This window comes from Lissotriton helveticus, chromosome 6, assembly GCF_964261635.1.
Source record: "Lissotriton helveticus chromosome 6, aLisHel1.1, whole genome shotgun sequence".
In the NCBI taxonomy this organism is placed as follows: domain Eukaryota; kingdom Metazoa; phylum Chordata; class Amphibia; order Caudata; family Salamandridae; genus Lissotriton; species Lissotriton helveticus.
The window spans coordinates 2000246045-2000318133 of NC_136067.1; positions in this window are offsets into that span (position 1 = coordinate 2000246045).

Sequence of the window (72089 nt, forward strand, 5' to 3'; positions counted from 1 at the left end):
ATACTGTTGCCTACGGTGGTCGTTCGGGAATAGTGTTTTCACCAACCTTTGTAATTAATTCATCAAGGAACTCCAGTTCTCTCTGAATTCTCTTACTTGTAAAAGCCAAATTCTAATAATTTTGTTTATCTCCACCACAATGAGGACCTCCTCTAACTTACAGCATCCCCATATGACAAATAAGTCACCTATAAAGTGTACCCAGATTATCATCTGATACGTACATTTTTCCGTTGTTTCACCTCCAATTACCATACTACAGAGTAAAAATAGAAGCTCTGTAGTTATAGTTAAGGTCACCATAGATAGGGTTGTTTTGGATTTCTGCTCCTTAATAACTTTGCACCTGCTCGATGAATGTCTGTGAAACTTTTCAGACCTGTTGCACCCATTTCATTAACAGAGGACTGAAGGTTTTGTCAAGTTTGGTCAAGGGGTGTAAAGAATATTAGGCTTGAAATCCAAAGCATTTTACATAGACTATAGTATGTCACATCAGATGTTGCTGAAATTTGGCAGCATTCGATATTAGGGTGCCATTATGATTCTTTCGAGTACATCAGGTAAGTATGGTAAGTGTTTTTTAAGCTATAAGGTTTTTCAACTTAGTGATATCTTGTAGCACAATACTACTAGAAGTAGCAAGGAAGCCAAACAAATAATCTAGAATGCATATGTAAAGCTGCAGATTTGCTACATGAACAAGTTAAAGTTTCATTAGGGTCTCAATATAATAGAATCCCATAAACAAATATATAACAAATAGAATGCATCTTAATCTACATAAGTTTTCTTTGCATGCTTTTTGGCTCACCAAATAAAAGTGACACAACATGCCAAACAAAAATAATCATTGGTATACATTCCTCTCCAGCAACATGTACAATTCCCCTAGCAGTGAGTCACACAAACTACTATTTGGAGGGCATATTAATTGCCCACAAAAAAGCATAATCTCTATTTTATAACAAATAAAATGATTACCTTTCCTTTACTTTGGCCTTCATATGTAGTACGATCCTATTAGAAATAGCAAGGAAGACCGACAAATAAACAAAACTGCATATGTAAGTTTCAGAGTTAATACATGAACAACTGAAAGACCTATAATGGCTGCATGCGAATGGAAACCAATAAACAAATACATAACAAACAAAATATGTCATAATCTACATACAATGCATTTGCATACTCTCTTGCTCACAAAATAAAACTATGCCCAACAAGCCAAACACAAACCATCTTCATTATGTACTTCTGTGCACTAAAATGAAAAAAAAACTGCCAAGCAGTGAGATAGACAAACTACTTTATAGGTCATGATAATTTGCCATTAGGAAAAACATATAATTTTATTTTTTATAATAACAATGATTGAATTTCATTCAGTTTGGGCATCATATGGAGGACAATCCTGCTAAAGGTAGCAAGGAAGCCCCACCCAAAAAACATAGACTGCAATTGTAAAGTTTCATGATTACTACATGCACAATTAAAATACACATTTATGGTTTTAGGCTTATGTAAACGGACAAACAAAATATGTAATAAATACAATAGATAAAAAGAAGGAAATCACATTAAATCTTATTGCCACTCTTAAGTTATAGTTGGTATTCGCAAAGATAGGAATTTTCTTGGATAATAGCTCCCCAATAACTTTCCACCCGCATGATGAATCACCACAAAACTTTCCAAACCTATAGCATTTTCTACATTTTTGGATGATGTACATTTTTGTGGTGCTTCCTTTTTAAGGTGCAAATTAAAAAGCAGGTCCCAAAAAGCGTTTTTAAAGGTTTTTACTCCAATGCATTTTTCATAGACTAATGTATTTGATGAAGCGCAAAGTCAGCTGAATGGAGATGATGATTTTTGGCGACTGTAGTTAAGTAGGGTAAGTATTTTACTAAATTCTGAGGCATTTAAACTTAGTGATATCAGTCACTGCAGTACTTGTGCAGAATTTAAAAAATGTGTGCGGTATATGGACGTAAACTTATTTAAAAATATATTTTTTTAAACTATAATTAAATTTCCCTACGTATTACCACTTTAATAAAGTGGTAGTAAGTAGGGACCTCCCACTTGTCTAGATCTAAGGCCCTAACACTGAACACAGCCAAAGTGTGGTTAAAAAGAATATAGCTGCCTTTTCATTTTCAGAAAACAGCCATTATCCAATTATGTATTGGCTTGTCACTGCCATGTACAACAGTATACTGCAAAGTATACCCGCCCAAATTATACCTAAGGTCTAACTGTATTATTGGATTGTGGTATCCTTGCATCACAATGAGCGCATGGCCACCATGGTTGGTCTTGCTTTGATTGGTTAATTTGGAGAAACTTGAGGCAGCGTAATTTGCTGTCTTGCCTTACTGTGCACACAATAATTTACATTGCTGCTACATTTCGCATACATCTTTATGCCATCCCACTGTACCCACTCCACTATATGCTATTCAACTGTATGACATTCCAAACTATGCCTCTCCACTGTACACTACTCCACTCTATGCTAATACACTGTATGCAATGCCAAAGAACACCACTCCAGTCTATGTTACTCCATTGTATGCCAATCCGCTGGATGCTACTCCACTATACGCTATTCCACTCTATACCATTCTACTGTATGCCACTCCGCTGTACTGTAGTCCACTGTACGCAACTCCATTCTATGGCACTCCTGTGTATGGCACTCCAGTCTACACCACTCCATTATAGGCCACTCCACTGTACTCCATTCCACTCTACATTATTATCTTCAATGCCATTTCGCTGTACAACACTGCACCACTCCACTCTATTAGACTTTATACAACTCTATCCTACAATAGTACACTCTGTGCAACTCCACTCTATATCTATTCAGAGTACACCACTCCAATGTACGCCATTCCTCTATATGCATCCATTATATGGTATTCAACTCAATGTCTTTTCACTTTATGCCACTCCACTATTGGCCACTCCACTCTTCACCACTTCATTCTTCGCTATTCTATTGGACACCACTCCACTGTACTCCACCCACTGTACGCCACTTCATGATATGCTGTACACTCTACCCATTCCAGTGTGCACCACTCCAAGCTGCAGCACTTCACTGTACTGTACACTACTGCAATGTACGGTAAGACATTATAAGCTATTCATAAGCTATTCCAGTCAACATTATGCCACTATACTCCACTCTACTCTATATCTATTCAGAGTACACCACTCCAATGTACGCCATTCCTCTATATGCATCCATTATATGGTATTCAACTCAATGTCATTTCACTTTATGCCACTCCACTATTGGCCACTCCACTCTACCCCACTTCATTCTTCGCTATTCTATTGGACGCCACTCCACTGTACGCCACCCACTGTACGCCACTTCATGATATGCTGTACACTCTACCCATTCCAGTGTGCACCACTCCAAGCTGCAGCACTTCACTGTACTGTACACTACTGCAATGTACGGTAAGACATTATAAGCTATTCATAAGCTATTCCAGTCAACACTATGCCACTATACTCCACTCTACTCTATTCTATTCTACTCCACACCACTACTCTAGACTCCAATCTATGCTATTCCACTGTTTGTCACTCCATTCTATTCTATTACACTGTACACAACTTCAGTATTTGCCCCTCTACTCTATGGTATTCCATCCTACCCGACTCTACTGTACACCACTCTACTGTGTGCTATTACACTCTATCCTACCCCACACTACACCACTCTAGTTTAAACCATTTCACAGTATGTCACTCCACTCCACTTCTACACAGTACTCTATTACACTCTACATCACTCCACTGTATGGCACTCCAGTCTACACTACTCTATGCTATTCCACTTTATGCCACTTCAGTCTATGCTACTCCACGCTATGCCACTTTAGTGTAAACTCCGCTATTCTATATACCTCCACTCTACAAAGCTCCACTATCATCCATGCCACTCTACTAGGCTCTATCCCCATACACTCCGCTGTCCAAATTTGCACTCGACTATCTGTCTTTACACTCTATTGTACAACACTCTACTCCACTGACAGTTTCAAACACTGTCCAACACAGCCCTTCACTCTACTGTATGAGACACCATTACAATTTACAGCTCCCTTGGTTCTACGCTACGCTACTTCAATGTATGCCATCCAATCTACGCGAAGCCACTGTGCCCTACTCAAATCAAAACCACTCCACTGTACACCACTCAACTCTACACTTTTCCACTCCATGCCACTCCACTCTTCTACAATCCACTGTATGCTATTCTAATGTATGCTACTTTACTTTAAGGTAATCCACTCTATCGTATGACACTCTCCTCCACAACTCCATGCTTTAAAAGTCTACCACACTTCATGGCAATCTATGACATTCCACTCCAACCTATCCCTGTACTCTCCAATGTCCATTTCTATTGTGCACTCTAGGACCATACACTCCAATGTATAACACTCTGTTCCACAATACACTTTTCTATGTGACCCAGCTCTCCACTCTACTGTACAAGACCCCACTCCAATCTATAACCGTTTACTAACTACACTATGCCAGTACACTCCACAGAATGCCGCTATACTCTGTGACACATTCATAAACTCTATCATACTTTACTCCACACTATGTTACACCAATCCACTTTACTCTACTCCACTGTATGACACTTTAACTCACTCTGTTTCACACACTACCTTAACCTATGCAACTCCACTCTGCAACACTCTACTACACTGTGCACCATTATCAGCCACTTTACTCCTATCTATACCTCTTCACTTCACTGTACAACACTTTGGCACACATTATGCCACTGTACAACATTCTATTCCATGATACTCTAGTTAACTATATGACACTATACGTAATTCTGTAGATTGGAACTGTACCCCACTTTACTCCATTTTTTCTGGCACAGTACTCCTCTCTATTCCACTACTGCACTATACACCTATCCACACTGCACCACTCAATGACGTTGTACTCTATAAACCTGTATGCCACTTCATTCTACTTTAGTGTACATTACTTTCCAATAGTGTATGACACTCCACTCCACAATTAACTGTACAACATGGTACTCCAATACATGATACTTTACCCAGTTGTATACTGTGACACGCCACTCTACTGCACTCCACACCATTATAGTCTACGACATGTTACTCCACTATATTACACTTTACTCTACTCTATCCTACTGCACTTCATTGTACTCCATTCCACTATACTCCTCTCTACTACACTTTATGCCATTCTACGCCACTGTACTATACTCTGCTATGTGCGACTCCACTGTGCCACACTCTACTGCACTGTATGCAACTACACTTGTATACCCCGAAGTGTTTTGGCCTTGAGACTAGGAAGAAATACGCCTGGATGAAGATATTAGTTATAAAACAGCCAAGTTTTAAGCTCCTTCCGGAAGGAGAACAATGAGGGCAGGGATCTAATATGAGGGAGAGAGTGTTCCACAGCTTAGCTGTTTCCATATTCAGACTTCTTCCCACCCCAATTTGATTTTCAGAATCTGGGTGTAACAATTTGTTTTGCCCCAGCAGAGTGCAGTAGTCTGATTGGCTGGAACCATTTAAAAAGAAGCCTAATGAAGTCAAGGTCAGAATTATTCAAGCCGTTATAGGCAATGCAGAGCTCCTGGAATTTGATAATGTTTCTTACTGGGAGCCAGAGTAATTTATGAATTTCTTTTGAGATGGATTGGAATTTTGGTAAACCTAGTAATAATCTGGCAGCTGCATTTTGAACCAAGATCCAAGAACACAGCAAAATCCACTATGACTAGGGACAGGGCAAAAAGGGAAATTTCTAAAGCATAAAGGACGTGTTCTTAACTCGCAACACTCCTCTGCTACCACAAATTTGTGGGTGCGGGGGACCCTGCAATTTTGAAAGCCCAAATTTGCACCTTCAAAGAACACCAACAATGAATTGGAGACACTGTTAAACCTCAGTTTCAATAGTTAACGTGTCCAAGAGGTAAGGCTCCTCCCAACACAGCACAAATATCTGAATTACAGTCAAGAAATGTAAACAGCCTGCTCAAAAACGTTTAGTTCTAGATCAGCTGAATAGTTGAAATGATTTATTATAAACATTCTAAAATGCAGAACAGAATAATCGCTATGAAGGCTCTCAGAAAATGTGACGTTACAGAGAAGTGTGCAATCAAGAGTTTCCCGGTGAAAGGATCCAGTAGTGGAAACAGTATGGTACTGGGGTTAAGTAAACAGCAGGGTTTTAAGTCTTTTCTTGCACATGGAGGGGTCATGGATGCTGCACAGTTCAAGGGGGAGAGAGTTCCAAGCGTCGGCTGCTTTGAAGACCAGAGAGCTGCCTCCAATTCTTGTCCGCCGAAAGCGAGGGATCGCAGCTAGGTATTGTGAAGCGGAAAGCAGATCCCTTCGCGGGGTATTAAAACTAAACCACTTTTTCAGATAGAGGGGCCATAAGCCATGGAGGGCTGAGTGGGCCGTGGTGAGACACTTAAATGTAACTCTTTAGGCCACTGGTAGCCAGTGTAGATCCCACAAATGATATTTGATGCTGGACCTGCCCGGAATACCTATCAGAACTCAGGCCGCAGTGTTCTGTATTACATGGAGTTTCTTAAGCTGGTATCCTGGTAGGCCAATATAAAGTGCATTGGCATAGTCAAGGCGGCTAAAGATCAGAGCGCGCGCAACAATTCCCTTGGCGGACCTGGGTAACAGAGTTAGAAACCTCCCAAGAGACTTCAATGTGCCAAAACATTGACCGGCCAGTTTTTTTACATGTGTAGAGAATCTGAGATTTTCCTCGATCCAAATGCCCAGGTTCTTCACTGCCTGTCCCGAGGAGCTGTAAAGTGGATATTCTGTTGTCCAAAGTGCTTCCCTGAACTGTGGAGGAAAGGATCTGAATTGGAGGATTTCGGATTTGTCCTCATTGCACTTTAATTGGGCGGTAGCCAGCCATTTGAAAACAGCTGATAAACAGTTTCTAGCTTTCCCTGGGGAAATATCTGAGTCCTTCCAAGTGAAGAGGAGCTGGCTATCATCTGCATAAGTGATGATTTTTGCTCCCAGCTCCTCAGCCAGATATACCAGAGGGGTGACATATATATCAAAAAGGAGGGGGCTCAGGGTAGAACCCTGAGGTACTCCAGTAGTACCCTTATGTTTGTTTGTTGGGGAAGGAGGTAGCCACACTTGCTGTGATCTGTCAGCCAAAAATGATTTAATCCAGTCCCATGCAGGGAGAACAGCAACATTTGCGAGGTGTACCAATAGCAGAGAGTGTGGTGCTGTGTTGAAGGCGGCGGAGAGAGGTCCAATAAGATCCAAGCATTCTCTAATGGCTTCTGATATTTCCACAAGTGCCGTCTCCATGCTATAAGTAGCTCTGAACCCTGACTGAGCAGGATGTAATGATCCTGAGGTCTCTACAAAATTGGCCAACTGCTTGAAAACCGCCTTTTCACAAACCTTAGCTACTACTGGAAGGAGAGAAATAGGGTGATAGTTGGCAGTGTTGGTCGGGTCAAGAGAAGTTTTTTTAGGCAGAGGGAGAAGTTTGGCCTGCTTTCATTCAGGCGGACCTGTGGCAGATCGGAAGGAAATATTGATGAGTAAATAAACTTCAGGATTAACAGCTTTTGCCACAGCTGCCAACAAGCAGGTATGGCAAGGGTCATTTGGCGAGCCAGATTTCAGGGATTTCAAAATAGTAAATGAGTCTTGGTGAGCAATAGTAGAAAATTCATAGAAGGAGATTAAAATCATCATGACTAAGGGTGGCCATGTTCAGCGGGATAAGCAGTTCCTGTTCATGGTCAAAATTGGCTTGTATAGTCTGGATTGTATCAATGAAGAAACTCTAAAGTTTCTCACAACAGATGTCTGACGGAGGTAGCACTATCTCCTCTGCCCTCGGGGTCACAAAGCTTTTCATAATGGAAAAAATGTACTTGCCGTTATTTCGGGACTGGGCTATGTGTTCTGTATAATGCTGACTTTTGGCTACATTTATGGAAGCATAGTAGCCTTTCTGGGCCTTCCTAAGTGCTATTTTAGCAAGAAGGCAGTAGGCCACTCTCCAGTTCCGTTTTAGGTTTTTACAATATCTTTTTTTTCTCTTTCAGCTCTTTTTAAAACCAATGTTTGGAAGGAGAGATTCTAACCCGCTTTACAGAGCTGGATGGAGCTAGCTGTTCCACTGCCTGTGAAATCCAACTCTCAAAATTTGTCACCGCTCCCTCCAAGCTGGTAGGTGGGGGAGGACGAGAGTCTATCAAGGTTGAGCACAAGACTGAGGGATCAATTCAGTGTATGGGCTTCCCCTAGACCAGCTTGCTAGGAGCATGAGGCGCAGACGGGCTTGCCTTAGATAGTTGGCTTCCGCGTACCAAATGCTGCGCGGTTGTTTTTCCAATTAGATGGAATACGTTTGATAGGACAAAGCTTACGCGGACCACATAGGAAGTGTAATTATTATATGAAATGAGTAAAGTATAAACCAAGCTCAGTGATTGGGATTAGTGTTTGCTGCAATCTGATTGGTGCATTGGTGTATTAAAATGTGGAGTAAATGAACGGCACTGAGTCAGCAGGATTTATCTGGCCGGCAGGGCGAGGTGACGGTTTCATGGAGGGAGACGCTAATAAGAGTGGAGAAGTGTGGCTGAATGGTTAGAGCGGCAGACCCTGATGCAGAGGTCTAGCCCGGGACCAGGGTTCAATTCCCCCGCCTCGGCGGGTCTTGGGCTCAAAATTCCACGGACCTGATAATTCTCGCCTCGGTGCCTATTCCAATCATGGAGTCCCACTCTGCAACTCTGGGCAATAGCTTGCTTAATGTCCACAATGGCCCCCACAATGCTAAGGATGCCTGGCCTCCACCTTGGGGGTGCCAAGGAGTGGACACCTCACAGGGAAAGCCAGGATGGGTTCCACAGCGGTATTCGTACAAGCGCCTTGAGACCCTTGCGGGTGTGTAGCGCGCTATACAAGTATCAATTTACATTACATTTTAACATAAGAGATAGTGAAATGTGGATTCGAGGCCAGGAGACTGATAGAACTATAGAGTCTCCGACATATGGAGACAGAATTATAACATAATTGAAAAATCAATTGTAGGGGTTATTTTAAGTTTTTAAGGCTGAATTGGAGTTATAGGAGAATTAAAACTTCAGTACACCTAGATCTTTGAACTACAGTTGATTAAGAAAATCCCCAATGCGTGACCGTACTTATGGAATTCGCCGTACATTAAGTTTGAGAGACTGGGAATTACCAACATGGAAGACTGAAGATTTAATAGTATTTATCAATAGGATTATTTATAATTTGTTACAAATAGATTGTGGAATATAGAGTTGTTGATTGTTATTTTTTCAGATATGGAAAACAGAAATGAGTAAAGATAACAGTTAAAGAACCTAAGGAAGAATGGAGTATTCAAATTAATGGACTACTCAAGGTAGGCATAGTAGGCAGTAGAGTCTTGGCGAGAGGAAATAGAAAGGCACATGGTCTCACTAGTGTGAGATTTTCTTCCATTTTGTTTTTTTCTAGACATATAACACAAAGGGGAGAGATATAAGAAATAACCCTCCTTGAATCGATAGGAATAACTGACAGCACAAGAGTGGCTTACAGATTTTAATAGGCATGCCTTGTTGACTAGGGAGGTGGTGATTTGGTAGCTTGGTGATTCACATTCAGCACATAATAAGAACACGGACATCGGGTTTTGTTTTTTAAATTGATTCTTTGGATTGATGATCGATTATAACAAAGCAGTTACTGATAAATGAACGATTGACTGATAAATAAACATAGGTATGTCCCTTTAATAATTTTTTCTCTGAAACAGTGTTTGGAGAGTAAATTGTCAATTCAATGTATAAGCGTGTTTTAACTGAGACAATCAATATAGAGACACTTTTTTCATTTATTGTGTTCTGGGATAATATCTTCAGAATGGAGATAGGCAGGAGTGTGGAAAATACAGTGGTTGGGTTAAAAGAAACTGGCCTTTTTTTAAAATTTGATCTGTAATATTTATTGTGTGATATTTATTATAACACTGAGCAGTATGTATATATGTTTGCCTTGTAGCCCTGATGACGTCTGCCAATGGACGAAACACGTAGGCTGTCAAGAATGATTTGATGTTGAACATATGATGCTGTCATTGACAATTGTGGAATAAAATTAATATTTTTTCACAACAAAGACCTGCCTCCCAACCTCTTTTCTTGGATTAATTGTCAAATTGTGGACTGAAATAATTGCAACTACTTGGAGAGCGCTCCTTTCTCACTAGCAGTAATAGCAACTAGAGTGCTGCCTGCCTAAGATGGCAGCCTCTATTGTCTGCAGTATGTTTTTACTGATAAGTTCAACCTTAGTAATTCGATATTCGAACCAACACATAATTAACCAAAACTTCTCTAACGCGAATAACAAATAAGAATAGCAGATCAAAATCACAGTAATCAAACCTCCAATTGAACCCAGAATCAACATTGCATAATCAAATACCTCACTCACAGCATAGCAATCCATCACTCAGAAAAGGCCACAATATTCAGTTACACACCGGAACACACTCAGTCACCAAGATGCCATCAGAATCAAATGACTCTATACACACTTACAATCCAACTTATTCAGAAGCAGCACTACAAACCAAGAACACAGCAAAATCCACTATGACTAGGGACAGGGCAAAAAGGGAAATTTCTAAAGCAGAAAGACGTGTTTTTAACTCGCAACACTCATCTGTTACCACAAATTTGTGGGTGTGGGGACCCTGCAATTTTGAAAGCCCAAAATTGTACCTTCAAAGAACACCAACAATTCAATGAATTGGAGACACTGTTAATCCTCAGTTTCAAGAGTTAACGTGTCCAAGAGGTAAGGCTCCTCCCAACACAGCACAAATATCTGAATTACAATCAATAAATGTAAACAGCCTGCTAAAAAACTTCTAGTTCTAGATCAGCTCAATAGTTGAAATGATTTATTACAAAAATTCTAAAATGCAGAACAGAATAATCGCCATGAAGGCTCTCAAAAAATGTGGCATTACAGAGAAGAGTGCAATCAAAAATATTCTAAGTTCCAAGTGGGCATCAAAATCAAGAGAGAAACAGACAGCATCCCTAGTAGCATTAAGGAAAGCTCTCTCAGCCCCCCAATACTGAGGGTTTTTATATATTATCTTCAAATTGGAAATCACTAAAACTGCTGAATCATCAAGGTATGATAAAATGTGTTGCTTTCTCTGCAAATCAGAGCACAACTTTACTAAGTGGCATATTGTCATAGAACTTGATACTATCCCACTACATAAATATTGTTTCAGCAAACTCCATACTAATGCCATCCGGAGATGGTGGGACAAACTAGATCCGTGAAAAGTAGGTTATTATGAATTAATAGTATACAGTGAGCTAATGGACCAACCAGGAAGAAAAATACCCATGCAAATAAGGAAACATGATTTTGCTTGACTGTGTACTGCAGAAATTACAGACAGTGAAATGTGCAGGGAAAAGGCATCCATTTTGAACAATATGACTGCTAGGCCCAAATTGAGGCCTATTTAACAAAGGTCTGGAAAAGACTCTTCTATGTGTCATGGGAAATTTGTTTTAAAGACAATCGTACAATATTTGTGTGTAGATATGTCATTGAGTGTAAAACCACATTACGTATGCTGTTAATGATGCACAAAAATATGAATGCATATTTCTAACAATAGATAGGAGATAATTACGCATTACTCATTGACTAAAAGATGTATACTTGAATCCATTGTATAGAGTCTGTGGGAAAGGTATCACGAGTTCAGGGTAATTTTAATTATCTTGGGACTTCGAATGTGCCGGCAAAATGTTACTTGAGACCAATAGCGTTGGTGCAGGTATCTGTGTGCAAAGCCTTTAAAGTGAATCACGTTTTTCAAGTAAATATTTCCTTTTGAATGGTCACGTTGGTCAATTATGCATGTCTTGCATGCCTTTAAGTATATGCAGTATTTATGATGTAAAAACCTCTAGCATGGGGGAACTGATTTCTAAACACCCTTGTGTACCCGGTAGATGTATTAAAGAATAACTATGCTATTAAATAAACATGTTTTAGCGCTGGGTATTATACTAGTGACGTAACCCCTACAGGCATCTTCTAACCTAATACGCTTGCCTATTTCTAGGTGAAAATGTGGCTTTGGGTGGGCGAGCCACCCAGTCAAGTATTCTTCTTCAGGACGCCCGCCGCGTCGGTTTCCTGTCCCATGCGATCCATGCAATTGATGGAAACCCGGATCCTGATTTTAACCATGGATCGTGCACCCATACAGAGAATGACGATGGTCCCTGGTGGAGGGTGGATTTATTGAGCACATATAAAGTTCATGCCATTTCTGTCACCGCCAGAAGTAGCTTTCCAGAAAGGATGAATGGAACAGAAATTCTTGTCGGGAATTCACTCAAGAACTATGGAAATGACAATGAAAAGTAAAGTTAAAAGTTTGTTCACTTTTAGTTGCCATTTATACATAACAGATGCTTGTTAGTTAGATCTGTGTTGTGATATTTGTATTCCAACGTGTGCAGCTTCAAACCTACTTTCGATGAGAGTAATTTGTGCAGTTTCTAACTTGAAATTAAGTATTTACTGTCCCAGATACATAATTTAAATGAATTGTATGTGAAAAAAGGAGATCTCGTATATTAGACACATTTAAGGCCATCTGTACTGGTTGATGATCTGTACCCTACTTTTCAAGAGTTCAACTAATTGTTTCCTTTATTACATTATTTTTGTTCCATTATGATCTAGGCTCCACTCACAGAGTATATCTTTACCACTTATGACTGGTGCACTTCTACAACAGATGCAATTCAAGGACCTGGGCCATATTTTGACAGTTTGATTTCTGCCCAAACATACGTATAAGAATTAGTCACCTACTAACTGATGCTGTAGCACGTTTACCTGTGCTAAGAGTGAACGTGAATGAATATGGACCCCTTTAAACATATTGATCAGATCAGATTATATTTTATTGTTCCAGTTACTTGAAACCATATACAATATGACACATTTATAAAAAAAAGAAAAACAAACATTGAAATACTGACAATCCATACAAATTAAAAAATATATACAAACAAGCATAACAATGAATTCCTTTTTTTTAATTGTCCCCCTATATAAGTCATCAAAGATTTGCATTCCCACCTCCTTGCTAAAGTTACAAAATGTCCCTGCCTGTCCCACTTGTTTTGGTGAAGTGCCCCTAAAACAGAATAAATTGACTCACATATTTTTCGTATCCCTTTCGTATTAAGAGTCTGTCTCAGAAGGTTGTATGACGTAGCCACACATACTATTACCACACGCACCATTTAATTGCTGCCCTAACAATGCGTGCGTCATCATCACACTTGCATTTTGCATGATAATTTTTACAATGTATATGCCTTACCACGCATGCCTTGACCATGATAATATCGTCATAAAGGCATGCTTGGTAAGGGCCTGTAGGTTCTCGACTGACATGCGTGGTAAAGGCATTACCGTTGTAATGGCATGCGTGCTGTTGCGACACACTGGAATGATCATTCCAGATTTTTTGCTGTTTCTCCCCACGTGATCTGTTTACAGTGCCAAATAGATACCGTGAATGGACTAACATTTTCTGACGAGACAGAGAGGGCAGAACCGGAGAAAACTTTCTCCTGCCGCAGCCCCCTGGCCATTCTTGAACCTTAAGTCCGTCAGGCTGAGGAAGGGCCGGAAGGGTCTGTAGAGTCGTGGGGTCGGGCCTACTACACCACAGACACAGGCACACAGGTTGTTCAGTTGGTGGTCAGATCGACAATGAACCACGCCCATGTCCCTGGGCTATTTATTAATACCTCTGCGTGTTGGCCGAGCCTACTCTGGGCCAGCCTATTATCGTCACGCAGTTGGGGTCCACCAGGGACCACCCCCTCTAAACAATAGCAAGGTGGGTTAGTCCATTAGAGGAAAACACTACTTTCCTCGTTTACCCATGGATTAAAATAAACAACGTTTAGGGAACATTTTAAACTACTAAACAGTTGACATCAGGCATTGACAAATAAGGCATTTATGGAACAGTCTTACTTGGTTCGCCGGAGTACTTTTACACCTGATTCACCGGGGACAACAGCGGGATACAAAGTCCTGGTACTTCAGTGATGGCTGAGGATAGAGCCGCAGGCTGTACCGGCTCTGGCTGCTACTGGCCGGGGGTGTAAGAGGCGCCTCCGTCAATTCCTTAGTGTCCGGCACCGACTGGCGACTGGGATGTTCTCAGCTGAGGGGACTTCCAGGAGCTGGGGTAGCTTGGCCATCTTCTCCACTGGTGGCCGGGCTGCAGTTACTGGCCTCTCTTGGTCCTTGCGTACTGCTCGGTTCAGGAGCATCAGGCTCGGAGGGCATTGGGAATTCTTCAAATTCATAAGTGGGGATCCTCTTGAAGAAAGACACATTCCTAGTCACTTCTCGTTACCTTGGGAAGCTGCTACCATGGTGCCCTAGACTTCTGTCACAATCCACGGGTCCACTTCAAATGGCGTCCAGAACTTTCCGCTGGGAAGGCAATCTCATACGAGTACTCTGTCCACGACAGCGAGTGGACTGTCCTCAGCACGTCTTCTCAGGGATGCATCTTGGTTGGTTTTCATCCGATGTGCCAGTGACTGATTCGGAGGGTTTGGGGACTCTGTCCATACCATGTGGTGTGGGATGGTGTCAGTCACCATTATGCCAAAACAGAGGCGGCTCGTGGAAATCCCGGTGGTGCAGTGAGGTGTGAGGCGGTATTCCCGGAGAAACTGGTACAGGGCTTGTTCCAAGATAAGGCTGTTGGCAAGGGCAATTTGGATGGTCGTGCTTAGTGTTCGCATTAGCCTCTCTACTTCCCCATTTGCCTGGGGTCACAAGGGGCTCACCCGGCGGTGCTTGATCCGGTGGGACGAAAGGTATTCCGAGAGTTCAATGCTGGGAAAAGTTGGGACGTTGTCTGTGCGGAGATCTCCAATCAGGCCGTGGGTTGCCATAATTTTCTCCAGTTTGGGGATGACATCTCCAGCTGCTGTGGAGGAAACGATATCAACCTCTGGGTACCGTGAGAAGTCATCTACAACAACCAACATGTACTTCTCTCCCAGGAGACTGCCGAAATCCGCACTTGCTCTTTCCCATGGGGATGTGAGACCCGCCTCGGTGATCACGGGTGCTGGGCGGCTATGAAGACTGGTCGCTAGGCATACTGGGCAGTGTTGGATGAAGGACTCCACTTGTTTGTCTAGGCCCGGGAACCACACTTTACTGCTCAGGCGGTTCTTTGATTTCAATTTCCCTTGGTGCGCTCAGTGCACGAGGAGAGCGGTTTGGGGAGTCAGGCGTCCTGGTATGACAAGGCAACCATTTGGAGGAGACAGACAGCTCATGGCACACCTGGTGGAGAGCCTTCAGCGTGGACTGTGCTTCTATGGTGTGGAACGACGTGGGGGTTTGGAGTGGCTTCCAGTCACCTGAGGATTGAGCTTGGATGGCGATCTGAAGGCAGTCGTTGTCTTTTGTGGCCTGGATCACTTCTCCCAATGATATAGGGAGGGGCCTGGACCGCTCAATGATCATCCGGACGCACTGTTCTGTGGCTTCCGCCGCCTCTTGCTCCGTGAAAGGTCGAGCGTGCTGAGACAGGAAGTCCACTGGGTTGTGAGTATCTGGAATTCCTGAAGTTGCAACACCCACTTCTCTATTCTCGGAGGGGGCCGTGTCGAGGATCCATTAAATATTGGAAGCAGGGGTTTGTGGTCAGTTATTACCACGAACGGGTGTCCATACAGATAGATGTGGAAGTGGTGACAACCCCATAGGATTGCAATGGCCTCCTTCTCAATTTGATAGTAGCATTGCTCTGTGGGTGTGAGGGTCCTGCTTGGATAGGCGACTGGGGACTACTCCCCACAGGCCTCCTGCTGGGCTCGCACTGTTCCGAGACCCGTGAGACAAACATCCTCCACTAGCTGGGACTTATGCCTGGGGTCGAAGTATGCCAAGGTCGTGTTGGCTGAAATGGCAGATGTGGTCCTCTGGAACGCCTCTTCTTGCTCCACTTCCCACACCCAGTGACTGGTGGACTTGGTGAGGTCTCGCAGGGGACCAGTCAGATCCGACAGATTTTTGATGGAGCGTCCGCAATATGTGACCATTCCCAGGAAACTGCGGACCCCGGACACTACTGTAGGAGCGGGAGCACTCTGTGTGTCTTTGATTTTGTCCGGATAGGGGCCAATGCCTTTGTCGGAGAAGCTGATGTCTCTCCTCAGGAACTCGCACTTTTCGCGGTGGAGGGTGAGTCCACGGTCTCGGAGCCTGGTGAACACGGCGTGGAGGCATTGGAGGTGTTCTTCTATGGTGGATGCATGCACGAGGATATCGTCGCAGACATTAAGGACACCGTCCAGCCCCTGCAGGACGTTCTTGACTATGTTTTGGAACACCTCTGCAGCACTGGAGATTCCAAAATTGAGACGAGTGTATCGCCACAGTCCTGCGTGCAAGGAGAAAGTCGTGATGAGGCTAGAGTTCGGATGAAACTGGATTTGGTGATATCCCGAGTGGAGGTCCCTTTTTGTGAACTATTTGGAGCCTGACAATTCTCCAATAATGTCGTCCACCATTGGGGTCAGGTGGCCCTCACGCTTGATAGCGAGATTGGGGATTTTCATGTCCACGCAGATACGGACAGCATCAGGTTGCTTTGGTATCTTCGCCACGACGAAGGTATACGTCCTGAGAGACGTATACCTTGGCTTGTTGACGGGCGGCTTCATGGGAGAGATCGGTATGGAACACTCTGCACAATATGAGTAGAGACCTGGTGCCGTAGGCGTAGACCTGTACCCTGGTAGGGCGAAGTGCTGGGGGATTTGGCAGACCCATGTAGACGCTGGCTGCCATGAGGTCAATGGTGGCTCCGGTGTCAATGAGGGCAGCCACGGTCGGATCTTGTATCTTGACATTACACATGGCTGAAGCAGGCTGGGCAGCCGAGAGGGAGTTCAACATCCTGGCCACATGGACGGTGGTTGCGTCGGCTTAGTCGTCATCCATGTCACTGCTGGTCGGACCTTCAGGGGGCGGTTCGATCGCGCGCACTCTCCGAGGTGGGCCACTCTGTCTCCTTCTCGGTGTTGACCGACATACTTTTGAAAAGTGATTGACTTTCCCGCAGGCACTGCAGGTTTTGCCTTGCACAGGGCAGGCTCCAACATGAGGTGATGGGCCTCTGCACCATCCGCATGGACGGTTGCTTGAGGCAGGTGCGGGTGCGGTTGACATTGGTCGGGCAGCTCTGGATGGTGACTCCTGGACATCAGTACACAGGGCGCATACTGGTTCCTCCTTGATAGTGACAGCTGGTGTAGGGTCCATGTGCACTGCCCTTGCCTTCAACAGCTCTTTGGAGCCGCCAGGTCTTAGAATGTCCCTCATTGACATGTGGTCCTCCTGCAGGACTCTCTTGCGCAGTTTGGATGACGCGCAACCCTGGATGAATTGGGCGCGGACTTCATCGTCGACACCGGGGAGGGTGCCGGTGCTTGCGAGCTATTTTAACCTGGCGTAGAACACATCTACAGGTTCTTCCGGGAGCTGGCGGGCCTGGCGAGTAGGAACCGCTCATAGCCAGGGCTGGCAAATGGCTCGAAGTATGCAGTGATGGCATCTCACATCGTGGTGTAATTTCGTGGTGGACTGGCTTCCCTGATGCATTTGGATATCTTGTGAATATATGCCCCGTCTAGATGGAGCAACATGGAGACGTCATGGAGCTGCGAACTCCCCGGCTTCAAAGAAGCTCTCCAGGTGCTCTACTCATTCCTTCTAGCGAGCCGCATGGGAGGGCGGGGACCCAGTGATAGCGAAAGGCTCAATCGGGAGCACTGTAACCATGTTGGCGCAAGCAGAGGCGCAGTCGGGGTGAGTAGCCACCGGAGGCAGGGCAGGATGCAGCACGTGCAGTTGTCAGGCGTGGCCTTGACTCGGCGGGAGGCGGTGGTTGGGCAGGGCTTCCGCAGACAGATGCGGGCCAGGCATGGCCCAAGGCACGCTTTAGGCATCGTGTGATGGTGCTGCAATGGCTGTGTCTTATGAGCGCAGGGAGAACCACAAACATGGTAGGCCGTGCCAGAGCGTGGTCTCGCACGGTCCGGGCACCACATGGCGCAGGCAACCGGTAGCAGACTCACACGGCCCTGTTGCAAATGGAGGGGCCAGCTGTGTCTTCCTGGTGATCCTGTTGCACAGTGGGGCTCGAGGAGGCTCTGGGGTCGTACATGCGCTCTAGTGCACTCACTTGTGTGGGCCACAGGCAGGCTGGCAGGCTGAGGAGACTTTAGGACCTCTGGTGCTTGCACGCGTGTGCAGCCGACTGTCACGTGCAGCTGAGAGCGGCTGCGGGCCGCACCTGGTGGAGCGCTGTGGCGGGGTGTTGGCAGCGCGTATTGGAAGGCGGCCGCGGGAGGCACCAGTAGCAAGGTGCGGAGCTCAGGCACAACAGCGGGCCGAGGGCGGGGCCCACTGTAAAGCCGTGTGCATGGAAGGACGCATGCTCGGGCAAGGTAGGCCGTGCAGGGAGATGCGGAAGGGGCACTATCACGGGGCGAATGCAGGCAGTGGGCACAGGAGTGGTGGCGAGTGTTGGCAGGGTGGTTAGACCCTCTTGTCTCCAGTGTAGAGTCGTGATGTCAGGTCTACTACAACTACAAAAGAAGAGATGTCCAGTCAAGAGAGAATGCAAGTGTGGATCCTGTACTAGGGACTCAAGAAAACTAGAGACTATACAGCAACCAAAGAGAGATAACACCAGGCTGAGAAACTCCCATCAGCCCACCCTCTTGGCGGAGCATCATCATATGGGATAGTATTGAGGATCCAAACAACGCCCACTCCACCAGATGGTGGTGCGGAGATGGATACCAAAGATGTAACTCTACCTAGATGTTTCTCTGATGGTGCTGATAGAGTGCAGTGCTAAAGTGAATGTGATAATTAAAAATGACTACTAGGACAGGAAAATATTTTTAATCAGAGTTTGTCAAAGTGTCAAGATTAAAATTATGCCAAATAGTCTGAAAATATAACTATACCGTGGCGCTGTGCAGGAAGGTCAACATGTTTCAGCCAAACGGAAAACACTGTCCGGCTTTCTTCAGGACCTAGAGATGTAAAGCTACTGCAAAGAGTAAAAAACAGTGAAAAATAATAATAATACTAGTGTAAGTGCGTATTAATATAATTCAAATCATCCTACCAGGAACTTGGAGCCCCAATGTATACTGGAGGAGAATCAACATATTATCCTTTCCTTGTGAATGAAGAAAAAGGAAAAAATTGCAATCATACATAATACACATAGTTGCTTGTATATTACTCAGTGATCATAAAGCCGCTGTACAGAAAGCACACCAACGGAGAAGTAATCTACTCAGCTCAACAAAAGTGAATATGACTTTTGTTATGAAGAAATCATATTGATTTGATATTGTATAGTGAAATACTCACCAAGCTTTATGTGGGGAATAGCCTCACCTCACCCGGCAACCGCTCGGGAATATGAGGCCCCGCTCTGTTATGTAAAAATAGAAATTAGGCATGATCAATACACAGTGTTGTCATGCCCCAGTCTGGTGGCTAGATAATCATTACATAAACTAAACACTGGTCATTTCATATGGACACTAGTCAACTGACCCTAAGGCTGAGTAAATGCAAGAATCAGCAAATAGTATAGATCTGTTACATACATGAGAAAGGTGCAGAAAAACCATGGGCACCTATTTGTGTGTTGCTCATCAATTTCACAAGACAGACAGATAGAAAGTAGACTGTCAAAAAGAAATACATTATTTTCTTAAAAACGCCATAATAGATTGTACTACAGGTACCCAAAACATACAGGCTGGAAATGAACTAGGTGGAAATGCCCCTCCTGTAGAAACAAGGATTCTGTGCTAGCTCAGATTAAGGTTAAGTTTGAAATTCTGCAGCAGAAATGTCCGCGACCTACCTATCCGTCGGTACCCGTCTAGCGTCCGAGAGGAAGTGGAGGTGACGGTAGGGTGCATCGCCACGTTATTTATACGTGACTTAATTGGCAATTGGAATTTCAATTAGTGCCTAAATGGATTAATCAACACGTTTGTGCGTGTGTGTCATGAATAGCAAACTAGTCTACAACGCATGTGCAATGAATGGCGCTCAAATCGCGCATGCGTCTAATACGGCCCACATTGTCACACCATCTCTCAATGACCACACAATCTCTACTTTATAGAAAAAACAAGGGGGACCCTAAGGGTGGCTGTGGACCAAGGGTATGAATTACTTATTTAAAGAGAACAACGGTCCAAAGCAATTTCATAAAATGTAAAGCAATAATAGACAGACCATAATAGGCTGCTATAAATCTATCCAAGTCCAGCCGGACAAGGAGTTTTAATTAAAGAATAAACAATGAATGAATTACATCTAAGTACATGAGCAGCGTTTCAATGAAGTGGGGCACAGTCCTGTGCCATACTCAGAACAAAAGAAACACAGTGGAGAGATAGAGGAGAGATAGAGAGTAGCTTTGTGAGCAAGAAAGAGATTTAGAAATGTTTCCAGGCAAAAGAGAAGTGAGCTAGCAGAAAAACGCCACTAGACCAAATCAACAGAAACGTCTATAAACGGTGTGTTAAATCCTCGTACAAGATATGCAGATCATACTGCATATCAACTCAGGTGTATCAGTCAAAGACATGGAACCTACAACAAATTAACGCACTCAATTCTCAATGTAAACTCTTCCCCACGCATACCAATATCTTTTCCTATGGTGAGCACATAGCCACCTCCTTAGCTAGAACATTTGTGACAAAGCTATATCTTTACAACTATTTTGTAGGGACCCAGTTCTACATCACCGCCGAAGGTTCTGAGCCATATCTCAGATGCAACACAGCAGAATACCACAGACTCATCTTCTAAGAGGCACCCACATTTATAACATTCTTAAAGATTCTATTCCTTTTCCTAAGAACTGGGTTGCCTTAAGAGCATGACAATTAAGTTACACATTGGCAGGGGTATGGTACCTAGGTAAAGTGGGAGTGTGCTAACTGCTAGAGCTCTGCCACCCTATCCCACTTATTCAATGTTTATTCCCGGGCCCGTCGCCATACCCTTCCAAGACAGCAGGGTGATGCAGCAGGGGTGTGGGTGCACCAGCAGGCCCCCTTATTGTGTGCAGTAGTCATCTCTGAGCACTCACTCGGGCACCTGAATTCTGCTTTGGACAAGCCTTGTGACATCACTGCCGAGTCCACATTGCACCGACCATACCCATGGAGGCATTCTACCTATGGACCACAACACTACCAGCGGGGTTACTAATACCCAAAACTCCACTGCGGGTTATCATATCGAAGTGTCCGCATTGCTGTGCACTGTCCTCCAGGCCTGCTATGCTCCGGATCGGCCAGCTGTATGGGCTAGATCCAGGGTACTGCCGTACCCTGCAACACTGATGCGCCTCAGCTGCATACTGCTTGAGACTCAATCTTGCTGCTGGTTAATAGTGTGGACTGCTGCCCAGCCCTCCACCGATCTGGTCTGAAGTTCAACTCGCCCTTTGCCTTGGCCATGATTTGTGGCATCTGTGCAGCTCACTGAATTCCGGGGAAACATCACGTCTTCATTGTGGGGACATCGTGGTTCGGAGGCTGTGACCACAAGAAACGTTGAAAGTAGGCCGCCCTTCCCTCCTCCGCACGGCAACCACTTCAGGTGGGGGACCCTGGTGGGGGCTCTGACTGCTGTGTGCGGCCCCCTACTGATGCTTCAGGGCACAAGAGAATGGCAGTTAGGCTTTGAGGAAACTGAGGGTTCACCCTAGCCATTGACTGGCCTGGACATACTCATCGCACTTCTGCTTGGAGAACTTTCTGTGTTGGTGGCCTTGGCCTAGGGGTGTGGCCCGGGCGTGCCCACCTCCACATGGCCACACTTCCCTAAGTGCTTGAGGTGCACTGAGGACCTGCTCATTCAACTTCAGTGACAACAACTGCAACCACAGCTGGTGCAGTACACTGGGACTTACTGGAGCTGCTAGGTGTGAGCACCCCTCTCAGCCCAAGGATGAGGGGCCAGCTGCCGGCTTTACCCCCATCATAAGGCCTGCACATTGACATTCATTCTTTTTTGCGATCCTCTGCTAGCTGTTTGTGCTGCTGGTGATGCCTGAGTTAATAGGTACCTTCAAGTGGGCCTCTGAACAGGCAACCTGTGCCTAATCTCCTCCGTGAATCTACACTAATCTACCTACACAAACTGCTGACGCACTCACCAGCAGCCGCCTGATTTTTTGTGACCCTTCTCACCGACAAGGAGCCAGACCGACACACTGACAAAAATATGTCGCCTCCCCTCAGACACAGCGACCACAGGTCAACCTGTGCGGTGCACCTGAGACATTTTCTACAGAGCCTTTCATGTCTGATGGCAAATTGGATACAGTTCGGGTGTCATTGTTAAATAAGATAATAAGAGAAACACAGTGGCCAACTTACATTGCTGCGCGATGACCACAGTAAGCTCACCAACTAGCTTTGTGCAACGTAACAGGACCTGGTGAACCTTAAGCTACAAATGCAAGTGATGCAGACCCAGATATGTGAGCTGCACTACCAGGTATGCATCTTGACGGACCGGGCAGAAGACGCTGAGGTTCACTCCCCCATAAACAATGTGCATGTTGTGGGGGTCCCTAAGGAGGTAGACGGCCTGGATACGTAGACTTAACCAGAGGCGTGCTTCTGTGGCTTGTAACGTGTAGCTGCCCATTTTCCATTCTTCTCAATCGAACGGGCATAATGTGTGCCGGCCAGGCACCCAAACCCGGGATCACCCCCCCAGGCCACTGGATGCCTAGACCTATGCACTATAAGGATTGGGATCTCATCCTGCACGAGGTTAGGGAACAAGATGCACTCGCAGTCAACAATGTACGAGTAATGGTTTTCCCCTGACTGCGCACTCACAGACCAGCAGCAGTGGCACTCCTTCCTGGCTGTCAACCGCAAGCTCCAATACCAGATACTCTCTTCTGTGTGAGCCTGGCATTGGTTACAATCACATGACTTGACACACTTCTTCACAGTTGCTAAGGATGCCTGGGACTCCTGGGTCTGGGTCAAATGCTGCGCCAGCCATCTCCACGGACAGGACCTACACTCACCGACCAAAACCCATCCTCTGCAGGTCAATGCAAACAGGGAAGACAGGAGCAAAGGAACTCTCTTCTATCCTATCCTCCTGACATACAACAACTGATTCAGGAGAGGCGAAAGGCCCTGCAGGCTGCATTCAAGTTCCGTGACCCCCTTTATGCCAATGGAACTAGAAGACGATGAGGGTACTGTCCAGCGAGGCTCCGACTCCACTGGTACACGTCCCAGTGAAACCCCACAGACCTCTGTTGACAAAATCTAGCTGCTCCTTTTGTCACCCTGCACTCCCTTGCTCTAACTTCCTGCCTACTGCGGCACAGTGCTTGGTCCCACTCCTCTCAGCAGATGGGAAGACAGATTCCCGGGACTCTAAATAACTGAGATCTCACCACCCACATATTAGATAACATGTTCCCCACCCGTACATCAGCGAATATGTGCTGGCAAGTTGTTTGTGCTGGTTTGACCAAGACGCCGTTCCATCTTAGCCCCCTATGGCATTTTCAGTTACTGTTGTTTGTATTGTATTGGATCACAGTTCCAGCCTGCACCTGCTTGTCACGCCAGCCTCTGCTCCAAGTAGTGAGGGCCAGGTTCTCCAACACACTAGGGACCATGGCGACCAACCCAAAAATCCTCACGTGGAACGTTAGAGGGATGCGCACTCCTTAACGTAGGTACTCCATGTTCCCATACCTGTAACTCAGACACACCCACACTGCTTATATCCAGAATTCGCACCTCACACAAGCAGGGACTCTTTGTTTCTATAAAACAGCTGTTGGGCCAAGTCTACTTCACCAACTATTCTACCTATGTCTGTGGTGTCCTAGTGTGGGTCTGCGCAGGGGTCCCGTTCACGACGGATAACATAGTCATAGATCCAGATGGCCAATATGTCTTCGTCCAGGGACGCAATATACTACTTGGTGACATATACGTCCCCAACACTGAACAAGCAGCTTTTTGTCAGAGCTTATCTGGCATACTTTTTCCACTGGGGCGGCCTCCCCAGGGTCCTTGGTTGTGATTTGTTTTAACAGTGGCCTCGTAGTCAACTTGGACAGATCTTTCCCTCCACTCCAACACACTACTGCCCTATCAAATGTGCAAACACTTTGCACCTGGCTACAGCACTGGACCTGGTTGACGCCTGGCAGCAGCATACCAGAATGTACTGTAGTGTAGTTCCTATGTTCCCAATAGGCTCTGCTCATTGGAATAGTATATACTATAGATTAGACGTAGGACAGAGGTCGACTAGGTCTCTATCGAATATACTAAACTTAATAGTGAGTGTCAGCTAGCTCAGAGGTCACTAGAAACTTTCTCGAATTCACAAGTAGGAATTCATTTCTGACAACCGCATAAACATGACAACTTTGTTTCCTAAGAATAAGAAATATATCTCTCAGAGTCGTAGAATCAATAGATATGTATTTCACTCAGTCAATTGTGCATGCTTCGTTTCAACAGAGTTGTAGAGAAATAGAGAGACATGCGTTTTGAATAAAAAGGTTTTATTGAACAGTCTTTTTTCTCATACAAGAAAAGTAAACTGCTGCAATTGTTATGCAGACGGCAAAGTATAATGTGTACAGCGAGAATAGTATTATAAAATAATACTGTAAAAGGATTGTATGGTTTCTAAGCCATATAAAAATACAAACATAAATATACAGGCTAAAATACTCAACTGGTTCTTCTAAAATACGCCTACCCCAATGTACCTAACCTAAGTCTAGTACGCAGGAAAAAGTAAGTATTGTGTAACATAGGTTTAGTTTTTTTTTTGCCAAGAATCTACCAAAGGTTCCTCTAGGTTCTAATCAGCTCCATACCTTAGTTAGAATGAAGGAGGTCTGGTATCTCTGTCTCGGGACTCAATTTACCAACACCCCGCAAGGAGAGCTTGTAAACACTGGAGCTATATTCTCAGCAGGAGAAAGGCAGCCTTTTGATCAGGGCGTCAGCTGGAGAGTCAGCTTCCTTCGCCACTTGCTGTAGCGAGCTGCGTCGGGCAAGTAGTCGAACTGCGACTAACCACCGCATATTTATACCTTGAAGGTGTTTAGGAATGCCATAGCTTGACGTAAAGTCGGGCATATGAACGTCAGGAAAGAACCCCTAGGGAATAGTTGTTCTTTACAAAGTACATGAGTTCTTGGTTACATCAAAATTTAAGAAAGGGGAAGTTCCCTAAATGCTTAAGCCGATTTTCCAAGAAATCGTTGTGACGTTTGGTACGGGTGGAAGTAGCCATGCCTGTATTTGGGTATCATGAGCTATGCCTAAATAAGGGATTGATTTCTATGCCTATGTAAGGGAAATGTGAATTGTAGCTATATAAGGGCATGAATCGGGAAAATTCACTTGGAGCTAAAAACGCCACACAACAGTACTAATTTTACTCCCACACACATGATTTGCATGTTTGCATAGACCAGCTCCTCACTACAGGGGTCATACAACCACATATTACATCCATCGACCACTTAGGCAGAACGCATTCTGACCACAATCTACAACACATGACTTTGCACGGGACTATGCCCCCCACCAATACTTTTATGGCGTCTCCAATCCTCTACACTTGATGACACACCATTTCGAGCCTCCACATTTGACTGCATTTCTGAATACTTTGACGTCACTGTGACTTTTCCCACAAAATCCAAAGGTATGCCTTTAATGTGACCATACATAGTCACTGCCTGGGTAATATACTTAGCATGTGACAGCAGCTGACCAAAGAGCTCATCAACATTGAACCAGAGTTGTTCCGCCTCAGTGACGCAATCCTAATCTTTTCCAAGACAGTGGAAAAACACATCACAGGGTTTGAGCACTCTAAAGAGACTCTCAGACCACAGGCTTACTTGTTAAGAAAAATGCAATTCTTCAAGAATCAGTTCCAGCTTTTCAGATATGGCTTCCCAAAAGAAGGTGTCAGTCTCAACTAGAGGAAATCCAAAGATTTTTCAAATGCCCTAGTTCTAACATCTGTAACTGAAGAAGGATTGCCAAAGGTAAGAGGGACTGCTCATGAACCTACATGTAGTCTGCCCAAGTTTAATCAGCATTTCTCCTCCATTACCTATTAGCATCTAATGCTAACCCCCTCCTATTTACGTGACTTTTATGGATACTACTTTCTTTTGTTCTTAACATTTGGGCACGTATGCTAGACCTGTGTTAAAAATAGCCCTCCCCGTCTCCTTTTTTGTTAACAGACTGTTATTGTGTGTTATAGAGTGTAATTATGTGGAATGGCACTTTGTGTTGTGGACTGGAATGTTGTGAATTTTAATTATGTGGAGTGCTATTACATTTTGTGGCATGATGTGGAAATCTGTTGTGTGGTTTGGATGTATGGGGTGTGATTGTATTGTTGAGTTGAAATATGTGGTTTGTATAAATTATGTCGTGAGGCATGGACATGTGTAGAGTTGAATTGTGTGGCATGGAAGCGTGTGGTGTTCAGTGAAATTATGCTGATTGGAATTATGCTGCATGGTGTTGAGTGTATTTGTGCTTCATTGTGCATACATTTGCCAAACATTATGATATGCAAAGACTTGTTTAAATATCTTAATAATAACATGCAGAGTGAATCCCCAGTGAAATTTGTGTTGATGAACAATTTAGAGTGCTGTTTGGTTTTCTAATGGTCCTAGGTCCCTGCATATTTCTGCTTCTAAACACATTTTGCAATGGGAATCCTACTATCATTCTGCATCAACTAAGAACTTGGCCGAGTGCAACACACATTAAAAATGAGATCTTACGCTATTGGCATTGTAAAGGACAATGTCTTTTATTTTTGTTTAAAAAACCAAAAGAAGTAAAAGGCATTGACATTTATAATGCCAATAGCTCAAATTCAAGTAACTGCGAACCCTATTGCATTGCAAATGCTTGTTGACCCATTAATTCAAATCTTTCACATATTAAAGAAATAGACTTTTTAGAATTTTAAAGAGACTTGAGCATATTTTAAGTGATGTTTGCTGTATGATTACAAAGCCAATATTTGCAGGGCTCGGCTCGTACATGGGCTCTAAGGGCTGAGCTAGAACCTTGGTTTGGCTCTCCATGTTAATTTGTTGGCTCGCGCACTGCTAGGCCTTTGTTCCCATTCCACTCGCCCCACCTTTCTAAGCCCATACAGGCTGTGTGCACAGGGCCAAGGCAAACACTGCTCTCTCTATAATGAACTGGCTCCAATTCAGCAGAGCCCGAGCTCCAAATTACAACCGATCATTAAAAGCAATAGGAGGAAACTCATTAAAATAAGGAAACGAGTCAGAGTGAGGATTATGGCTTGCCCCTTCTTGGCAACATTAGCAGCGATAGCTCACACTTACCTTTGCTTCAGATAAGTCAGTCTTCTGAAAACAGAGGAAGAATGTGACATGCACTAACTTTGGGATGCTTTTGTCAATCATCTCAGCAACCCGCTCTCTACAAAAATATAATGAGAAAACAAAGGTATAACACATGGCTTGCGACAATACAGCTTAACATTGAGGAGATGGAAAGGGAAGTAGGCTGTGGAAAAATGCACTCTGCAAACAGCTGCAGCCCTGCTCGAGCTCTTGAGCCACATATAGTAGTACTGTCATTAGTTATTTAAATGAACACTATTTCATGACATTGGTCCAACCCAAGCAAACTTATTTTTAGGTCGAGCTGAGAGTCAGCGTGCTTGCGCTGCTCTGCAAGGCTTGGTGCATTTCGTCTGTGGAGTTTGGCCATGCCCACTGCCTTTCATAGGTCCCGTTCGAGGTGTCTTTCGAGTGGTGCATTGGTGACATTTATCCCTCCTTTTGATGTGTTTGCTACGCCCATGGCAACTGGCTCTGTTAAGAGGGTCATTACCTCCTCACCAGACCTCCCTGTCACAGCCCTTAATGCATGAGCAGTAGCTCCTCACACAGAACTTCCAAGCAAAACACTCCCTCAGCCCATCCCTACCTTCCAGGCCACTACCACATCCTGTGGCTCATAACCCCTGACATACTGTAGCACATCCTGTTATTTGTTTCTGCAAACTACTCCTTGCAAGACTCTCTTCTGTTTCTAGGTGAGTGTGTGGTGGTCTGTCTAGCGGCCTTTGTGTGGGTTTTAGGGGTGAAGTCCCTTCTTTAGCGGGACTGTGCTGTCATTTGTGGATTGCTGCCTCATGTCCTTGTGGTTCTTTTTGGTTTCCTGGTGTTATCCTGCATGGGTGGTGTCTGGTGCTCTATCCTTGGGCCTTTGCAGCCTGGGGCTTGTTAAGTCTTGGGTTTTTATGTGTTGGGTGTCCCTGTTTGGTTGGCTCCTGTGGCATCAGTTATATATGGCTGTGTGCGCTTCTCTGGCTGTTATTCATAGTGGATGGGAAAAGGTCGGAGCTGAGTTGGGTCTCGGCCGCACTATATGTATATATTCATGGTCTGTGCTCCTTTGGTCATGGCTCATCGTGGGTGGGTGCAGGTCAGCGTGCTTGAGACCCTGGTGGAGGGAGGGCTGCATGCTGGGCCTTACACTGCGCCTGGCTTGTCTGTTGTGCTGCTTATTTCTTTGTAGCTGGGCATCCAACAGCCTAACAGGAACTTTGCTCTATGCCCCAGCAGTCCCTGCTGATGTCGAGGGTGATCTGGGGTCAATTTGGCCATGGGGCTTCCCTTCACAGTATAGTCATATTCAGCATGTGCAGGACAATTCTAAAATGCAGCCCTTAGGGGCCTTCTCTAGATCCAAGGTCCTGGTACCAGGGGTAGGACTTACTGGGAACTTACATGGAAGCTAAATCTGTACCAATTGTGTAACAATGGTGCAGCTTGGGGAACGAAAAAACTGGTACTGGGGACCTGGTTAGCAGGAATCCAGCACACTTTCAGTCAATAAGGGTGGGTACTACAACAAAAACCCAGTTTCCTACACAAGTTCACCCCCACCAGCCAACAGACCCGGAGACTTCAGCCACAACCTAGAAGAGTCTTCTTGTCTATCAGGAGAGGAAGGGTAAGGAAACAGGCAGGATTGTTGCAGGGCCTACCCTACCTTGCATCCTCCTGTCCAGGTCACTTTCTTTGGGAAGCAGACCTACCTCAACAGTGTTAGGACCGTTAGGACCCGCGTTAAAATATACTTCTTTCGTTTATTTTCCCATTCTTTTTGCTTTGGGGTCAGAAATGTCCACCTCTGCCAACCCTAACCTAGCTAAGGCAGCACCTAGCTTACCCAAAGAGGTTATCCACAACTTGAGTAACCCTACCACAAGGTCATGGGGCCTAGCTTTTTGGACAGACGGTCAGACCATCATACCAAGGACAGTACAGCTATAACGGATAACACTCAGAAGTGGCTACTGACAGCTGTCAGTGTCCAGAGCTACACCCTTAGCTCTTCGCTGACAGGCAAAGAGAATAACTTACAGGCTCCTTTGGGTTCAGATTGTTTGTGTCAAGCTCAAGAGTGGGGGGTTACTACATCCTCTCTTCTGTTAACTGAGGAGCCAACATCTCATGCTTAACAGATGCCTAACTTGCCAGGACTTCTTGTGGGGCAGGTAGGGCTACACCAGTGCCACCAAGGCAGTCCCCCCTTTTGGAGCACGAGATCCTTGGCTTACTGGAACTTGGCTAAAGGTTGCCCACCTTTTCTACACTGCCTTCCCTTTCTCTGCTACTGGGGCACACTGCACTAGCTGCAGGATCAGCACCTTCAGAACGCTTGGGAGAGGACTGGCACTGGGCCAGTACCTCTTTTGGGCTCAGACCAACCTCTAGGTGGTCATTTCCAAGGAGACAATCAAGGTGGGATTACTGTACTGACTACCACCCTTCTCCTTCTAAGGGACACAGCTATTTCTAGGGGTACAAAAGCGCTAGTTCTAACAGTATCCTACCCTTGGATAGCCCTTACTCTTCTAGTCTTACCTGGAATATACTGATTTAAGTGTACCAACCTGTTATGCACCATAATGTGACTGGGCCAGGTATATCTCAGGGCAATGGCTGGGATTCCATTAACTAGTGGGTGGTGGAAGTGTCTGGTTCCCTCTGGAATCTCCAACTCTCCTTTTGGTCACATTTATCCAGCTGAAAGCTATAAGGACTTTCTCATCTGAGGAATCATCCTCAAGGCCTACAATGGCAACCACTGAAGGTGTACCAGTGGGTTTGTTTTTAGGACAGGAAGGGTCCTTGGCTTGGTGCCATGTGTGTTTACAGTTAAGGTACTAAGGGCCTGATTCACAAAGGTTAACTGAGACAAAAGTCTAACTTTACGACTTTCAGTATTCAAAAATGGCATTTGGGGGTATTAAAGTTGACTTTGGTCTCAGTTGAACTTCAGTTTTGGTCTTAAGTTTAACTGAGACCAAAAGTAGAGTTTTTGGGATTCCAGCTATTACACTGGTACCCAGTCTTTGTTTGTGAGGTGTCTCGGGCCCCACCCGACTGGTCAGGATTTTTGGGTGCATGCAAAGGAGTCCTTTTCTTAGTTTTTATAATGGTCCACCTTTTTCTCATGAGAGGGCTTAGCAACCCCTTTCTTTTGGTCACCCGTTATTAGTTTTGGACATTCTTCTTCAACACCGCCACCTTCCCGGAGAGCTGGAAGCACGCCGAGATCAGCGCCCTCCTGAAGAAACATACAGCGGACCCCACCGATCTCAAAAACGTCCGCCCCATCTCGCTCCTCCCTTTTCCTGCTAAAGTCATCGAGAAGATCGTCAACAGACAGCTGACCGCCTTCCTCGAGACGAACGGATCCCTCGACCCCTCGCAGTCCGGCTTCAGAGCCAACCACAGCACCGAGACCGCCCTCATCGCAGCCACCGACGACATCCGGACCCTGCTCGACAAGGGGGAAACAGTGGCCCTCATCCTCCTGGACCTCTCCGCTGCGTTCGACACGGTCTGCCACCGCACCCTAGTCCAGCGCCTCAGCAACATCGGTATCCAAGAGAAGGCACTGGAGTGGATTATCTCGTTCCTCGCCGGAAGAACACAAAGAGTCCGCCTCCCCCCGTTTCGCTCCGAGGCCTCCGAAGTCATCTGCGGCGTCCCGAAAGGATCTTCACTCAGCCCCACCCTCTTCAACATCTACATGAAACCTCTCGCAGCCATCGCACGCCAGCACAACCTCAACATCATCTCTTACGCCGACGACACCCAGCTGATCCTCTCCCTCACCAGAGACCCCGACACCGCCAGAACCTGCCTACACTAAGGGATGAAAGACCTCGCCGAGTGGATGAAGGACAGCCGCCTGAAACTGAACTCGGACAAGACGGAAGTCCTCATCCTGGGATCTTTGCCCTCCGCCTGGGACGGCTCTTGGTGGCCCCCAGCCCTGGGCACCGCACCCAAGCCAACCGACCACGCACGCAACCTGGGCTTCATCCTGGACCCCTCCCTCTCGATGACCAGACAAGTCAACGCCGTCTCCTGATCGTGCTTCAACACCCTGCATATGCTACGCAAGATCTTTCGCTGGATCCCGACCGAGACCAGGAAGACTGTCACCCAGGCACTCGTCACCAGCCGACTGGACTACGGAAACGCCCTCTACGCAGCCAAGCTACAGAAAAGACTCCAGCGCATCCAGAACGCCTCCGCCCGACTCATCCTGGATGTGCCCCGACGCAGCCACATCTCCAGCCACCTGAGGAACCTGCACTGGCTCCCCGTCGACAAGAGGATCACGTTCCGGCTCCTCACCCACGCACACAAGTCTCTCCACGACCTGGGCCCCAAGTACCTCAACGACCGCCTGACCTTCTACACGCCCACCCGCCAGCTACGGTCCACCAGCCTCGCCCTCGCAGCCGTACCACGCATCCGAAGAGCCACCGCCGGAGGAAGATCCTTCTCTTACCTGGCTGCCAAGACTTGGAACTCCCTCCCATCCACCTTCGGCTGACCCAGGACCATCTCGCCTTCAGGAAACAACTCAAGACCTGGCTGTTCGAGCAGTAGCATGCCCCTCCCCCCAAGCGCCTTGAGACCCTCCCGGGTGAGTAGTGCGCTATACAAATGGCATGATTGATTGATTGATTGATTCTTTTGAGCCGATGGTCAGCCTTCCTCCCCAGCTCCTGGTGAGAAACTGGACCCAAGTCCACCAGGTAATAATGCAATTTTCAGAAGCACAGTTACTCAACAGATGTTCTTTCATAATCACATTATAAAGCCCATCATAGTCTTGCACCTAGCGTCCTTTCAACCAACCACCTAGTGTCTTTACTGAAAAATCTACAAAATCAACCACGGACTGATTCAAGATTTTCTCTTTAGTGGTGAGTCCAAAGCCCACAAACATAGTATTCTTAATGTAATCATAGTTAAGTGTCATGAATCTATCCCTGCACTAACCAGAGAACAGTTCCCATAAGAGAGAGACCTTTCTTCATTCTACAAGCTATCTCGAAAGCTGTGAACCTTCTTGTGATGTCATCACCTTCTGTATATTTGGGAACAATTTGTGAATTTGCCGTATGCGAATTCGCGCAAAAGTGTACTTGCGGTCCGCAAAATCTGCAAATTTGTGCAAATTTTTTTATTTTTGTGTGTTCGCTGTTTCTTTTTTCAGAGCGGCTACCGCGAAGTTACCCATGCGGTCGTACATGGGCGCGCCCATCATGTTTTCAGTGTTCGTGTTGCGTATTTCTGTTTCCGGGCGCTAGTTGCATGCTCGCGTAGTGTATTTCCTACGTGCGGGGCGCAATTGTGTGTTCGCGTCCATTTTTGCGTGCTCGCGGGGGGAAAATCGTTCGAACTTACTCACGTGGTCGCAATGGGGGCGGCCATCTTGTTTTTCATTCATTGCTATAGTTCTGGGCATGCTTTTTCTATCCAGCTTTAATCTTTGTAATCCTTTGTTTGTTTGAACTTTTTTTCTATCTTTTTTACTCATTTCTATCTATTTTGTGTTTTTTTCAACTTTTTGTTACTTTAATGACTACTTTTTTTTTAGCTCTCTCTTTTCTTTTATTTACTTTTTTTCCCTATTCTTTCCTTCTTTGACCCAGGCCCATGGCAAAGGGAGCCGGCAAGTCCAAGGAGAAGAGTCCCGCACCCCGTAGCCGGCTCCCTTGCGGGCGTTTAAGGGGTGAGTCAGTAAGTCCCAGGGAGATCTTCAGAGTGGTGGAGGTGGCCATACTGGTCTTCTTTGTACAGCGCCACTTTCCCAAGACCGTTGCGGCAGGCCCGGTACAGGGTATGGGCTCCGGGAGTGTCACCAGCTATGGGGTAAGGTGTGCCGGTCCATGTATCGGGAGTCTGGGGTCCGGCGCACCTACAACGAGGCGACGCACCGGTGGTCCGCCATCCTGGACTGGGCACAAGTCCTGTTGGACCTGCTTGGCGTCGAGGTACCTGGGCTTGGTGAGTACTAGTAGCTATTTAATCACTACTTTGTTTACTCCTTCTCTGTGTTCTGATATTGCAAATATTTGTTTTTTCCGAAGAGTAAGAATGATGCCAATTACATTGCAGGTAAATTATGTTTCAAAAGCTTCTGTGATTGCAGGTGCTCGCCGGCTCACTGGCGGTACTACTATGCTTACTTGTTTTCAATTTTTTGCTCATTTGGCCTGAGTGATTATGTATGAGTGTACTTTACAGAACAGCGTAATGCTAGACACTAGAGACTCAAGTCCAGTCCTTCCTTTGTACTCCTGCCACTAAGAAGAGATAGTGGTGGTGGATTGATAGTTTGAGTATATCATTATGACTAGTTATTTAGTAGGACATTTTTTAGTGGTCTGCAATCATGATGGACTGTGTCTGTCACTTCGCGTGCTGTGGAGTGCTGCCTGCCAGTCCTAGTAGAACCTTTTTGTAGTTGGTTTAGGGAGTTACATAACTTTCCAAGTAGATGGTCCATGAATCCTGCAATACTAATATACTAGTAGACCACAGCAAATAGGTCAATAAATGTAGTGCAATTGTTTTTTATTTCCTCAAAATATTTTGTTATTTTCTTCTTTTAAATGTTTGATTTGGTTGATAACAATCATCCATGTTTGTGTCTTTCTTTCATGTACATCAGGTCCCCCCAGGGGCAAGAGGACAGAGTAGGAGGTAGCGACGGCGGTGGAGCAGGAAGGCCAGGATAGGTTCGCCGAGGGCTCCTCTGCTGGCCCCAGTATGTTTTCCTGTTAATATTAATAATTATACTTCCCTATCTTTTACAGCACCTATTTATTCCAAACGTTCCACATAATTCTATTTTTTCCTAAATCGTCTTTGATCTTCTTGTAGACTGTTTCTAAATTATTATCCTGCCTCTACTATGACTCTCTGTGGTACTACTAGATTATTATTAGTCTGTCTGTGTAGCTAGCTAAGCTTGCACAGTTGGCAAAAGGTGTTAAACAAAACACCTATTCAGCAATAGCTCTAGGCCCAGAGTGCAGTCCTCTGGGTTGTCCATAATGTCTATTGAAGACTTCTAAATGTTTATGCTTTGACAATTCCCAACAATAAAATGTCAATAGCCACCAAGAATAAAATACTAGTTTACTTTTTGATTGGATAGGAGGACATACTACTACTGTTGCAGGGACTATTCTGCACATACATAACTATGGACAAGAAATAGGGCATTGGTGATAAAAGACGCAGTTAGACTTTCCACATCCGTCATTTATAACAGAAGTTGAATCCCCAATCTCCTTACTGACTAGCTAGTGTGTCAGAGTCATTATTTAGCTCCCGAATGCAGCGATGATCCTCAATGATTATACAACCCAGAACATAAGACTACTGAGTCAGAGTCCCGACCTCTCAGAGTCACGGACTCATGCTTGCAAATTGCAAACCCTTTTGCTCACTCACTCATGACCAAAATCCACAGACGCTATGTAAATTTTAAAGCTTTATTAAAAGTAAAACAACTAGCTCTGTGTGTACTATATATATTAAATGTAAATTGTGCATTATATAAAAACATTTATTAAAATCAACTTCATATAAGATAAACGGTGAACGACTGAAAAATGAAAAGTGGCTGATTTCACACATTATTTGTGGGAGAGCCCTCACCTGGTTGGAACTTAAAGTCTTGGTGGTGATGATGACGACTCCGACTAACATTCATATGATCTTGCTCTTGTTCGTAGAAGGGAAGCTTCTGTCTGTTATGAGAAAAATGGTGTGTGTTAAAAAGCAAGCATTTATCAGTTGTGCCAAAAAGTGTAGCATCACATGTTATGGCTAAGCATAAATAAAAAACACCCTTCCCGAAAGAAAGGGAATTTTTTAGTTTAGACTAGAGATTCACAAATTATTAAATTTGTTTATGTAGTACTAGTAACATATTTTTTAATTCCTAGACAACATAGGGAGTGGTGTATATGGCATCTAAAAATATTAAATGTATTTTCTAGGCATAACACCATCGGCACAGCCCACCACCAGTGCCGGGGCCAACACGGTGGTGGGACTCCAGGGGCGGATGCGGTGCCACAGCAAGCAGGAACTGCTGTGGGGGATGCCACGGTAGTGGCGGGCAGTGGTAAGCTATTATATTCCTTAGTTATTGAGATTTCAGAGTGGGCTCTCTGCAGGGGTGTATATGTTGTACAGTACAAGTACACTTTACTGTTAAGAAGACTTACAAATTTAGAACTAAGTTTTTGTCAACCAGGTAAAAGACAGTCACCCTTGACTTCGTATTCGAAATAGCATTAGCGGCGGGAGTTGACGAGTAACCAATGGCCTCCTCTAAATTTGACTTCAACTCAGCTGTGAAAGTTTTATCGAGAAGCCAAGTCAGATCAGAGATCAACTTGATAGATGGGATGAACGAAAAGGGAAAGATGGGTGTAAGGAAGGACGAGCGAGTTAAAATTAATGACTGGCAAAGAATGATACTTATTTATTTATTTATTTTGTGTACTTATAAAGCGCGGTCCTGTCACCCAAAGGGCATCCTGGCGCTTGAACTTCGGTCAACATCACTTTTCGTAGCTCAAACATTTTTTGGAAAGAGATGCGTTTTTAGTGCTTTCCTGAACGGAAGGTAATCCCTATGGCTTCTCAGAGAGAGTGGCAGGGAGTTCCGTGTTTTTGAATGCTGCCCGAGGTGGCAGGGAATCTGATACATGGGCGGTTGAAGGCTGAAGTAAGAATGGGTGGAAGGAGAAAGAAAAGAGGACTGCCTGGGTGGGTGAAACAGAAACTGTATGTGTGCACAATATATCCGTTGGTTCAAATTCAAATGCAAGTCAAGCATGGATGTATGGCTAGCGATTTACACATAAAATAAAATAAAAAGGTTGCTTTTCAGTAAGGTTTGTCCAGTTGAGACATTAAGAAGAATGATTGACATTTACTTTGAATGGATGGATGCCTCGATGGTATCTTCCTCATAGATAGCATAGGTGTATGTAGACAGAGTAGACGGTCACTGGATGAAGAGTGTTACTTTGAAGAGCATGTAACACCGCACGTCCATGCCAGAGTAGCAAAGCCGAGGAAATTAGAAGTTGTAATTTTTCAGAATACTACCATGACTAGTAACAGTAGTTTGCAAGCACAGCATATATCCGGCGATGACGGGGACCACTCACTACCTCTGTTAATAATTGTTTTACAACTTTGTCATTCATGTGTGGCCTATCGGTGTTCACTCAATCAAAAACAAAGCACCTAAAGTCATCCTATATGTAAGCAAATATCCTGTGAATGGACAGATGATCATCATTTTTATCTTCTTCATTTTCCTTTTGTAGTAGTCAGGGGCAGGGCAGGGTGAGAGTTAAATTAATTAAGCAGTAGCCCTTGTAACAGAGTATGGCCAGTGCCACCTGTAATAGAAAAGTAAGAGCTTCACCACCTGCATGTACTGGACTGATAACAGCAACGCAAGTCTGCGTCATCGTGGCTTGCGTCTGTTTTTCTTGGGTGCAAGTTGACTGTCCTGGCATTATGCCGGCTTCCACAAGTTTACGTACCAATTTCGCTAAACAAGAGAGAAGAAGAAGACTGGTGTACTGTCTGAGTCTAATGTAGTGAGTCCATATATTGCTAGTAGAATTCCTGAAACTCACACTAATGTTAGAGCAGAGGCCGACGAAGTGGGAGGTTAGATAGATACATGTCATGAATTTTATGTACTGTGCTTGCAAGTTGCTAGTGCTACTGGGAGACCATTTTCTGCTGATTTATTTTGTGTTAATCTTAAAGAGCATTGGTTACAGTATGTTTTTCTTTCTTCATATAGATACTCCTTCTAAATTAACAAGTAAGGAGTTGGCTATCCGGACAAAAGCTGGAGGCAATTGTCACTGAATATCAGTGGCTGGTGGCTCAGGAGGAGGAGGTAGACACACAGTCAACAACATCCACCACAGCTGCATCCTCCTCCGCTGCCCCTGGGTCATACAGCCAGTGCAAAACTCCAGCGGTACGGAGCTGTGGTCTGGCAGCCACCCGCCGCTGCCGAGCAGCAAAAACAACAGCTGCCCCCCACAGTACCTGCAAGTGCAAGGCTCATGTGCACCGATTGACCCTGGGAGTGTCCAACCTTGAGAAGGAGGTGGCGAGGCTGAAAGCCCTGCTCAAGGACCTCCAGAGAGAGAAGTGCGATCACCTGGTCAAAGGACGCCGCCGGCGGAAGTAGAGAGACTGTCCCTTGCCCCTTTTTTACAGACTTTTGGGGGGGTTGGAATTGCGCATTGGGTTTATGGGGCTTTTGGGGAAATTGATTTCATGGACATTGGTTGAGGTTAGGGAAGGGGGTGCGACGGGTCTTCTTGTGGGATAGTTTATTTTTGTTGGGGCTCAAATAATTATTTATTTCAACTTAAACATAGCGTACACATTTTTTTACTGTTTTGTGGGGAGGCAGAGGGGGTTAACTAACTGTACGTTTGTTTTCCTGAAACTTAACTGGCTGGTTGATTCAAATTGTCTAATCGCCCAAATTTGTACAAAAGTTCCACTGACAGACTTAGTGAATTCAATTGTCCTATTACTTTACTAGTACTACCGTCAGTCTCTCCTCTCCTCCTACTCCATTACTCTTCCTCCCCCAAAATGCTTATCTTACCTGTGATTCATGTTTGAGAATAGGGCTAGGCACAGGGCTGGCTGCATGGCAAATGGCGATTAAGGTTGGCTATGGAATCCTGGACGGATGAAATGTCATTGTTGTGGTAGTAGTAGTACTGGTACACACTGGCATTAGCAGCATATGAAAAAAAAGGAAATGAAACATTGAGTGGCCTGAGCAGAGCATTAGAACAGTACAATAGATAGTACAGTACACAAGAACAGTGCCATAAATTGTAGCCTAAGCAATGCTGAAGTATTCAAAATATAACTACTAGTTGCGTGGAGAATGACTACTACAAGAAATAGTACTGAAGATGAAGGACACAGCAGCGTAAGCATTCATCACGTGTAGGAGGAGGATGTTGTTGATGATCAATCCACTTGATGGCGCACATGAAAATCTGATTTGATATGCAAATACTCATGGGTGTGTGTCAAGCAGAATAAGAAAAAGAATATATCCTCAGATTCCTTTACCAGCCTTGAAATTGATTTTCTGTTGCTTTGACCTTATCCTCCCTAGCAAGTGTGTGGAATTATTGTTGTCATTTAGTCACACCTCAATGAAAACCAAACAGCCTAGGGGAAGAGAGTTAGGGTTTGAAAATTGGATGGGAATGGGTGTTTTTGGGAAAGTTTTGTGGAGAGAGGAAAAAAAACACAGCATGGACAAACAACAAATGAAGAAAAACAAATCTTTGGATACGAAGATATCAATAAATCTTTAAGGGACATAAAGGAAGTGCACTGCATGCATGGAGTTGTTTGCTAAATGGATAGTTAGGTTACTGAAAAGTAGTACTTACTACAGCTTACTAACTATGAATAAACAATTTGACAGTACAGTGCTGCAGTAATTACACAATTTCACTTGCCTATCTGCCCTCAGAGGGAATAAACACTTATTAATACATTAAATTAGTATTAAAAATAGCAAAGAAACTCCTCAAATAGCTGTAGGGATGAATTTGAATCAGAGAGGAAACGCACAGAGTCGCACTCATAGAAGTTCACAACAATAACATTATTTAAAAATAAGGAGAAGTGAAGATGATACTGTAACTCTATGTTGTAGTTGTCCTGTTCAATTTGGGAAGTTGCATGCATCCAGCCATTCCTCTTATTCCCGGTACTGCTCCATTCCATCTGACGCTCCGTCGATCAATATTGGTGACCAGACACACTGTCCACTGCCTGCCTGGCGGATGCGGAATTACGGATTGCTAATGGTAAGCCTGAGTTAATGTTTTTCCCATCGCACAGGGTAAAAGCTTGCCTGTAATTGTCGATGGAAAAACAGGAAGGGATATTAAAACACCACGGAGAAAAAATATAAGGAACGGTGTGTAGTGCAAAAATAACACTTTCACTTTCAGCGGCGACACTATTACATACAAGCATAATTTCTACTCTGCGTACTCTGAGTCTCCTTTTCAAGGATAGTAATTAGCAAACAGGAGGCCTGGGTCATGCAGACGGTCAAGGCAGGCACCACTGAGTGAACCAACCTGATGTAGCATACCTCTTTGACACAGACAAACAAAGCATATCTAATTTTATGCAGCAAGCCACATAGCCGCAATTGTACATGAACTGCTGTCTGGACTCTGGAATAACAACACCACTCTGGCTCGACTACTCCATACCACGACTAGACGGACATGTAGTTCTGCTGTAGTTGTTGTTGACTTGTTTACCTGTTTGCCACTCACGAAATGCCATAGTTCTTCTGTAAACCGACGATGATGATCCATCCATCCCAGTGAGTGACTGTAAAGATATTATGTAACTTTGATCATCAAGACTCATCATCATCATGGTATATTGGCAAACTCAATGTTGTTCATGCAGTCACAGTTTACACACAGTGAGTCCAAGGACATTTTCCATATTAAAAAATGCAACTTAGTGGCCCCTGCAGTAGAAGTACAATTTGAATTAAACAATGTAAAAACAGAGTAGACTTGAGTTACATTTAGTGTGTAAAAGATTAAATAATAACAGAACACATATGATTCATTTCATGCACAACAAACAAACAGCAATTTCTTTCGTCAGAGCCAGAAAGCCAGTGTTGTCCACTGCATGCCATCTCATTATTCATTACCTGTTCCACTTTTTGTCCGCATCTTATTCTTAAAGTGAAGGCCCACAGGGCAGCGTCTCGTGTCAGTTTCAGAAGTAACAGTCAGCATATAGTTCCAGTCCCACTTCTTTTGACTCGTCTACGAAGCGACAGTTTCTTGATTCTGCGTACTCCAGCCATCTGCCTTGAGGGAAATGGATAGGGGGAGTCTGGAGGAGGAATATAGAGGAGCATCATTGAGTTGTGAACTTGTGAACTTCAGGAATGCAGACAGCGGCACCTTCAATAAGGAAATAAGACGAAGACAGTGCTGCTGATGGATTTGTTGTGATTAGAGTTTTGTTGTGATAAAAGTTGCAAAACAAAGAAAGACACACAGGAATAAAAGTGAATAAGTACGAAAAAAGTAGGTCAGCTAACAGAGTAGAACTTCCGTCACCTAAGTCGGTGTCCTCTTCTTCCTGCGTGGATTCACGTATTATGTAATCTGGGGGTCTAAAGTGCTGATTCATCTTGATCATTGTTAACCTCTCCACATTTTTGGGCAAGAGGCGGGTCCTTTTTGAAGTTACAATGGCACCAGCAGCACTGAAAACACGTTCAGAAGACACACTTGCGAGTGGGAAAGACAAATAATTTAGAGCCAGCTCGGTGATCAGTGGCCATTGACCCCTTTTCCCATACCAACACAGCAATGGGTTCTGATCAATGAAGACCTCTGTTGGGTCATCTAGATAGGCTTGCACCATCCACTCAAGGTCATCTAGGGTACTCCACTTTGCGTACCATCTGTGGCCTTTGTATCAACACTGGCACGAGCAAACCCTTGATGAGTTATCCAATCCACTTCCGACAATGTTATGGCTGGGCCTGGTGTAGGTGAGGATGATGATACGGTTGCTGGTGGCGGTAATGGCTCTGAGGGAAAGTGATTGCCTTCGGCCACAGAAGTGGACCTTGACGCCGGATGGCCTGCTGATTCAGTAGTACTTCTGGCGGTTCCTTCAATTTCCTGCCGCTCTTTTTCGAACTGACTGGCTGACAGAGCTAGCCAATGTTTGTACTTTGAAACAGCTGCTTCATAAAAAGGAATGAATATATTGCTGGCCAGTGCCTTTTTGTACTGTGGATCCAGAATAGTGGCACAAATGTAATGTTGATCACAATGTATTCCTTTAAGCCTTGCATTGTCAAGTAGGCGTGTTAATAAGCTCTCCGCCAACTGATATGCGTCTTGCTTGTCAGTATCATCTTTGACACGTTGAAGACACCGCCTTCAGTTGGTGCACTAGCATGCGCAACAATGGGATAGCTTTGCCAAAAGTACAGTCCTCCCTTCTGACTTCACGCGTGAAGACCTCAAAAGGACGAAGCATGTTTGTCAGGCTTTTTACTAGGTCCCATTCCTCCACCTCTAGCCTCATGTCTTTCATAAAAGAACCCTGTGCGTTAAAGACATACTCATTGATTACCAAGTACTGCTCAAACAGACGCTCAAGCATGTAGAAGGTTTAGTTCCAACGTGTTGCCACCTCCTGGATGAGTCCTCTGACTGGCACTTTACGGATACGTTGAATGATCCTCAGCTGCTTCCGGGGCTTAAAAGAATGTCTGAAATGTGTGCAGAATCTTCGGCAGATGGTCAGTAACTTGCTGACTTTGTTTTTTTTTTAAAGACATCTTGAACAACAATGTTAATACTGTGCGACAAACACGGCACTCTGAAATAGCCGCCATCAGCCATGGCCCTAACTATATTACTGCCATTATCCTTGGAAACATAACCAATCATGTGCTTTCTTGGATGCAGCCATTTAAAGACCTTACTATTAAACTCCTCCAAAATGTTTACTGCAGTATGAGATTTCTCCATGGCAAACATGGCTTCTGTTGCATGTTTCCGAGTAGCTTGAAAAACTGTGTCCGGGTCAACACCTGCACTTGTCTTGTCTCTAACCCCTGCAAAAGAGACCCAGTGTGCAGTGATGCACATGTAATCAATGGCTTGGCAACTGGTCCACATGTCTGTTGTCAGATGGATAGTGTGAACAGCACTCTTCTGCAAAGCTGCCCCAATCACCTCCAGCACATCTTGATGTAGTGCTGGTACCGCAACTCTGGCAAAATAGGACCGGCTAGGAACCTTCCATTTAGGGCAGACTGTTGCCACAAATTATAGAAAACCCACCCCTTCCACAAAAGAAAAAGGGAGAAGGTCTAGCGCTAACATTTTAGCCAGCATTGCATTATAAAGATGTGCCGTTAGGTAGTTTCGTTCAAATGGAGCCTCCGCTTTTAATGGTGGTCTGGACCGTTTTCATATGTGATGAGGATCCAGACCTTTTCAACGCAGTTACGCTCATTGATGTACTTTTTCACATTGGTGTCTCTACCAGACTACTGTGCCTCCTTGATGTTGCTGGGGTAGAGGATGGTGTGGGTGCTACCACTGCAGTGCTGCTGCCAGGGGTACTGTGAAAAAATGTCTCTCGGATGTTCACCTCCCCCCTGCACAATCAGCTCCTCCTCGTCATAAGATTCAATATTAATGTCTACATTTCGATTTGTATTTTTGGCTTTCAGGATGTTACTCAGGTGTGCCTCTCACTGGATAATGTGGTGTTTTTTCAGATGACCTCTCTGGCCTCCGGCCTCCGGTACCATAATTGGTACTAAGCTTACCCCGACTAACTGCTTGTTTACAAATCAAACAAATGACTAGTTTTTCGCATTTTTGCTAATACTAAAGAAGTCCAAAACTGGGGAGTTGAGATTTCTGGTGGTGGTGGAGGTGCTACTTTCAATTCCAGATGAAGTGGAGGATGGGCATGGCTGAATTTTACTCTGTTGTGCACTTACAGCACCACTACTTGAGGTAATGGAGGTCGAGCTGGATGGAGGTCCCTGAAGGTCCTTCTGATGTAAAAATATGGAAGCTGTAGGTCATGTAGTAGTTACCTGTGTTGGTGGTGGTACAAACAGTGGTGCCAAGCCTCACACATCCTGCACAGCAGAATTTTTGGATAGGGTAAAAATATCTGTCTGCTGCATGCCCGCTGGGCCTGGAGTGACGACTGTGATGACTGGGTCGTCATCGTCAGACTGCTCATCAGCAGCAGAATACACCCCTTCTACTTCTTTTTCGTCATCACCCATAAGTGAAAGCCTTGCGGAAACCTTCCTTTTAGCTACTTTTGACAGCTCATGGCGTGCCTCCCTCTCAGACTGCATTGGTGGGTGCCAATCAAGATCTAGATCATCAGAAGGAAGGGGGCTTGAAGAAGAACTTGTACTAGCCCTCCTTGACCTTTGTCTTGCTGAGGATCTGGAAGACAATGGATCATCAGGAGGAGTGGCTTGCTCGGATGATACCTCCGGTTGAATCTCGATTTCCTGATGTGCCCTTACTTCTGTAGGAACAAGCATTGTGAGCAGTTGTGCCTCTCCATGCGCCTCTCCATGCACCTCTACTTGCGCCCCTACCTGAGCCTCTACTTGCGCCTCTACTTGCGCCACTCCTTGCGCCACTCCTTGTGCCACTCCATGCGCCACTCCTTGTGTCTCTCATTGCGCCTCTCCTTGTTGCACCTGTGGTTGTTTTTGTGGCTGTGGTTGAACACTCGTCAGATAACTTACACCCTGCATTGATTGGATGCTACTTTGCGATGAGTCAACGTCAACATCACTGATCGATGGTGAAAGAGCAATTAAAGAGGCTGCCTCTGCGGCACTCATGGACTTGGGCCTAACTTGGCGTAGTGGCACTGAGACCAATGAAGCGGAGGTGCTGCTCCCCGCTTGGTCCCCAGCGGACACCGCTGCTGCAGGCGTCGTTTTTTTTTCGCCCAAAAAAGTGTCTGTCGGCACACCAGTCTCCTTGGTAAGTGACACCACTTGCTTCTTCTGCTCCTTCTTACTGGCAGTGGCACTGGCAACTTTCTTGGTAGAGGAGCTTCGGCCACCTTTCTTTGGGCACATCTTCTTCAGATGTCAGAACAGCAGGACGCAGTTGCATGAGTTGCAGAGTTGTCTGTGGCCACCACACCTGAAGTCATGTGACGTTGTGCACACACCGCAGCAGGACTTCTTCCTAGCACTACAACAAGTGTTGATGATGAGGATGATTCCTGGTTCTCAGTCTTTGTGCACCTAAATCAAAGGAAGCCAGAGGAACATCAGTTAAATAAATGTTATAGATGTCATGCTTCAATTAATATTTGCAACTAGGTATTTATTATTATTAACACAACACACCCAAAAACAGAGAGACACAAAATAAAAATTGCAATTCTAATCCAAAATGGATGTTTAAAATTAATAGAAGAGAGACCACACAGAGAGAATTGTTTCATGCACCACTGACTACCCCAGGGCATAATGGATGAAAGCAAGGCAGACTGGGTGCAGGCCGATGGCACAAAGCACACTGACGGGCTTCAAAATGGCCCCTAGACCCCCACCTACATGGCCAGGCCCTAGACTAGGCCTCAAAATGGCTTCCACCCACAAGGCCAGGCCGTGGACGAGGCCCCAACAACACCCAAAAAATCTAAATACACACAGAAATCACCCCAATCCAATGGCATCCATGCCCTAAATGATGTTTAAAATCAAGAGAACACACAGAATGACTTGGCCCATGCACCACTGACTACCCCTGGGCATAATGGATGAAAGCAAGGCAGACTGGGTGAGGGCCTAGCACAGAGCACACTGACGGGCTCCTAAATGGCCCCTAGACCCCCACCCACATGGCCAGGCTTTGGACCAGGCCCCAACAACACCCAAAAAATCGGAATACACACAAAAATCACCCCAATCCAATGGCATCCATGCCCTAAATGATGTTTAAAATCAAGAGACACACAAAAAGACTTGGCCCATGCACCACTGAATACCCCTGGGCATAATGGATGAAAGAAAGGCAGACTGGGTGCAGGCCTATGGCACAAAGCACACTGACTTGCTTCAAAATGGCCCCTAGACCCTCACCTACATGGCCAGGCCCTAGACTAGGCCTCAAAATGGCTTCCACCCACAAGGCCAGGCCGTGGACCAGGCCCCAACAACACCCAAAAAATCGAAATACACACAGAAATCACCCCAATCCAATGGCATCCATGCCCTAAATGATGTTTAAAATCAAGAGAACACACAGAATGACTTGGCCCATGCACCACTGACTACCCCTGGGCATAATGGATGAAAGCAAGGCAGACTGGGTGCAGGCCTATGGCACAAAGCACACTGCCTGGCTTCAAAATGGCCCCCAGACTCCCACCCACATGGCAAGGCCCTGAACCAGTCCTCAAAATGGCCCCCACCCACATGGCCAGGCCGTGGATCAGGCCCCAACAACACCCAAAAAATCAAAATACACACAAAAATCATCCCAATCCAATGGCATCAATGCCCTAAATGAAGTTTAAAATCAAGAGAACACACATAAAGACTTGGCCCATGCATCACTGACTACCCCTGGGCATAATGGATGAAAGCAAGGCAGACTGGGTGCAGGCTTATGGCACAAAGCACATTGCCTGGCTTCAAAATGGCCCCTAGAGAACCCCACCCACATTGCCAGGCCCTGGACCAGGCCTCAAAATGGCCCCCACCCACATGGCCAGGCCCTGGACCAGGCCCCAACAACAACCAAAAAAATCGAAATACACACACAATTCACCTCAATCCAATGCATACATGCCCTAAATGATGTTTAAATTCAAGAGACCCCCACAGAAAGACAAGGCCCATGCACCACAGACTACCCCTCGGCCTACTGGCTAGTGTGGGTTTAACACGCTCCCCACAATTAAAAAAATAAATCCACATAGATATAATAAATAACAGTGAGCTATTCAATTCTATGCCATCCATGCCGTACATGATATTTAAGTTTTAAAAAACTCACAGAAACAGTTGTATTATGCACCCATGACTAACCCTGGGCCTACTGGATAATGTGGCTACCCACAATATATATTTTTTTTAAAGTTGTGAAAAAGTGTATAAAATGTAGTTGCAGCAACTGCAATGCCCCAAACAAACAACACCAACTTACTTGTACAATCTAAACTCCAAAAGTGATCCAAAGAAAAAGTCCTCAATTGCAAATATCCAGCAGCAGCCACAAAGAGTAATCCTTCCAGCTCCAGATCCAAACAAAAAGTGACCAGGACATGGACAAAGCACTGGGAGGAGCCTGCTGGACAGGAACAAGAAGTTGGAGACTCTGGGGCACTTCTTTCCTCTCAACCCCCCAAAAATACACTCCTTGCACAAAAAAGTGCAGCCAAATGTCAATCTGAGGAGTTATTCTGATACAAATCATCAATTTCAGTAGGTTTATGCCGCCAGCGATAGATTTCTTGTGCCAAATTGCAATTTGTGCGATTTCGGGAAAGCAAGATGTTCAAATCTCCCGCCGGATGTCAGCTGCGCTGCGCATCTACGTGTTCGCAATTGTTTACTCTCGCGATGCATGATCTCGGGCCCTTATGAAGTATTCACGTTCTGAAAATCTCGCAGTGCAAGATGGTGGGACGCTATGTCGTACTCGCGGTCGAAAAGTCTTGCGCGATCATGCCATGACGTACTCGCGGTCGAAAAGTCTCACGCGATCACACAGCAAGATCGAAAATGGTGCAGCACACGCAGACTGGGCGGAAAACAACGTGCGAACTCAGAATCACGGTAAGTCAATACCGCGCGCGTGCAACCAAGCAAAAAAATCAGCCGAATTGTGAATTCTTTGACAATTTCGCGTGATTGGCGGACCGTAAAATTGCCAAAAATTCACAAATTCCGCGAGCAGAACGGATTTTCAGCCCACACTTATATTTGAGGACAATCTCTTTGTGGATTTAGGGCCAAAAGCTTCTTCTTTCTACCTATTTATGCTTGGCTGCCACCAGAGATGGGTCATAGGCCAAACTCAATTCTTTCTTTTGCCATAGCCAGGATTTTGTCTTCTAAAGCTGTCCTCTTGGCTAGCTGTGACGGAGTAACCTGTCCGCCAGAATCTAAATCAGGGTCTACATTCATGTCAGTTGTAAACAAATGCTGTTTTAGTGTCAAACATAGGGCATTATGATCACTATCTGTACGGGTATGAAATATTGTGGCTGAGGGCGATGTCTCAAGATTATGTATTACATTTGTCTCTTACTATCGCCTCCTATTAAAGTAAGAGTTGGGAGTCAGACCTGAATTAACCATGGCAAAAAACGTAAACCATGACTCAGCGTAAGGGGCAGTAACTGAATGGCAGCTGCCGACCAGTTTTTAAGTAGTGTTGCCTCTACCCTCTGGATGCCCCTTGCCTCATTCTCACTTTATGTGATAAATGTTAACTCTTCCAGGAGCTCATTTGTGGGGTTACAATTTCCTGCAAGTCTGATGGGTGGTTTTTTGGAGCATTCAGAAAGATGGAGACAAAGCAATGCTTATCATTAGTGAGTCAGTATTCCGAAGTGTAGTGTGTGTATAGATATTGTACATATTTTCCATGCAGCTAATTTTGCAGCTAATACACAGGCCCAGTATATCATTGCTACTTGGGCAGGTTTTTACCCAGAAAAATAACCCACTAACGGCCGTCCCGCCCTCAATGGGACTGCCTTTAGGCTATAGTTAGTACACTGCTGCATAAAGAGTTAATGTTAGTATTAAATCGGTTTTATTGAATACATGTAATGCACAAAACAAAGTTGAAGTGCCTACCACCCCTGGTGCTGGCCAAGCATTGGCAAGAAATGAAAATCAGATTATGCAGAAAGAATGAGTTCAGCAACCGCCTACATCCCCAGCCACATCTGCAGGCATGTAGCAGTCAAACAAACCAATGGAAAAGGCTGATTATAAAGCATTTGGAAACCAAGGCTACTCAGGAGCTGTGAGGCAATCCGGAAAGGGCTGCAGGCACATTGGAGTTGGCCGCATTTAAACTTGAATTAGAACAACTAACACCAATAAACTATATAGTAAAGAAGAAGTAAACCCATAGAAACCCTCCCCCACCCCCACCCTGTCTCCTCGGTGAGATAACCAAAAGTGGAAGGGGGAAATGTCAGCACTTCGTCCAGACTGGAGTTCTAGGCCTCACATTGCAGGAATTGGAAAGGGGCATGTATACCCGATTTCATGGAAGGTTAGAGATGTCTTCAGGAATCAGTTTGAGAATTCGAAGAAAATGTGGGCAGGACAGCTCTCAAAATTCGGTGGGGAGAATAGAGAGAAAGGGGGCCCAAGTCTTAGCATAGGCTTCACACTTCCCTGCTGCTGTCATAGAAAGCTTCTCCATTACTAGCAGATTCCATAGTTGGTGCACCCAGTGTATATGTTACGGGACTCGATCTGATTTCCACCTCATTAGTATAACCCTTAATGCCGCGCTCAAAGCAAGCGCCATTTGTCTCCCCTTCAGCGAGTGCTGGGGAAAAGTGAGTGCGTTTGGGACGCCCAAAAGTGTGTACGCCGGGTGATGGGGGATGAAAGTATTAAAGACGGCATCAATATCATCTAGGATCTGTTCCCAATAGCGTGTTAGTTTGGGGTAGTGCCAGAGCAAGTGAACCAGTGTCCCCGGGCTGCCACATCCTCGCCAACAGAGGCCGTCGCATTGGGGTTGCCATTTAGCGAGTCTATTAGGGGTATAATACCAACATGTTGCGATCTTAAAGGCATTTTCTGTATGACGTGAGGAAAACGTAGTGTGGTGCACACAATAAAAAACATCTTCCCACTCCTTGTCCGATAGCTCGCGCCCCAGCTCTTCCTCCCTTCGCTTCTGACCCACAGTGAGATGGCGAGGGAGGGCAGATGAGAGGAAGGAATACATTTCAGAGATGAGGTGCTTATCGTCTTTCTTTGACATCAGGCACCTCTCAAATGGTAACAGCGGGCCAGTGGATCATTTGCGAATGTAAATACAGATTTGACGCGGATAAGCTGTAGACTGATTGAAGTTTCCGGAAGGGAATAAGGCCTTTGAGATCAAATAGGTGACCCAGCTTTTTGCAGCCCCCCTCAATCCAACACAGCGCAGCGCCATTATTCACCCCCAGCTGAAGGGCAGGGTTCATGAAAACCGGTGTCATGGGGAGGGAAATGTGATCAAGTTTGCTTTACGGACAATTTTGTCCCAGGCAAGCATTGTGGGGTGTGTCAGGGGGGAGGAGTAGAGACCCCAGGCACAATCCGGTGTAGGCATCCATACATCCCGCCAAATGTGGTGACCTGCAACCGTCTGGTCCATAAAGACCCAATACTTCTCCATCATGGGACGGTTCCACTCTAGCAAGTAACGTAGCTGCGAAGCATGGAAGTGATGCGTTAGATTAGGAAAGGCTAACCCACCAAATTTCTTAGGGCGCTGAAACTGAGTTTTGAGGTAACCGGTGTCTGCAAACAAATTGAACAGGTGAGTTAGCAACGGGGTGAGTTCAACACAGTACGTTTTATAAAAAAGGGCACTAAAGCCTGTTGGTGGTTTGTTTGAGCAAATGTTGCCTTGTTTTTTCCTACCATTAGTGCGGTGAACCCACTACCTGAGCTGCAGCCAGGTGAGGTGACGCCCGTCCTCCTACCTCAATAGGTAAGCAGGCTCTGTACCAATTAGGGGATATCTCCCGCCATGAGGAAGCTTGAGACATAGCCTAGCTACTATGAAATGCATTATATAAATTATAACTTTTCTTTTTGTTTTTTCTGTCTTTTCCTGGTGTGATCCTCCCTTCTGGTCCGTTAGAAGTAACTTCTATGAGGAGGACTCTATGACCTGAATCAGGTGATATGGTTATTAGTTTTAATTGATTTTCACTTATTGCAGTAGCGAACGGTCCTGATGAAAGCTGTGGCAACGTCCACTTGAGCTGAAACATGTTGACCAATTTTTGAATAAGCAGCTATTTGCTTTATTCTATTTTGCGCTGTTTTTAAATTTGGAGTTTGGGAGACACCTAATAAAATATTTTCTCCCCACTCTCCAATTTTACATATGCACTTTATTCCTTCTTTCACGCACTGCACATTAACTACCACACCATACGGTGCCACTGCTAGTCATCGTACATTGTCTTTATTCCAAAAGATTGGCAACGTGCTCTCCCCGGTGTAGGGAGAACCCACATGATGACAAGGGCGGTACAGAACGAGCACTGATGGGTATTTTTACACTGTGGTGAAATCACGTTGTGTTTACTATACTCACAACATCTACAGGTATGATGCCATCTCCTCCTTGTAAACTGATCACACAACATCAGACTTTTCAGAAAAAATATTTTATAGACATCTAATGTGTTGAATAATTTCCTGCTGCAATACCTCCAGTTCCTCATCCCGTCCGTTTTCATGCTCCTCCAAGGTCGCGACTCTGTCGCTATTTCAGAGACGTCTCAACGGACCTCGCGAAGATCCACTGCTAGTTAGTCTTTAAGCTCCTGGAGGCTCTTCTTGAGTGCTGAAAAGAGCGTGGTCATAAAGGCTTTTGTAGCGGGTGCATCCATGCCCTCTGCTGACCCAGTAGCCATCTCCAAACCCTGGGCCCCGGAAAGTAACATGTCTCTAATGGAACGGTCTTTTCTAGGCCATCCCGACGTAATGACAGCTCGAAGTCCGTGAGGCCTGAAGGAAGAGTACTCTAGGATGGAGTGGCAAAACAGCCCGTTCAGAGATACCAGGCGTAGGTAGGGTGGGTCCCTGTTAGAATTGGGGATCTCTAGTTGGCACAGGTAGGTACTTGTGACAAATAGGGACCCTCTCCTCTAGTCAGAGTAAGGGGGATTACACTCCTAAAATAACCCCTGCTCACCTTTCGGAGGCGTTGTAAGTTAAGCATTTATTACCAGTAACCCAGTGACAACACTACAAATGGACATCACACAGGTTCTATATCAAAAATAGGTTATACTTTATATAGAGTTACCACAAGACCAATAAACAACAAAAAGAATCCACAGTACTATTAGCTTTCAAGAGTTCTGGTTAAAAAGGTTTAAATCAAGGTTTGTGCAAGTCGGTAGCCTGGGCGGACTACAGCGTAGTTGAAAATAACAGTGTCTAGCAAATCCAGCAGACCGCGTCGGTACGGGCCCACTCAAATGTCGACAGACTCAGTCACAGTACCTTTTACTTGGGGTGGCAGGCACGGACGTGCAAGCCGGTTACGGTGATCGTCCCGGTGCACAAAGGAAGCGTTGCAGGAAGCGTTGTCCCTTGATGCGGTGCAGGCAGTGGCCCGTTGACAGAGTCGGTGGATCCAAGGCTTGCGTTGCCGGGGCGAGATGGTGCTTAGATGCGGTGCATGCAGCTTGCTGTGCAGTGAACAAGCCGGAGTTCGGGAGCTGGCGTCGATCAGTCGGGACAGCAGTGCGAGGCGGGCGGTCCATCGCAAAGCGTGTGAGTCACAGGATCGAAGTCAGCAGCAGTGAGTGCGTTGGTCAGACCAGTTTGATTCGGTGCAGTGAGGCGTTGCACATCGCGGTGCCCTTCCATTCGCGGGGCAGGCTATGGCTCGTTGATGGAGTCGGTGAGCGCAGAGCTTGTGTTGTTCAAGGCCGAAGTTGCTTGATGCGGTGCCTACAGGACACCAGGCCCGTCGTGAGAGTCGGTCACAGCTCCCTGCCTCTGTAGCCACTTGTTTCCAGCAGCAATTCACAAAGGCTGGTGAAGTCAACTGGTCCTGGGACTTCGGTCAGGGGGCAAGCTCTCTTCCAAGTCCTTGGAGATCTTTGCACAAGTTGAAAGTCCACAAAGTTCTTTCTCCTCTCTTTGGCAGTCAGGCAAAGACTGCAGACCAATCCCCCAAGCAGCACTTCAGCTTGGGAATATTCTGTCCTCAGTTTCTTTAGGTTCCTTCTCCTCGGCAGAGGTTTTGTCTTGTAAGTTCAGAAGTGATCTAATTTCTTGGGATCAGGCTCCCAATATTTATACCCCAAAATCCTTTGTTCTCTGAGGGGAGAGGGGCCTGTGCCCAGTCCAAGCCAATTCTGAAGTACTCTATTTACCAGACTTCTCCTTTCCTTTCACCACGCAGGGCAGGCATATCAGACGCCCCACAGGAGTTGGAGCCAGCATTGTGGAAGGCAAGTACAGTCCAGGAGCACTTTGTTGACAGTCTTCCTTCTCTTCTTTCAGTGTGCAGGGTAGAGACATCAGACACACCACAGGGGATGGAGAAAGCATTGAAGAGGAAAGGCCCAGCCCTATTCAGGTCCCTGGTTCCACTCCTCCCTCCCATATAGATGCAGATCTGCTTATTCACCACCGGGCTGCCCCAGCCTGTCTCCAGGAATTCCGCAGCCCTGTCACACACAAACCCTGACAAGGAATACACAATCTCACAGAGGCAGGCTCAAATGGTTAGGCAAGCAAATACCAACTTTCTAAAAATGGCATTTGCAAACACAGAATATTAAAATAAACTTCACTAAAATATGTTTTTTTATTATTCTGAGTCCAGGCATACTAAACTCACATTTCTACCATGTTTCTGAGTCTGCTAGTATAATAAAGTGTAATAATTCTAGAGCCCATTCTGGCCTATGGAGAACATGTACTACCTCTCCTGCTGGTGTCAATAATTCCTGTGCAACCGCTGAAAGAAAGAGCCTACTAGCATCAATAGGGTTCCCCCACTAGCAACACGGGGGAGTCGGGAGAATAAAGGCTCTGAATTGTTATCAGTGGCAATATCAAGGTAGGGGCAACAGCAATGCTCGGGATGGGATGGCCCAGAATGGGATGGCTCAGCCGTCAAGGGGGGGGGGCTGACAGCATGTCTCACACCAGCCAAAACACTATGGGGAGGCGGGCACCACCACCTCTTCACATGTGGGTGGTCCACAGGTCCCGATCCTAGCCCTGAAGTGTACCCCCCAAGGAGAATGAACTATAAGTGGTGTGGCAGATGAACTGGGCCAACAAGAGACGTGCCCGGGCTCTGAATGCTCCTTGGGCTAAGCTGCAGCAAAATGGTGGGCGTTCCCGCCTCCCAGTTAAATGCAAGTCTCAGACCACAGGTACAGAACCCCACCCCGAGGCAGACCAGCGGCGAGAGAATCACCAGACGTCAGAGGGACTCCACTTCAGAGATGTGCCTGGGCTCTGAATGCACCCCGGCACAACTGCAGTAAAATGGTGAGTGCTCCCGCCTCCCAGACAAGTTCAAGGCATGGGCCATGGGAGCCGATCCCAACCCTGAGGCGGATTCACGCCGGGATAACCACCGGACGTCATAGGGTCTCAGATTCAGAAATGTACCCGATCTCTGGATGCACCCTGAAGCACAGCAGCGGTAACTCAAGGCACGGGCCGCGGGCGCCGATCCCCACCCCAAGGCAAACCAGCAACCGGGAGAACCACTGGAAATCTTAGGGGCTCAGATTCAGAAATGTACCCGGGCTCTGGATGCGCCCCAGGCACAGCAGTGGTAACTCAAGGCGCGGGCCGTGGGCACCGATCCCTGCCCTGAAGCGGACCTCTACCGGGAGAATCCCCAGGCCCCAGGGAGGCCCAGCACCAACCAAAATGCCACTAAAGCTGCCCCCTGTGCCTCTCCCATCCCCGCAGGGTGCCGGAGCATCAAAGGCCCCCAGAGGGAGCATAGCCACGGCAGCAGGAAGCAACAGCCGGGAGGCCATGGGGGAGCGAGTCAGGGCGACAGCGCAGCAGCAGATACCTGGAACCCACACAGGGTGTAGTGCCCACCACAGAAGGCACCAACAGTCCGGTAAGTGCAGCGGGGAGGTGTGATGCAGGACCCCGGCCACCCCGCTTCAGCACTCGGCCGATAGCCTCTAGGCCACGCCTCACCATCGACGGGCTCGTAGCTCTTCCAGGGATTGTAGCAGGCAAACAGGTCAGTCAGAGGCAGCCTCCGCAGGTCAGCCAACCACAGCCAGGGTCAACCGCTCGCCACAGCTCTTGATGGTGTGCCGTGACAAGGCTTTATTCCTTTTTTTTTTCTATCTACCTGATTTAGGCACGTAGGTGTGTGTTATTTGTTGTCTCACAACTGGTTTTACGTTTTCAAGGGATTTGGGCATATGTTTTTTAATTATGGCATAACTTGGATGTACCTCCTACCTCAGCAATTAAAAGAGAGGAGTTTTTTGCAAAAGTTTTGCATTTGATGGTACACCATTAATTGATTTAGTGTTTGATGCCTGTTTGGTCTAGGTCTTATTTTGTGAATACATAATTGAGTGGAGGGCGACCTATGACCATTTCTCCCTCTAAGCTCCTTGTTGTTAACCCTAAGGCTTTATTCCTCGCCGGGCCAGAGTGATCGCAAGGCACATCCTATGTGGCCGCCATCTTGGCCAGGCCCCCTTAAAGAGTTATTTTAAAGCCCATGTCTCTTGTAATAGAAAAAAACATCAAATTTAGTAAAAAACTCCCCAATCTGCAAGTTTCCCTCTAAGGCGTGCTATGTTCCATGACAAAACTGTGAAAGGTAACATGCTACTTTCATCTGGGCATTGAGGTCTATTAGAAATAAAATGTGCTTGACTTCTCCCAACGAATTCTCTTGAATGCTCATCAGCATCTGCTTCGTAAGCAGATATTCCTGATATGATGATAGACTGCTTGTGTTGAACAAATTTGTCTATGATACCTACTGTGTGCTCAAAGATAGATTGAACGCGTACGTCGCTGTAGGCTGCTATTTCATGGTCACAGACAGATGGACATGTGGGGATACTCAAATTAATAAAATTAGTGGTTAAAAATGGGCCTTTCAGTCAATCAACCATTTTCGGTGGAGATATCTCGGAACAAAGAGGAATAATTACCTTCCCTATGGCAGCTCCGACTCTTTCTTTTCCAACTTGGGCCTGTTTTTTGTGGAACATGCAAGAAAGGATAGTGGGAGGTTGTGTTTGATTGATGGCCCACATAGCATTTGAATTGAATCTTGGATCCTGCTGGGGGACATGATTTAGCTTCTAAATCTAATAGACCAGCGGCTAATGATGCATTCCTCAATTGCATCTTGACTGTGTTTCAAAAGTAGTTAACAATAGGTATGCATTGTGTTATAATCCAATATGTGACTTTGTTCACCAAAGAGTCTGTAGGCTCCGTTTGGTTTAAGTCTTTTGAAGTTAGTCATATATACAGAGCATGGACGTTTGCATCCACGTAAGGTTGAATTCAACAGATTAGCAACTGGGAAAAAATTGTCCCAGTTGCTTCCTGACTATTATATATACCATAGTTAGTGTTAGCCATGGTATTTAAAGTAACGAGTTCACTAGTGCATGGCGATAAGAGGAGTAATGATTGATCAAGTTCTTAGCCTTGTGGTGTAGTAAAAGGATTAGGAAACTTTGGCCCATTTCTAGCAGTACAATGCCCTAGATTAGTTGCACAGTCTAGAACATTGGCTGGTTGGGGGCAACAGGTAGGTTGTCTCCTCCCATCTTCTTAGAATAGGGCTGAAAACCCTGATAACACTGGCAAGCCTCAGATTTTTCCATTGGCTCTTTTGCAAGTTCTATCTTGAGGTCTGAGTTCAGCTCTTAGAGATCATATGCGTTCTGGTTAGTTATCTGCACAATGCGTTTAGGTGGTTTCCTTCCTTAGGTTATCAATGGACAGAAATTTACTCTGCGTGCAGTTTTAGAATGACTGCAAATCTAGAGAAGGGGGTGGTGGCAGATCCTGCGTTAGATCAACCAGTGGGGCAAAACAATTGCTGCATGTAATGTTAGCGATTTGAGTGATTTGTTTGTCTTGTGTTTCTCGTAGAAGTAGTGGTTCATTACTAGTGCATGGTGAGTTTATACATGATTTATTTAGTAGTCAGACTCTACCATTGCCAAAGCTGTCAATTTAAATAAAGCTAGTGTTATTAAGATTAGCAGTTGTAATTAGTGGACAGGACATATGCCAAGTTTTGACAGACAATCCCATCCGCCAAACTCTAAATAAGGAGTATTAGTCAGTGATCATCACTCTGTATGGAAATGTTGATAACCTTACAAGAAAGGCCCATAGAGGTCATTGCGATAAAAATAATGATGCCAACTGGCCAAAAAAGGACTAAGATGATAACCAGGAATAAATCATTGTTAAAAACATTTCAAGGCACTGAGACTAAGTCAAGCTGAATCTCGCACCCCAAGTCGAGAGTATTTGACTGGTAGTGGATCTGCAACCATCCCTTCTACCAAGTCTATCAGCAAGTCCACGAGAACCTTAAGCTGAAGGGAAGCCAAGGTGCAACTTAACCCAATCGTGGCCACCTTCAATAACTGAAGAGCAACCTCTTCTCAAGATATATGACCTTAGGCCAACTCCAATGGCCAGTCACAGACACAAAGACTATGGCTCTAATTACAAGTTGCATGGTATTAGGACGATTTGTGATTTTACAGTTCCTGCAGTAAATTCAGCCAATACCGTCCTCTTGCCAATGAAACTCCATGCAATAGGGCCATAAAACCAATCAGAATGCCCTTTACCATGTGGTTTACACCTCCTCTTAGTAGGTGGTAAATGTAGGCATCAACGCCTCCTTCAACACCACCACCTTCCCGGAGAGCTGGAAGCACGCCGAGATCAGCGCCCTCCTGAAGAAACCTACAGCGGACCCTCACCGATCTCAAAAACTTCCGCCCCATCTCGCTCCTCCCTTTTCCTGCTAAAGTCATCGAGAAGATCATCAACAGACAGCTGACCGCCTTCCTCAAGATGAACGGATCCCTCGACCCCTCGCAGTCCGGCTTCAGAGCCAACCACAGCACCGAGACCGCCCTCATCGCAGCCACCGACGACATCCGGACCCTGCTCGACAAGGGGGAAAAAGTGGCCCTCATCCTCCTGAACCTCTCCGCTGCGTTCGACACGGTCTGCCACCGCACCCTAGTCCAGCGCCTCAGCAACATCGGTATCCAAGAGAAGGCACTGGAGTGGATCATCTTGTTCCTCGCCGGAAGAACACAAAGAGTCCGCCTCCCCCCGTTTCGCTCCGAGGCCACCGAAGTCATCTGCGGCGTCCCGCAAGGATCTTCACTCAGCCCCACCCTCTTCAACATCTACATGAAACCTCTCGCAGCCATCGCAAGCCAGCACAACCTCAACATCATCTCTTACGCCGACGACACCCAGCTGATCCTCTACCTCACCAGAGACCCCGACACCGCCAGAACCTGCCTACACGAAGGGATGAAAGACGTCGCCGAGTGGATGAAGGACAGCCGCCTGAAACTGAACTCGGACTAGACGGAAGTCCTCATCCTGGGATCTTTGCCCTCCGCCTGGGACGACTCCTGGTAGCCCCCAACCCTGGGCACCGCACCCAAACCAACCGACCACGCACGCAACCTGGGCTTCATCCTGGACCCCACCCTCTCAATGACCAGACAAGTCAACGCCGTCTCCCCATCGTGCTTCAACACCCTGCGTATGCTTCGCAAGATCTTCCGCTGGATCCCGACCGAGACCAGGAAGACTGTCACCCAGGCACTCGTCACCAGCCGACTGGTCTACGGAAACGCCCTCTACGCCGGAACCACAGCCAAGCTACAGAAAAGACTCCAGCGCATCCAGAACGCCTCCGCCCGACTCATCCTGGATGTCCCCCGACGCAGCCACATCTCCAGCCACCTGAGGAACCTGCACTGGCTCCCCGTCGACAAGAGGATCACGTTCCGACTCCTCACCCACGCACACAAGTCTCTCCACGACCTAGGCCCCAAGTACCTCAACGACCGCCTGACCTTCTACACGCCTACCCGCCAGCTACGGTCCACCAGCCTCGCCCTCGTAGCCGTACCACGCATCCGAAGAGCCACCGCCGGAGGAAGATCCTTCTCTTACCTGGCTGCCAAGACTTGGAACTCCCTCCCCATCCACCTTCGGCTGACCCAGGACCATCTCACCTTCAGGAAACAACTCAAGACCTGGCTGTTCGAGCAGTAGCATACCCCTCCCCCCAAGCGCCTTGAGACCCTCCCGGGTGAGTAGTGCGCTATGCAAATGGCATGATTGATTGATTTATTGATTGATTGATTGGGAGGGGCAGGTTCCCTGACTCCTGGCGCCGGCCCGGTGCGGACGGGCGGAGACGTGCTTGCCTCAGCGCGCGTCCGCTGCGCGTCCTGGGGCCGGTGTACATATAAAGCCTCAGGAGACAACGAGCTCTGCCAGGGCTGTCCGCTGATTGGCTCGCAATCAGCCAATCAGCAAGAGTATCAGCAAGAATTCTCCAATGGCGGCAGCCACGCAAACAAACACAGCATGTGAGCCGAGGAACATGTAGAAAGAAAAGTAGGTGCGCAGTATAAAGATTTGTGGGTGCAATTTAAAAGTTTAAAAGGTATTCTTAAAAATTGTCCCCCCAACAAAATCCCATTAGTGTTCACCACAGCAGAGCAGCACGAACTGGCTGGGCGTGCTTTCAAGCCTCGGGAGACAATGAGCTCCGCCAGTGCTGCCCTTATGGTCATTATGAATTACCAACAACCCAATATCCTGTATCTTTGTTGTGAATGCAATAGATCTTGCATTAGTGAAACTTTGAGCTACTGGTGTTGCAAAGGATAATATTTGTTAGATTTTTTTTGCCAAAACATATCCCTGCAGTAACATAAGTAATAAAAGAAATTCCATGAAGCAAGGAAAGAGTGCAGGACCATAGGCTGTTACAAGGTATACTGAATACCTTGAAACAAGGAGAGGGGCTCTACAAGATCCAAAGGGACAGAGCACCTAATAACAAAAGTAAAAAAACTAAATTTCCCTTTGGAGTGACTCTGTATTGTCTCCTGGGGCTACTATAACTCTATTGACCCCAGTCAGTCATACAAAGCATGCTCACAGGAACACATACACAATAAAAAAGCTCTACTTATGCTGTAAAAGTACTTATGCACAAGTTTAATAAATCTCATAACAAAAATTGATAATATTTTAAAAAAGCAATGACAATTAAATTACACCATAACAAATATACGAATCAATAAATCAATGCTAAAAATACAATAAATCCAAATTCATACAAATACAGAAATCCCTTAAAAAGAAAAACGATTCAGAAGACAAACACCCTTTGTCTTTACAATCATTAATTTCTGTGTGGTCTCAACATTAAACAGCAGGGTCAATTTCCTGTCTTAATTGATGCTGTCAACCAACAAATTTAACAAGACCACTGCGTTGATGCGTTTCAGTAGTAAATACATGATGAGACCACCTTCTTCAGGACAAGTAATATTCTTTTTTCTTCAACTTATATTATGGTGCAATGTATCCTCCTAACATTGAGACAACAACAAAGGAATACACATTACAGCTTAGTATATATGACTAGAAACATGTTTTGCAGTCTTCAGCATGATGCCAGATGCATTCCTGCTATACACATTTTGGTCCATGATGTTGCATGATATTCCCTGGTATCTTTTGTCTTTAAAAACATTGTAGCTCCCCTTTGCTAAATTACTATGTCCCAAAACCTTTTATTCCAGTAACAGTTAAATGCTCATATTGCATCTAGTGAAACCCAATATTAACCGGACAAAACATTTTATTACTATCACACGACATCTTTATAATTACTCACACTTCACATCGTAGAGCAGATCTAAACAATCACATACATTTCCCCAGCATTCATTCCAGGTAGATGCCCATTAATTCCATCATCTATTATACACTCAGGTCACTGTGACTCCCTTGACTTGGGGATGTTAGTGCCAGTATTTTCAAGTTATGAATGCAAGATATCAAAAAATAAATATCTGTAGACAACTTTCTGTTAAATGATATGTACCCATGTCTGCAATTACTACAAACTCTATTTGTTTACCTTTATATTAATCCTGCAGTAATTACAGCACTACTCTCTGTTGGTGGATAATCCATATTGTGTATGGGGAGTGACCGTCCTGAAAGCTTCAGAAGCGGTCGCTCCCCACGCAGCTGCCAGCACTGTAGCGGTATCGTAGAGCTTTGCACGGCCAGACTGCCTTAGACCTGCTTGCCATTAATCATTGCAGCGTAGCGCTTTAATTGTCAAATGCGCATTTGTGCCTGCCTGCTGCTCTGTATTGAAATATTGTTCGTAGCGCTATATTTCAAAAGCGCAATTCCATCAACATTGTTTTTGGTTGACTGTCTGCCTTAAGCTACATAATTGCCTTTGTGCATAGCGTTTACAGTAGGTTGTATTTTGTTTTGTGCATTGCGTTTATTTTTAACTGCTGCCCCAATCCAGTTTCGCCTTTGGCCTGCAGCCATTTTGTTGTTGTTGTTTTCCCTCCCTGCCCGGACCTCCACCCCGCTACCGCCTCCCAGCTGCTCCTCCCTCCCACTGATACTAGAGGTTTCACTCGGCTGCATTGACGCTGTGACCGTCCTGAAAGCTTCAGAAGCGGTCACTCCCCACGCAGCTGCCAGCACTGTAGCGGTATCGTAGAGCTTTGCACGGCCAGACTGCCTTAGACCTGCTTGCCATTAATCATTGCAGCGTAGCGCTTTAATTGTCAAACGCGCATTTGTGCCTGCCTGCTGCTCTGTATTGAAATATTGTTCGTAGCACTATATTTCAAAAGCGCGATTCCATCAACATTGTTTTTGGTTGACTGTCTGCCTTAAGCAACATAATTGCCTTTGTGCATAGCGTTTACAGTAGGTTGTATTTTGTTTTGTGCATTGCGTTTATTTTTAACTGCTGCCCCAATCCAGTTTCGCTTTTGGCCTGCAGCCATTTTGTTGTTGTTGTTTTCCCTCCCTGCCCGGACCTCCACCCCGCTACCATCTCCCAGCTGCTCCTCCCTCACACTGATACTAGAGGTTTCACTCGGCTGCATTGACGCTGTGACCGTCCTGAAAGCTTCAGAAGCGGTCGCTCCCCACGCAGCTGCCAGCACTGTAGCGGTATCGTAGAGCTTTGCACGGCCAGACTGCCTTAGACCTGCTTGCCATTAATCATTGCAGCGTAGCGCTTTAATTGTCAAACGCGCATTTGTGCCTGCCTGCTGCTCTGTATTGAAATATTGTTCGTAGCGCTATATTTCAAAAGCGCGATTCCATCAACATTGTTTTTGGTTGACTGTCTGCCTTAAGCTACATAATTGCCTTTGTGCATAGCGTTTACAGTAGGTTGTATTTTGTTTTGTGCATTGCGTTTATTTTTAACTGCTGCCCCAATCCAGTTTCGCTTTTGGACTGCAGCCATTTTGTTGTTGTTGTTTTCCCTCCCTGCCGGGACCTCCACCCCGCTACCGCCTCCCAGCTGCTCCTCCCTCGCCCCTCCCCCTCCCACTATCCACATATGAGAGATGTTTCTGCGCGCAGTGGTAACGCGCAGCCGTCGCGCCCCATGCGCGCCGAAGGCGCACCAAAGGTAAGCCCGTCTACGCCCGTCCGCGCCTGGACCGCGCCCAGCGCCAGACCCCCTGGTCCTCGCAAAACCCTCTCCACCCGTATAACGTACGACGCCGCCACCCTCTTTGCCCTTAACCCTGGACGCGCACCACAATGCTGCGAGGCTGCCCCGGGACGCACCCATGGACCCTTTGCCTGCCACTCCTGCAAATTTGCCTGCACCAAGACCCACACCAATTCCACTAACTCCAAACACAGCTTCGACTCTAACCACTTGAAGTGTATCCTGCTGAACACCCGCTCGGTCCACAGACATGCCACTGAACTCTGGGACCTACTGGACACTGCATCGCCGGACGGCGCCTTCCTTACAGAAACATGGATGAACGCCTCTTCAGCGCCCGACATCGCCATAGCCATTCTGGACTCTTACAAGATCATCTGAAAAGACGGCACCAACCAAGCAGGAGGAGGCATCGCCATCGTCCATAAGAACACCATCCGCATCACGACCAGCTCCGACGACAAACTCATTACCGCCGAACACCTACACTTCCAGATCCACACCGACCCCAGGACCACACTTAGAGGCACCCTCATCTACAGACCACCAGGAACCCGCACACAATTCAATAAAGACATCACTGACTTCATCAGCCCACATGCCCTCACCTCCGAGAACTACATTCTACTGGGAGACCTCAACTTCCACCTGGAAAAGAAAAACGACAGCAACACCACCACCCTTCTGGACAACCTGGCCAATCTCGGACTCAAACAACTTGTTGACACCCCCGCCCACTCTGCCGGACACACGCTCGACCCTATCTTCACCTCCAGCAAGCACATCTCCTTCGATCTCACTACAGCCCTCCATTGGACGGACCACAGCTGCGTTCACTTCAGCTACAAAAAGACCTTGACCCACAACCCCCCACAACCTATTCCTCGAAGAAACTGGAACAAAATCACCACCGACCAACTCTTCACATAGCTTAACCAAAACCCTCCTGCCTTATCATCGGACCCAAACCAAGCAGCCACCAAACTCACACAATGGATCACCCACAGCGTTGACGAATTAGCACCCTTGAAAAACCACCAGATCAAACAAGGTAACAAAAAGGCCCCCTGGTTCAACGATGACCTTAAGAAATCCAAGAAGTTATGTCGCACTCTCGAGAAAACCTGGAGAAAAAACCCAACCACTGACAACCTGACCACCTTCAAGAACGCCACCCGCAAACACCACCAATTGATCCGATCCACCAAGAAATCAGCATTCAAGGACCGACTCGACAACAACGCCCACAACAGTAAGGAACTATTTAACATCGTCAAAGAATTTACCAACCCCGCCACCGGCACAAACGACATCACTCCCTCCCAAGACCTCTGCGACTCTTTATCCTCTTTCTTCCACAACAAAATCGCTAACATACATAACAGCTTTGAAAACAACTCCGACGAACAGTCCACTCTTCCCACCTCCAAACCAAAACAGCACTCTCACAAACTCTGCGACTGGAACCCAATCACTACCGAAGACACCATCCGCCTGATGAACTCCATCCACTCAGGATCGCCAACCGACCCATGTCCCCACCACATTTTCAACAAAGCAGACTCCATCATCGCACCCCATCTCCGCGATGTCATCAACTGCTTCTTCAACTCCGCCACCTTCCCTGATAACTGGAAACATGCCGAACTCAGCGCCCTTCTGAAGAAACCCACAGCAGACCCCTCTAAACTTAAGAATTACTGCCCCATCTCACTCCTCCCATTCCCTGCCAAAGTCATTGAGAAAGCCGTCAACAGTCAGCTTGCCACCTTCCTTGAATCCAACAATTCCCTCGACCCCTCACAGTCCGGCTTATGAGCCAAACACAGCACCGAAACCGCCCTCATCGCAGCTACAGACGACATCCGAACGCTACTGAACAACGGAGAAACAGTTGCCCTCATCCTACTTGACCTCTCCGCCACCTTCGACACAGTCTCTCATAACACCCTCATACAACGCCTCAGCAACGCCGGTATACGAGGAAAAGCTTTGGACTGGATCATCTCGTTCCTCGCTGGAAGAACCCAAAGTGTCTGCCTCCCCCTTTTAGATCAGAGGCCACCGAAGTCATCTGCGGCGTACCACAAGGATCATCACTCAGTCCCACCCTATTCAACGTTTACATGAGTCCCCTCGCATCCATCGCGCGACAACACAACCTCAACATCATCTCCTACGCAGACGACACCCAGCTGATCCTATCCCTCACCAAAGACCCAAACACCGCCAAAACCAATTTACATGAAGGAATGAAAGAAGTAGCCGAATGGATGAAGAACAGCCGTTTAAAACTAAACTCGGACAAAACGGAAGTCCTCATCTTAGGATCATCCCACTCTGCCTGGGATGACTCATGGTGGTCACCAGCCCTGGGTACAGCACCCATACCCACAGACCACGCACGTAACCTGGGCTTCATCCTAGACTCCTCCCTCTCGATGAACAGACAAGTCAACGCCGTCTCATCCTCATGCTTCAACGTCCTTCGCATGCTCAAAAAAATCTTCCGTTGGATCCCCACCGAAACAAGAAAGACAGTCAGCCACGCACTGGTCACCAGCAGACTGGACTATGGAAACACCCTCTATGCCGGAACCGAAGCCAAACTACAGAAAAAACTTCAACGCATCCAAAACGCCTCATTCAGACTCATATTGGACATCCCCCGTCAAGCTCACATTTCCGGCCACCTGAAAAACCTCCACTGGCTCCCAGTCAACAAGAGAATAACGTTCCGTCTCCTCACCCACGCACACAAGGCCCTCTACGACATAGGAACCGAATGCCTCAACACACAACTATCCTTCTATACTCCCACCCGCCAACTACGATCATCCAATCAAGCCCTCGCCGCGATACCGTGCATCCATAGATCCACCATGGGAGGAAGATCCTTCTCCTACTTAGCGGCCAAAACATGGAACTCTCTCCGCTCTCACCTCCGCCTCACACAGAACCACCTCTCCTTCTGAAAACAGCTAAAAACCTGGCTATTCGATAAGTAATGCACTCACCCTCCCTCAAGCGCCTTGAGACCCTCTGGGGGAGTAGTGCGCTATACAAATTCCTAAACTTGAACTTGAACTATTATTTGAATACCTTCCTGTTTGAATAGAAGTTCCCATTAATCCATTTATTCTTAATGGTATTGGGGACTCAATGGGGCAGATTATGAAGGCGGGCGGTCTACCACCGCTGGGCCGGCGGTGGCGGACCGCCGGCCGTCACCCTGAATATTCCCACCACCAAATTAGGATGGCGTGGGAATGGGAAAGATACCGTGGCGGACGGAAAGACAGTCCACCCTGGTCCTGCAAGGTGGTCCTGTTCCACGGTACAATGGGGCTATTGCAGCGGTGCAGTGCAGGCACCACCGTGGGTATTAGGATGCCTGTCTTTTTTGGCAGCAATCCCGCCGCAAAAATACAGGAGGTGAATGCCATTGGGGGCCTGTTGCGGGTCCCCAGGAGGGTGGGGGGCTGGGGTGCTGCACGTGTGGGGTACCTTTGGTGCTCCCCTACATATGCATGTACAAGGTGGCAGACACCTCACGGTGCCTATCACGTTGTACATACATATGCAATACATGTCTTTTTACATTGTGGCGGGTGCTGCCGCCCACAACAATGTAAAAATACGGGATGCGCCCACCAGTGAGGCAGGCTCATCGTAATTTGTATTGCTGGACTGCCGCACCTATGGCGGGCGGTCCCTTTTGCCTATGCGATGGCGGGCGGACAAAGCATCTCTAATCTCACCTTAATATTTGAGTATATGAAATTCAAGGATGGATGGCAGCAAATCTCTACATTGACCAAACCGGACCACGTCTCAATTAACCTGAAAGAGGTAATATAATGTAAGTGCTCAATCCGTAAACCTGCAGTCCATCATATTACTCACTGCACTTACACTTTGTCTCAATGTTGCCAATATTACTACTGTCAAACAGGCACATAGACATTTTAAATAGAGGAAGCGAGATTCTATAATCGAGAAAGCATGTTAGATCAAAACTCCGGACAGGAGGATAGTTCTAAAGGCAGAATCGTTTTTATGAGTCAGTTCTCCAACATCAGCTGAAAAATGTAGTAAACACAAACTGGAGTATCCTAAATGAAGGTAATAAAATTAAACTTCTAAAGCCCCTCTTTACTTTCAAGAGAAATGATAATATATGCAAGAATCTAGTGAATATATATAGGGCCACGCGCACCCTGACATAAGGCAGTCTCCAGATGGACAAAGTTCAGGGTAACTACAAGTGAGGTACATGTTCTATATGTCATCATTGCCTTGATACGAAAACTCTTGTGTGTAATGGTTACATTATGACCTCAAGAAGTTTAAACAATTGCAGAAGTAGCAATGTGATCTATATATTACTCTGTCCTTGTGGCTTGGCATATGTAGGTGAAACGGGTAGGGAGCTCAGACTCTGATTATTGAAACATCGCTCAGCCCTGAAGACGAACACACACATTGCCCCTCTAGTAGACCACTATCATAGGTTCAAACACAAACATTTTGAATTTGAATGGTTTGTGGTTGAAAGAGGTATTTCTAACAGGAGAGGAGGTAATATTCAAGCAAATAGAAAAAGTAGAGAACTGTTCCACATCTTCTATATCAAGAGATATGCAGTATGGGAATAGTGGAGGTATAGGGTTAGGACGGATTCACATGTTAACCCAACCATATGTTGGAACAATGGCAGGATTAACTGACATGACAAGACAACCACACACCCGAGATTTGGGAACCACTCAATGGTATGCACGATCATTGAAAGGTATAAAAGAATTATCAATCTAGGGGTGAACTATTTAAATAAAAAGTAGTACTTTTAAAATAGGGGATAGATATAAGTATAAGTCATATAGAGGTGGCGATATTTTAATTAGACCCCCAATGCTGTGATTACATTTGTTATTTGGGCCTTGCAATGAAATTGCAATGCGCCGGGCCACTTAAAGATGGTGATACCTTATATAGACCCCTATAGTTGCCATTATATATTTTTCTACAGTTACCTTGATAAACATTTGCAATGTCCTTAGCGAATTTAAATATACATCAGAACTACAGGGTAACTCAATTAGAGAAGAAGAGTCACTGTCATTACAGCACTCTTAATTTAGGGTTTCTTGAGTTGATGCGTTGGTAACTGACAACTTAATATTGAGAGGCCATTTAAAGATAGCAACGCCCATATAAACTCCTTATGTGGTTATCATAGGAGCTGGGAGTCGCCTTGCAGTGTCATCAAAAATGCGCATATTCAAGTAAACACTAGCTCCGATATAAAGAGGCTCAACTGAAGACATACTGAAAAACCTTTTTACTGACGACACAAGCTAACACCGGAAGACACGGGCGGTTTGAACTATCGAGGTAAGGAATTTATGGGATAAACGATTGAGGGGTTGCTATACAGGGTAGTCAGGATATGACCCTGTTCTGCCACAACTAGTTTGATCTCTACGTCGAAGAGACTTTAGATTCACAACACATAATTATCATACTTAGATCAGTAACTCATGCCCCATATGCGTCATTTTAAGCTAGACGTTTACATCTTTAAACAACTCCCTGTGCGTTATAAATAATTAATTAAGGAACAAACGCATAATAAATGGTTTAAAAACATATTTATCAAACTGTTGCATTTGCAACTATTCCTATCGGCTAACTGGGAGGGAGCAACTGGGGGGTACCTGTTATTTGCCAAAAAGGAAAATTTTGTTTTTAAAATTCAAAGCTTTTGAATTGTTTTCTGTCACTCTGTTTCTTGAGCACACATCCTAACTAAATACTCACTTCCTGACGGTCCCACATTTTGTGGGCGAGCCGCCATCTTTGGGGAGGTCAGCATTCTAGTCGCTGAGCACTTTCCCTCCACCTCAGCCTATAAAAGCAAATGCTCTTGCGACCGCATAGCGCTATCAAATGCTTGTTGTAGCAGGGGAATTGAATTGAACAAAGCAGGTGGGGGTACCTGGTTATTGCCATAAAGGAACATTTTGTTTTTAAAATTCAAAGCTTTTAAATTGTTTTCTGTCGCACAGCAGCTGGGGGGTACCTATTATTTGCCAAAAAGGAACATTTTTCTTTTTAAAATTCAAAGCTTTTAAATTGTTTTCTGTCACTCTGTTTCTTGAACACACATCCTAACTAAATACTCACTTCCTGACGGTCCCACATTTTGTGGGCGAGCCGCCATCTTTCGGAAGGTCAGCACTCTAGTCACTGAGCACTTTCCCTCAACCTCAGCCTATAAAAGCAAATGCTCTTGCGGACGCTGCGCAGTGGGCGCTTCGGTGGCATGCCGGTGGCGTGCCAAAGGTAAACCTGTCTACGCCCGTCCGCGGCTGGGTCGCGCCATGCACCACACCCCCTGGTCAAATTTCAAGAATAACATATACCAAGTCGACTCTGCTGAATTTGCAATACAAGACTAAGGGTAATGTTTGTCAGCCCATCTCTCTAGGAAATGACTTTCAGGCATTAGTCTGCTCTACCTGCAATCTTGCCTTTAACAAAAGCCATTCTATACCTCCGCCCTCTGAAGAGGTAGGCATTACCCGGTTCGACACACGTTTCGGTAATAAGCGTACCTTAACAAGTGTCCTACTGAACACCAGATCACTTCCTAAACATAGGCACAAACTTGCCGATTTATTGAGTTGCCCTCGCCAGACATACTGTTCCTCACAGAGACTTGGACTCATCCCGCTTCTGAACCAGACCTAAATGTCGCCATACCATTTGGCTATGATCTTTATAGGATTGACCTGATAGGACAAAGAGGGGGAGGGGTCGCTATTGTCTATCGCTCACACATTAAAGAGGCTATTTTGTTTACTTTCAAAGCTACCAGTACCGAGTCCCTTAATGGACGTCTAGTATATAGACCACCGGGACCTAGAAATATGTTCATTGAATCTATCTCGACTGTTATGGAATCCTGTATGGCACACACTCATTTTACCGTGTTGGGAGACTTCAATTTCCATTTAGAGGGCATTAATAACATGGACACCAATGAGCTAACAGACCGATTCCTTAGCCTAGGTCTAAAACAAATAGTAACCAAGCCTACACATACAGGTACAGGTAAACACACCCTGGATGGCATTTTTACAAATCACCCACAGACACACTTTACTAAGACACTATCCTTACCCTGGACGGACCATAGTGCAGTCTTTTTTAAGGTCCATACCACCGGTTCCTTAAATAGATGTTTTGGCACAAACATACCAAAGACGTCATGTTCTTGGACACAAATAAACCCTCTTGATCTCCAGAACACACTGCATTTACAGAACAATATTTTGGACACCGATCCTGACCAAGCTGCGATACATCTCATTCACTGGTTGGAACAGGCTGTGGCAAGCCTTGCTCCTGAAACTAGAGCCAAACATAAACTTTCCTCGGCTCCATGGTATAACACCAAGTTAAAAGACCTTAAAACAATCTGAAGTGCCAAAGAAAGGCTCTGGAGAAAGGAATACTCAGAATATGATAAAAACCATTATGGAAATGCCTTAGCTAAATACAAGGAAGCTATAAACGAGGCAAAATCTACCTATTTCACTGAGAAAATTATGGCTTCCAAAAATACCTCTCGAGAACTCTTTCAGACATTTTCTAAACTATCAAAGTTTGCCAATACTAAACATTTTAAGTCAACAAGTCAGTTTTGCAACAAACTTGCCAATTTTTTCCACGATAAAGTAGTAAAAGAAAACAAATAATTTTCTACTGACATAAATGATACTAGATTAGTTGAATTCAAGCCGGACGCATCAAAGTTTAGACATCTCACACAGGAAAAAGTTGAAAAACTCTTCTTGACAACTCATTCAGGTTCCCCTTTGGACCCTTGCCCAGCCATAGGCTTTCATATGGCCCCGGAAGCTATTGCCAAGGTCCTGACACCCCTTCTGAATAACATTCTAGATCAAGGACATTTTCTGACGTATTGGAAGAACTCTATTATAAAAACTATTCCGAAAAAGCCGACTTTGGACCCTTCGGAAATGGCAAAATATCGGCCTATTACTTCTTTACAATTCGCCTCTAAAGTTCTGGAAAGAGCAGTAAATGAAGAACTTCTAACTTTTATAGAGTCAAACGATATACTAGACCAAGCACAGCACGGCTTCAGGCCACGACAAAGCACCAAGTGTGCATTGATTGCAGCCACTGAAAGCTTACGTGCACAACAAGATCAGGACGGGAAGGCAATATTAATATTGCTTGATTTATCCGCCGCGTTTGACACGATTGATCACCATATACTTCTTCAGCGGCTGGCAGAAATAGGTATCACAGATAGGACCGCAGACATTCTTCAATCCTACCTAGCCGATAGACAAACAAACAGTGACGTTAGATGAGCACAAATCTCCCTCCTTTTTTATACCATGTGGGGTACCTCAGGGCTCGGCACTCTCACCCACCCTCTTTAACATATATATAGCCCCACTGGCAAAGCTTATTCGCTCCTTTGGCTTTACAGCCATATGATATGCTGACGACACGCACATTGTCGTCTAACTGACTGCTCTTATAACACAAAATAATCTACTTCAGTTTAGGAGGGCCCTCAAACCCTGGCTGTTTTAGCTGTACATAACCAGCTGCATTCCTCCTTACCCTGTATTTTTGATAGTTTAGCGCTAAGACGCAACGGCACACACGCGCTCTATAAAAACCCTCATTTCATTTCATTTCATTTTAGGTTTAGAAAGTACAAACACACAGTAAATGACGGGATTGTATGTTTATTGCAGGCAACTGTAAAGCACTCCGGTGAACCTATGAGAAGAGGTAGCTTTTGCCCTCTTCTGAACCCGATGTGGGCTTGCCGTACTTGATTGATTTCCTGTATAAAGACCTGCGTCGTGTTCCCTGGTGCATGATTCCTGTCACCCTCTCTTCAGCCTGGCGGCAGTCTCGGCTCAGCCAGACGCTCTCGTCCTTGATTAGGGCTTGTGCCCTGGACTGACCACAAGTGAACTAACATCTTGGAGAGAAGGGAAAATGTTCAAACCATTCTGTAACTTCTGTCTGTGATGACCGAAACATCACAGTGAGAGCACCTAAGAAATTCCTGAAAGAGTCACACCAGCGCAGTACTTGCCTAAAAAACGCCAATGTCAGAAGCAAGTACACTGTGCTTAAATTTATCAGGTGACCGATGTAGCAACGTGGTTCGCTTCCCTTGATGTATCAAATGACAGTGCTTCTATGTTTCATACCTTTCTGAGAGGCTTCAATGAGATTAGGCATTTATTGCATTTCCCTTTCACTTTCACAGTTTGTTTCTGTTGTGTAGTATCTTGCTGTCCTCTTCCATCCAGAAATGTGCATGTTTTATGGCTTGCTGAGGCATAACAAAAAATGATTGTTTAATTTTTTTGCGTGGTATCTTTTTCAAACCTTCTCCATGCTATGGAATCGAGCAAGCAGAAACGCTTTTGCTCCTTCGTCCTTTTCATTTCCATTACACTTGCCTATTGCATTTTTGCTTGGTGTGCTGCACTACTCTATTCCACGTTTTCTCTGTCAGCATACGAGAAACAGTAGTTCTCAAGGTATCATTCCAATGTTTATTGTATTAAGTTTGCTTCTTATGTCCTAAGAACCAGCTAAATATGTAAGCCTTAGCATTAGCACCCCCATATGTCCTCTGCTGTGGACGTCCCACAGCTCTAGCTTTATTTCCCCGAAGTTTGTCATATAAAGGAGTTCCTTATTATACGTTGCATTCATGTTTATTGAGAAAAGTGTGTAACGTAAGGAACATCCAACAGCTTTCATGCCTACCAGATTGACAATTTCAACTCCCCTCAACCCTGTCAAATATCCCCCATATTATCCTTTTATCTGTTTACCACATATCGGTTTACCATATGCTTCACCCACCTGCCTTTAAATGGATACAGGTACCTAGAGAGGGTCTTCATCCGTTGTCTCCTCATCTAGTAGTTAGAGCACCCTGATTCTTCTTTAGCAAGCCATACTGTTATAGTCATGGGCTAGGAGGCAGAGAAGCGGTCACTGTATTCTCCAAAATTGTTTATCATTCTCCACCTTTATATATGCTAGTTTCTCCATGCTTAAAAATGTCCAAAGTTTATTAACCACATTTTATACAGTGTGCTTCTGCTTTGCTCCATA